This window comes from Balaenoptera musculus, chromosome 18 (genome assembly GCF_009873245.2).
Source record: "Balaenoptera musculus isolate JJ_BM4_2016_0621 chromosome 18, mBalMus1.pri.v3, whole genome shotgun sequence".
In the NCBI taxonomy this organism is placed as follows: domain Eukaryota; kingdom Metazoa; phylum Chordata; class Mammalia; order Artiodactyla; family Balaenopteridae; genus Balaenoptera; species Balaenoptera musculus.
Genome location: NC_045802.1, coordinates 7523448 through 7584395, shown reverse-complemented (window position 1 = coordinate 7584395; position 60948 = coordinate 7523448). Strand labels below are relative to the sequence as shown.

The following is a 60948-nucleotide window of genomic DNA, read 5'->3' as shown; positions in this document are numbered from 1 at the left end:
CTGAAAGATCTGGACAGGCCAGAGGCAGAGGAGGGGTATCTAAGGCTGGGTAAATTTCAGGACAAGTTGAGGGCATGATGGGGGTGATGGACAAAGTGTACTTAAATAGTGAGCAGTGAAAACGTTCTTAGCTTGTGGAAGGGCCCTGAAGACCAAGAGAAGAGGCTGTCCAAGAACAGTATGGAGGTTCCTTAAAAAACTAAAAACAGGGCTTCCCTGGTGGTGCAGTGGTTGAGAATCCGCCTGCCAATGCAGGGAACACGGGTTCAAGCCCTGGTCTGGGAAGATCCCACATGCTGCGGAGCAACTGGGCCCGTGAGCCACAACTACTGAGCCTGCGCGTCTGGAGCCTGTGCTCCACAACAGGAGAGGCCGCAATGGTGAGAGGCCAGCGCACCGCGATGAAGAGTGGCCCCCGCTCGCCGCAACTAGGGAAAGCCCTCGCACAGAAACGAAGACCCAACACAACCAAAAATAAATAAATAAATAAATAAATTTATTTTAAAAAAAAAAACTAAAAACAGAGCTACCATATGACCCTGCAATCCCACTCCTGGGCATGTACCCAGAAAAAAACATGGTCCAAAAGGATACATGCACCCCAATGTTCATTGCAGCACTGTTTGCAATAGCCAAGACATGGAAGCAACCTAAGTGTCCATCGACAGAGGAATGAGTAAAGAAGATGTGGCACATATATACAATGGAATATTAGTCATAAAGAAGAATGAAATAATGCCATTTGCAGTAACATGGATGGACCTAGAGATTGTCATACTGAGTGAAGTAAGTCAGAGGAAGAGAAATATCGTATAATATCGCTTATATGCAGAATCTAAAAGAAATGATACAAATGAATGTATTTACAAAACAGAAATGAACTCACAGACTTAGAGAATGAACTTACGGTTACCAGGGGGGCGAAGGGTGGAGGGAAGGGATAGTTACGGAGTTTGGGATTGACATGTACACACTGCTATATTTAAAAAGGATAACCAACAAGGACCTACTGTATAGCACAGGGAACTCTGCTCAATGTTATGTGGCAGCCTGGATGGGAGGGGAGTCTGGGGGAGAATGGATACATGTATATGTATGGCTGAGTCACTTTGCTGTGCACCTGAGACTATCACAACATTGTTAATCGGCTTTACTCCAACATAAAATAAAAAGTTAAAAAAAAAAAAGAGAGAGAGAGAAGAGGCTGCACTTTACCCTGTAGAGTAAGAGAGTCACTATTAAAGGTTTCTGTTTCAGGACAGAATGAAATCTATTTTAGGTGGTTGGGTTGGCAACAATGTCAATAAGAAATAAGAGATCAGAGGACAGTTTAGATGCAATTATATTTCAAAGGAGACGCAGTGACGCTCTGGGCTAAGGTGGGTAAAGGAAAGAAGGCATGGATTAATTCAAGGGAAGCCTGGTCAAGATTTAGGGACTGAAACAGGAGGGAAGTTTGAGGGTGAAGCCTGCATTTAGAGCCTGGGAGACCCAGAAAATGGTGATACCATTGCTTGATGTGGGACTTTGGAGGGGTCTTAAAGAAACCTTGAAATTAGAAAAATTATAAATTGTCCATACTCTTAGCTTTCCTAACTTGTGGCCTGTTCTCCACCATGGAGTTCATCTAGAACCTAGTCTCAGAAACAATCTTCATTTTAAGTTAAACTTCATTTATTTAAGATAAACTTCCCAAGAGACTACTTAGGGGTCCACAGAGCCCTATGAAAATCTGAATGGGAAGCTAAGGACCCTCTCCCCAGAATGTACACATTCACAGAGAAAATCTTATTTACAGTGTCCAAGAGAGTCACAGAGCCTCTGGTGTAGAGTTCTTGGCCCCCAGATTTTGAAGGCCCGGGTTTGTATTTTATTTATAGGATTTGTATTCTAATTACTGATAAAGGTCATAAAGCATGTCAAATCCAAAGTGTTTAGGTACGGAAAAATTACTAAACTGAAGATTTTAAGGTAACACAAAGAACTAGAAGAGTCTAATAGTATTGACAAGTCGTAAAGAGAAGCCAGTAGCCAATTTCTTTTCTTTTTTTTTTTTTTTGCTGAGCAATTAATTACATATGTAAAATTAGTAATAAAGGACTTGAGACTAAAAAAACTGCCTTGAGGTTTTAACATTTAATGCTTTATTGTTACAGTCTGGAGCTACTGGAGGTACTAGCTGTGAAGGGCTTTAATATAGTGATCCTTCCAGGGTCCCTTCTATAGGGATTTACACCATCACCAGATACCAATTTGTATTTCTTTCCTTGGGAGTTACTTTAATGACACCCAGCAAACTATCATATTTTAGTCACCCCCTCATAGGAATTGAGCCTTTTTTTTTTTTTTTTAGTAAAAACAAACCAAAAATTATTGTCTGTCAAAGATGACTCAAACTAGTTATTCCTAAACAAGTAAATCAAATACACTTTAAAATAAGGAGATCTTCAACTACCTTAGTAATAAACTGCAAAGTAGATCTTAGATTATTATATGCATGTGTGAGCATAATGATAGTTTATTTATACTTAATTATCCAATATATTCACTTGTATAAGAACATAGGCTGGCTTGATAATTGGAATTCACTATAATACTACTACAGAGGTGAAAATCTGCAATGCATAAGAACTAAATATAGAACTGAAGTTTTAAATATAGAATTTCCCTATTAATTACCAAGCACAGGGATGCTTTACAGTAACCACAAGGTCCATATCAGTGGGACTCCAGTTTACAACTCAAACATCTTGACATCCTGCTGAACAGACCCTGTTTACGTTGCCTTGGGGCTGGGGGAGTTTTAAATATCACGTGAGTTGTAGACACACTTGAACTTCTCAGCATATTTATATCATCTCTGCCTCCAAACTCAGTGGGAAGGTTATAATAACGAGAAAGCTGGCAAGAAGGGTGCTTGATCAAGCTATTAAGTGCCTGCAATAACTAAACAGAAAATGCATTTTCATTTTGAGATTTGAAGTATTTCATAGGAGCTCCTTTTCTCCTGATGACCTCTTGCTTCGGTGGTTACATTTAATCCCCGGATTAAACTTCTCCAGTACCAGATTTATCGTCGCTTTGGCGCTTTGCTGTCTTGCAGAAGTTAATAAGCGCCTTTTGTGGGTCTGCTTTACTCAGAAGCATCCTGTAGTGCCTGTCAGCCACCTTTGCCTCTTCTGTGGCTTCCTGAGGGAACACGGGTGGGGAGAAAGGGGTGAGGAGCTCCTGGAGGTGAAAAGCAAAGCAGGGCCAGAAAGACAGTCACAGATAAGCTCACTGAACAGGACTGTTTCAGAACCACCAACTGTATGGGGCTCTTTACCTGCGGCAGGAGCGCCCACAGGAGGAGATGCCTCTGGAAATGGCTCAGAAAAAGTCATTAGTTTAAGGTCACTCCTTTGGGATGCTCCCTCTAACCTGCCAGCTCGATTCCGCCGTTCCTCCCCTTCCTCCCCTGCCTCCCCTTCCTCCCCTGCCTCCCCTTCCTTCCCTTCCTCCCCTTCCTCCCCTGCCTCCCCTTCCTCCCCTGCCTCCCCTGCCTCCCCTGCCTCCCCTTCCTCCCCTGCCTCCCCTGCCTCCCCTGCCTCCCCTGCCTCCCCTGCCATAACACATACGGACACGGATCACTGTCTTTGGCCCCAGATTCTGAGTTTGGAAAAGCTAGTCCATTTTGTGTTGTTTGCATTTGCAGTACCCAGGAAAACACTAAGATAACTAAACTTACCGCAGTAATCATTTCACAATATATGTAACTCAAACCATTACCTTAAACACCTTAAATTTACACCTTAAACTTATATAGTGCTGTATGTCAATTATATCTCAGTAAAACTGGAAGAAACAAAACTCTAATAAACTGTATTCTCACAGCTCCACTGAACCGTCCTGGCTAAGTTACCAAGGATGTACATCCCTGTTACCAAAGCCAATGTCAAGTCTCAGTCCTATTTCTCTACTTCCCAGCAGCACCCGACAAATCAGCAGCAGATCTGATAGATCTTCCCCTGATTTTCAGGACACCACTCATCTGGTTTTCCTCCTAACTGCCCCTTTTGTTCCCCAGAGCTGTTTTAACTCCCTAAATGGCCCCATCCTATATCATGGCATTAAATAGGATCCATGCATTCATAATTCCTAAAAGAGTATCTCCAGCGGCGCCCTCTCCTGAGGCCCAACACTGCAGATCCACTTTCCTATTAAATTATCTCCACTTGGAAGTCTAATAGAGATCTTGTGCTTAACGCATCCAAAACTGAATTAATAAATTCTTTCCTTTAAATGTTCTCCCTCCCAAGTCTGTCCCATCTCAGTAAATAGCGCAACCCACTTGTTCAGGCAACAGAATCTGAGATGTATCTTTGCCTCCTCTTTCTAGCCCACCTTCAACCATCAACACGACCTGTTGGCTCTGCCTTGGAAAGGCAAGAGTGATCCAGCTGTTTAGCACCTCCACCGCGGGTCACCCTGTCTTAACTGAGACTGTTATACACTAGCACTTCTATTTCTGACCGACTGCATTCTCCACGCTTCGGTGATCCTTTAAAAACTAGACCGTGTTATTCCCTTGCCTGAAACCTCCCAGTGGCTTCCCGTTTTTCTCAAGCATAGACAAGGTCTTTACTATGCTCCACAAAGCCCTACGTCATCTGGTTTCTGCCACCCCCTCTGATCTCCTGTTATAATTCTCCTTCCCTTGCCTCACTCTACTCAAGCACGCTGGCCTCTTCCCTGTTCTCAGTCATGCCAAGCACCCTCGCTCCTCAGGACTTTTGCTCTTCCTGGAATGCCCTTCGTCCAGTCACGTGGCCAAGTCCCTAACTTCACTGAAGTACCTGCTCAAATGTCACGTCCCTCCAAGCAGCCTTCCAAGTCCACTCAGTCTAAACTGGTCCTCCCATCATTCTCCCACTTTTCTCCATAGCATTTAGTGCCACCTGACATTAGTCAATTGTCATTATTTGAAGAGTCTATTATTTGTGAATTTGCCTACTTGCCAAAATTTATTTGTAACCCTAAAAATCAATACTTGCAGTGCTCTTGTGGTCATTTATGGACATGTACACAGCAGTGAAAAATCTGAAACCCTTGCAGTACATTTGGTCCATGCCAAATATCAAGGCTCTTGCTATTTGGTACGGATCATTTGGCGTGGACCAAATATGCTCATGGACATTTTGGGTAGGACCAGATTTCAAGGACCATTGGCATGGACCAAATGTCTTATGGACACTTTCTGTCCTTTTTGTTGGTTATTTCACTTGTTTAAAATGGCCCCCAAGTGTGGTGCTCAAGTGCTGTCTAGTATTCCAAAGTGCAAGAAAGGTGTGACGTGCCTCATGGAAAAAAACATGCGTGGGATGAGTTCCATTCAGGCAGGAGTTACAGCGCTGGTGACCTTGTGTTCGATATTAATAAATCAACAATATACATTACATAAGGTGTCTTTAAACAGAAACCCACAAAAAACAACACTTGTTGATCAGGTGACAAAAATGTTGTGACCAGAGGCTCACAGGAACCTAACTGTATTCCCCCAGGAGCAGTGGTCCAGCATTTGCTAATTCAGTGTTTGTGGTGACTTGATACAACAGAAGTACCGCAAGTAACAGGAGTCAACCGTATGTACCCCCTATTACCACCCAACATTATATATTTACCTCCTTGTTTAGAAGGCAAATTACTGAAAGGCAAGAATTTCCTTTTATTTATTTAGTTTTATTGCCTTATATCTGAGGTTTACAACAGTGCTTGGCACTCAGCAGTAATCTAGAAATAGTTGAATGAATAATTAATAACAAGGATGGATAAGCAATTCCTCAAAGAAACTCAACTGGCCAATAAAGTTACAGAAAATATTCAACCTCACTAATAATCATGGAAATGTAACCAAAACCAGCCAAGGTTTTTTCCCCTTCAATGCTACTACCTGGTGTTGGTGAGGGTTCAGCAAAGCCATGCAAACAATCATTAAAAGACTATAAAAACGTGCATATTCTTTGACCCAGAAATTCCACTCCCAGAAAATAAAACCTGAATCTGTGAAAATTTTTATCAGTAAGGATAATTAACAATAACAAAACAATACAAATCACCTCAAAATGTAAATTGGTGAAACAATGGTAATACACACAATGTAACATTATATAGCTATCCAAAAGTTGTCAAAAACTAAGATGGAAAAATGCTCTTTAAACATTAACACAGATCATTAACAAATAGGTACAACAGAATCTCATATTTATTTCTTAAAGTCTAAATGTATAAAAATATGAAAATGTTTGCAGTAGTTATTACCACTAAGTGTTAAGATGAATGCTCCGAAATCTTCTTGGTGTTTTCCTGTATTTTCCCAGTTTTTCCTTACAATAAACATGACTTTTTACTTTTGCAATCAGAAAAAAAGGGAGGGGGAGGCTTGGGAGTAATTTTGACAAATCATTTTTGCAGTACTGAGTCCCTAACAAAGTATTCTCCCCCAAGACTGCCACCTTCAAACCTTAGTAACTCTGCTACTAACTAAAACCACTATAGCAGTGGTGCTGTTTGGGCACCCAAACTTTAAATGAAGCTAGAGGTAGAACATATATTAAGTTCAAGCACTGTAGTAACCACTCTATACTCAGTCCCAGCTCTACAACTTACTAGTTCTGTGCTGTTTCCTTGTCTGTTAAAAGTGATGAGTACCTTGCTCATAGGAACGTTGAGGTTTAAATGAATTAATGTTTTCATTTATAGTAGAATCCAACATAGGCAAGCCTTACATGCACTGGCTATTTCTCCCAAAATATAACTTAGATGGTGTCCCACTTTGGTTACAGAAATAAATGTCTTGGGGGAGAAAGATGATACTTATAATGTAAACTCTTAGCACATCAACACAAAAATAGGTTACTTTTTCCTGTTACAGATCATTTTTTTGATCACCTAACATTATATAAAGTTCTAGTAACAAGTTTCCTGCCATCTTTTGTAAAGAGAGAAAGAGGAAACAAGTTGTATGAGGGGAGCTTACATTCTACACCACTCTACTGGTAGAAGACACAGGCTTAGGCTCATATGTAAGACCACAAAACCATTAGCAAAACAGTCATGTGTTCATGTATCATATACAATGACTTAAGTTTGTATCAACTAGTGTTCTGCCTGAACCAACATAACTAAAATTTAAAATGTAGAAATTTAACGTACCCAACTGTGCAAACTACCAGAAACTATAAACTACTTTTCATTTTTAACATTTTGAAATCCTCATTCTCCTACAAACACAAAATGAAGCCAACAAGGAAGACAAATTCTTCATCATTTAATTTGTGAAACAGATCATATGCTTTGTGGGCATAACCAAAGGTAAAACCTTCAGTAGCTTACATTTTGTTCATGACAAGGCCAGTGTGTAAACACTACCTAAAAACATAGTAAATTTTTCCATGATTAATAATAAATATTAAACTAAAAAGAGTTAACAAGCATTCAACAATTCTCAAACAGATAGTCATCAAAATGAGTGAAGTCTAATGTGTCACTTGCTAAAGAATTTAACGCTGAAGTAGAAAAAAACTCATCAAAAATATCAGTCTTCATGGGATTTTCCGAGTTCAATGTTGTAACATAGGCATTATTTGTGAGTGAGTCTGGCTGAACTTTGCATTGATTTTTCTTGGTGGGGCTGCAGTAATTATGGTCCTGTCTCAGATGTATGTCTTGGGGAATATTGTTTAATTCACTAGGTACTGGTGCTGGGATATGATTATCTCCCATTTCTAAGTACCTAAAGTCAGCCTCCTCATTTTCTGAGAGCTCTGTTGAAACAACAGTTGTAGGGGACAGTAATTCTGCTAAAATTTCTTCATGAGTTTGACTACTGTATGAGGAAACACTAGGAACTGTGGCGCATCCAGATTGACTATCGGCAATATCAATTTGATGTTGTAGTTCTTTTAACAAGTCTTCTATTGATTCACAATCATTTGGAGATCCACAATGGGACATATGTTCTAAATTTTCACTTGGAAGTGTTCCATTTTGGGGGGAAGACATAAGAGCAGCTAATTTCTTCTTTTTTGCCTTAAGTTTTTTAAGAAGTTTTAGACGAAGTTTATGAATCTGACCCTCAACTGAGTCTCCATGGTTTGCTGAAGAAACACCATTTTCATTTCCATGAGAACTGTGGTTGAGGTGAGCTCCATATGAGGCGTTTTCACATTTCTTCAAAACTTCCAAATCACCATTACCATTAGCAGGGAGAGGAGAAGCTGTGCTAACCGGTGATGGATGGCTTGGTGCAGGATTACTAACTGGAGGAGGCTTACCTGCACACCTGTGAGCTTCCCTGGATGCCCAGTTACCCTTTTGTTTTGTACCTTTAGTTTTAAAGCCACCAAAATTACTTGCCCCCTTAACTGAAGGCTGCAAATCAGTCATAGTGTTTCTATTATGAGCTGAAACACCAAACGGCATAAAAGAAACACCCTTGCTTAATAAGCCTTTAACCCAACTTCCCACAAATGGTTTTTTCTGATTTTCTTTCAGAGATGGATTCTGTGACGGCTTAGCTGTTACGGTTTGAGAAGATGCTGCAGTTTCTTTTTCCTTCAAATCAGACACCTGAGATGTAACATGTCGTTCTGGTTTTAATTTCTCAGTTTTTGGTAAAAGAAATTGTTTTGATGGAGCATCCTTCTCTAGGGCAGCTGTACCCTCAGTTTCTACTGACTTTACTCTCTGTGTAAGGTCAGTAGCACGAATATCATTCACAGGCTGAGTAACTACAGTATCTTCTGTATTCAGCTGTACTGATGGCACATTTGTATTTACAAGTTGAGATGAAAAGCTTAAATCCACAAACTGGTCTTGGGTAAGCTTGTCCTTGCATGGAGCCGATACTAAAGAAGCCATTAGTGACTCTTGCGATTGCAAAGTATGTGTTTTGACAACCCCTGCATTTTCTGCCACAGGTTTATTTTCTAATAAAAAACCTTCAGAGTTAACCTGTATTTCTTCAAATGTCAAAGGTGAAATATTCTTGTCGACCAAACCTTTCAGACCTGGAAATAAATGATGTTCAAAAGTTACGGCTTCATCCTGTGAAAGAGTATTAGGAGCAACTGACACATTTGTGGGGTGAGTTCCTGAGGACATTTCAGCTGAGGCAGCACCACCTACAGAACACAATGCTGGAGATACTTGATTCTCATCTCCGAAAGCGTGTTGATCATAAGTCTTTTTAAGTGGGCAGCAGGCAGGTGCTTTATCTGTCATTTGGGATGTTTTTCTTTCCCAGATAACAATATGTATCTCTGAAGCAGGAACTTGAAATTTCTCATGTCTTTCAGAACATGGGCCTTTTAAGTCATCACATTCCAGCCAACTTCCTGGGGGATGGGGAATGAAAGTGAAAGATGTTAGACATTCAAAAAAACCACCATCCTGGGTTAACTTTCTTCTGGCCTTTTTAACCGCCGTATCACTGGATATCCACCAAAGGAGAATGCTTGAAAACATGGCCTTATCCTTATGTCACCATTTTTCTCTGCCAAATGTTAAAAGTCCGTATTCGGATAACAAAAGTTATACACTAACATCCAGAAATGTGAAAAATTGAGGTAATGTTTACTCTTTTCTAAAATGCCCACAAAAATCAAGACAGAAGTATCTTTAACTTCTGGAACTTAGAATACAGTACAGTATCACCTAATATATCTAACAATATTAGAAAATAGATTAAGTTTTTCATAATATTATAAATTTTCAAGATAAATGAAGCTTGTTACCTCAAGTACCAACACTTAATTCAATTCTTATTTTATTTCTTTTTGGGGTTAGAAAAAGCAGCTTAGGTTTTTAGGTGTCTGCTCTTATTTTATTTCTGAGCTCCTGTTTTGTCATTTGTCAAGTAGCAATGAGATGATGGATGAAGGGAAAGAGGTTAATGCCTCTCTACACACCAAAATATCCCAAACAAAACCATCTGTTAAGTTTATGGATCTGTTAAGGATACACCCTTATAAACTATCTGAACCCACCACTTTTTATCCTATACCCATTAAAACTTTGAGAATATTTTCTTTGCCTAGCTCAGTGGTTCTCCACCACACATACACATTAGAATCATCTGATTAATATTTGGGCTGAATTCTCAGAGACTGATTCACTGGTCTAGGAGAGAGCCAGGATGTTTTTTATAAGCTAACCATACAATTTTTATACGCTGTCTAAGTTGGAAACCATCTAACCTCTTCTACCTGAAGCAGACTTTTCTTTCTCTAGAATGTAATAAAAAAGTAAAATAAATTTTTTCAAAGTGTTTTTATGTTATTGAGAACCACTTCCCCACCCCAAATTCTGAAGTAGGGTAAAATTTTAAGGTAATAACTATATTTATAACATGAGTTTCAATTTGCAAAGCGCTTTTATAAACACGTTATTGTGTCATCTAACCAAACTATCCCCAGGAAGAAAATATCAAATATGAAAAATTTCCTAATAATAGTAAATGGAAAAATAGAACAAAATCAAAGTGACCCCTTATCAATGAACTGATATAACACTTTAAGGAGACTGGGTTATCTTGTCTAAGACAAAGTGAACATCGTGAGGGGAAACAAACTCAATAATAAACCACATTAAATATACAGAAGGGAAAAAGCAAAATTCATGAGCTGTAGTAGTTAACCTTGTATTGAAAATTTTAATTATTTAAATAAAGGCTTTACCTTGACTGTAGCTATTAGCAAACTATGGATTTCAGATATTCTACTTCACAGTGAGAGAAGGTTACAAAGTCTGTAATGTCTAAGAGTCTTAGAAATAGATGTTTACTTTTATTTGTATTACTAACAATTGCAAACTCAGCAAAACTTATTTTATTTTTGTTCTCAACTAAAAAACCTCCAGAACAATGTACTTTCTTTTTAAAAGAAATACAAGGTTATAGATCTAAAAACTCAAAATTGCCACCATTTTTTATACTGAACATGTATTACTCATATAAGAAAAAAAATGAAAGCAAAGGCATTAAGTGAAAAATAGCAAACTGTAAACCAACAGTAGTATATCACCTCAATCTGTCTAAAAAAGAAATATGCATGTGTATACCCATAAATATGCTAATATAAATAAGCAAAGTTAAAAGTTAGGAGTGATTCTAAAGCATAGTGACGGAATAGAGGAGAGGGGCAGAATAGTAACAGGCAAGGACAAGAAGAGAGAAAAAAGAGCCAAGGCAAAGTCTGTCTTAAAAGAACAAACTACAGTTTAGTCTCCATGCCTATTATCATAAAAGAAAAACGTTTAAACACTTACCATCAGCATCTAAAATCCATGTTATAAAATGATTATTTGCTTGGTACTGAATTACAGAAGTTATTTGATAAAGACAGCCTTCAGAATGAAATGAATAGTGCTGCAAGTCATTATGCGGTAGGCCTTCCACAAAGTGCAACATGAATATGAGAGATACTCTGTGGGAGAGAAAGGTAAGAGAAGTCAAACAAATGTAATACCATGTGTCTGGTTATACAAAAGATGGTCTGAAGCGAGTAAGTCACACATAACATTTTCAAGGCCAACTGCACTGATTTTTCTTGAGAACCTCCAGATGTGTGCCTTAATTAGAAATGGAGAACTCACTCTAAGAAGAATGTAACAGTAAACCCTTCTCAGAATGGTATCACTGACAGTTGGAAGCCATCATGCAATAAGGCTCTAACACAGACCATTAAACAAAAATTGCTCTGTGAGCCGCGATGCTGCTTTGGCTTAAAGAAGATCTCTCGGAAACTACTTCGCAGAATCAAAAGAAAAAAATCCAGACCTTTGAGAATTCTCTTTGGCATCAAGTGCCCAAATTAATTGCCTTTGTTAGATGGGACAGGTGATATGTGAAACAAAATAACAAACCTAAGATATTCAAACAAACATTTAAAAACCCCAACATGCTAATACTTTGGCCTATTTCTCTCAGTTTTCTCAGGAAGTAGAGAGACCCATCAAACTAAAATTTCTACTTACAAAAAGTTTATTTGTGAGGAAGTAGAGAAGAAAATATAACATGATGGTTGATTTACTATAAACTTCAAGACATCCATAATTTCAAAAATACATTTTATTATTACAGTAACATGACAAACCAGAAAATAGAACCCAAAATAGGCCTCAAATAACTAAATTTAACAAAGCTCTCAGGATTTACAAAAAATGTTGAATACCTCTTCCCAATATTTAAACAGCTGTCAAAACTTCCTTAGCTTACCAAAATTTATTCAGCTGAAATAAACTTGAATCAATGTCCAAAATGCAGATTATTCAAACTGACGAGAGATAATTTGTAAATTATCCCTTGTCAATCTTTCTGTTAGAGAATAATCAAGTCTTTAAAACTTAAGTACCGATAAATAAGAAGTCCTGCAAAACTGTCCATAACACTAAACTCCCATTGTTTTTTGCCACACATTGATCTGAGATGCCACTGATTATATAAAATGTACCATTATGAAAGAAGACTGCCAATTAAACTATAGCACGCCATCGACTTTTAGATGTATTCCCATTTCAAACATGTTAAAAGGTGAAACTGTGTCTTTGAATCAGTGATCCACAGTAAAACCAGAGATTTACTCTCACAGCTGGATAGGCAGGCTTTAGGCCTCTTCAAGTATTAATATTTAGTTCTTTTGGCCTCAAATGTTACCTTTTCAATATATTTTCTGAGGCTAGCTACTAAAACATTCTCTTTTTGATCCCTAGACTACACAATCTTACTAGTTTCTATGTGAGTTTACGCGTGGAAAAGGTTAAATAGGCAGCATTTATTTCTTAATGGCATAATTTTAAAACAGTACAACTTAGAAACGTTGGCTTCTTGGAGTCAACAAAATAAAGCATATGCCTCCTCCTTTTCTAGTTTATTTTCCTTTCTACGTCTCCTAAACCCTAAAAGTCATGGTATTTTCCTACCCATAATTCCAGCTTGTCTCACTTCCAGCCTCTCAGGTGAGGGTTGAAGTTTACCTCTAGCTTGGCAATAATAGATTTTGTTCTCACACTTCTTCCTACCCACAGTACCTTGAGTGTCAAAGATAGTGCTCAGAGCCGAAGAGAGCAAGTCAGGTTCTGACTCAACCATAAAAAAATGGATGGGATAGGTTAACAGAACTGGAACCAAGAGTCACAAGAGATTTCAAGCTACGATCCATTTGTACTCACCTCCCTAACATGAGATTCAACTACTCCTATTGTAAGGATCTACCCTCAGGAAGAGAAGAAAAAATAGGAAAGAGAGAAAGCAAGCACAAGGGAACTGTGCTAGCTGCCCTGCTATGCAAGTCAGCAGGCCACACTGAGTCAGCTCCACAAAAAGTAGCCAGTCTTGTGCTAATGGCCTGGAGTACAAGTTTTTGATTTTCATCCCAACTAATGTAATATAATCATTCATATTTTAGAAAAAGCATATTTAACAATGTGCACATATGTACTTCTGAACTGTAATAATGTAGGCTTTAGGCAGAAAACAATCTGCAAATGTAATTTTTAAACCTCATTACATTTTAGATCTATTATACCATTGTTTGAATTTGCAATATGACAAAAAATGAAAAATATGAGTAAAATTAGGTGCAATTCAAAGAATTAGAATTCATTCATGTTAATTGTAGAAAAGAAAATATATCTTTAGAAAAAAATTCAGCTGCTCGGGAATTCCCTGGCTGTCCACTGGTTAAGACTCCATGCTTCCACTGCAGGGGGTGTGGGTTCAATCCCTAGTTGGGGAACAAGGATCTCACATGCTGCGTGGCCAAAAAAAAAAAACTCAACTGTTCAACAAAGGTTTACAAACTGTGTTTTCTGAAGGTGGTTCAAGGATCTCACAAATAATGAAACATTTCCTGCCAAACAATGAAGACTTAAATTAAGAAAGATAATTTTAACTACTTTTTATATCAGTATTCTATCCAAAATTTGTAGGGGAGAGTGTAGTTTACTTATGTTTTTAAAAAGTCTGAAAATCATTGTATTAGACAGTTTAACAAAGCTCTCTCTATAAGCACAGAGCAGAAATGTCTTATTTCAATTCTCCCTACTCCCCTATCTTTTAGAAATAGTTGTTTAAAAAACAGATCATTGTTAAAACTTTAAGTAAGTAAGCTTTTCAAATGACAATCCAGGATAGTGTATGACCAGATTCCTAAAGGAGATCGTGGCAGTAATGAGAGGTTCATTTCAAGAGGTTGTGAAGTAAAATTAAATCACATTCTAAGTCCATGTCATCATGCTCTGGATATAATTCCTAAACAATTTATTCAAATTTACTTAAAGAAAAGTAGCAGATTTGGACCCACTAGATTTATCAATGGACTCTTTTCCCAATGGGAACATATAGAGATGGGGATTACCTGAGACAAGGTGTTCAGGGAACACTATTAGTTTTTAGAATGCTATAAGATTGAGTTATGCACGATATCATGATGGACCTAATTACTTTTAAGTTATCCCTAAAAGCTATATTAAATTTGCTTCTAAATTCCATTAGATACCAACAATCAAGTTACACAAATTTCAAAGTAAAAAAATTACCAGGGACTTTATAAAGACCTTGTCATTTAAAATTTAAGTGAAATTTTACATACTAGTTCAATTTACTTTTGAATACAGTAAATGTCCAAATTATAAATTCTGCTTATAAATTGGCCCATTCGTTAGAACTCTAAACACATTTCCCATTGAAACACTGTCTGGATACATTTCCAGATCAGAGCATGAATCTTTAATGTAAGTAAAGCAACATATTTGTATAATTAAAAATTATATGTTGCAATGCAACAAATTAATAGATTAAACAAAATAGTAGTGAGTTTATCTTCAATGCTAGGGCTTGAGAAAAAGCACTATAAACTGTTATAATTATATATACCAAGAAGCCTCAAGTGATCCAATGATCCAGGGCAGGATGACTTCCATCCTGCTGCCCTTCTACCTCATCACTAAGGAAAGCACTTCAAAAAAAAAGGATTCCCTGGGAATTCCCTGGCGGTCCAGTGGTTAGGACTCTGTGCTTTCACTGCTGAGGGTGCGGGTTCAATCCCTGGCTGGGGAACTAAGATCCCACAAGCCATGCAGCACAGTCAAAAAAATAAAAGTGGGGGGGGGGGATTCCCTCAAGACTTAAATCTCAAAGCTTGGACCCCAGACAGCCTATGGACTTTTGGTTAAAGGTATCTCCACTGTCTCCCCAGTCAAATGCTATCAAATGATAGTAAAGGACAAAAAAAGGTAATAAACCAAAAGGACAAAAAAACGGAAAGGAGACATGAGCAAAGGAGAAGACAATAAATACTCAGAAGACAAAAAGCAAACAGAAAAATGGTAACTTAGCAGAATGAATGAAGTGATGAAATAAATGCTACAGAGTGGGGATACTGATGAGAAGAGCCTATATGCCCCCAAAGAACCCCTGAAGACTCAATATTGATAGGCAACAGATGTTGAAGAAGGTAGGGGTAAGGCCCTGGGCTGAATACTGAGATAGTGACCACAAGTGTGTATAAAGAAGACTCCCATGCAGCAGGCCCAGGGAGGAACCAGTGTAGATTAGAACCCTGGAGCAGAAGGATAAAAGGCAGCCAGAAGAGAGGTTTCCAGAAAAAAAGGGGGAGGAGAACTTAAAAAACTGTGAAGCATTTGAGTGTTTAGAAAATTTATTAATGGGTATTTGAAGAATTCGGGGAAAAAATCACAATGCATATATAAAAAAGCAAGTGAAAACACAGGCCATTAATAATTCCAGGAAAAATAAAGAGTTATAAAAGAAATGAAACATAACCACGTATCCTGCTTGGCTGGAGAGGGAATATATGCATATTCATAACAAACAATAAGTACTGAAGCACCGATTTAACCAAAAATGTAATCATATTGGAAGCACAGGGAGAGGTTAAATAGAGATGGGGCCCAGGTGTTGGTGTAAGAGCCCTTAGTCCTCAACTACTATAAAAGAAGACTATATAAAGGTGGAATAAGTACACTGTTTTGAAATCTCAAAGTAAATACTACCTTAAAGGTTTAAAAAGCAGATGCCTGGAGATGGGGTAGGAGTGGCACTGCTCTTTTTCCCTTTTAAGTCTTGGCACTATTAGATTAACTGAGAATTTATTACTTGGATGATAATAAACCTTTAGGAAAGATTCTGAGAGGTTTCTTGGCACATCCAAGGGCATCAGAAAAAGGTTAAGAAAAGGTTAATGTCACTGGTTCTTTATTACATCAAATTAAACCTCAAAACATTTCTTTTATGTAGAGATAAGGGCAACTGAAAGCAAAGGTTAAAGAGGAGGTATGTGTGTGAGTGTATTAACAAAAGAGAGACAAACTGCCTAAAATGGAATTTACCTGTGAGTTTTTAAAGATATGGGGCTTCTGATAACACTGGAAAAGATAACTCTGATCAGTCCTCCCACTGAGGAAAAAATAGAAGAGCCGGCAAAATATAAAAAAGATACATCTGGTCAAGGGCAGCAGAAAGCTTACAAAAGGATGAAGAATTAGCAGGCTGAGGTCTGGAAGAAGATGGAAATTCAGACAGACGAGCCTATGGCTCATCTTTGAATCATCTTAGTTCTTGAAATTAGATTAAGGACATCCCAGAATTCTAATGACTCCAGGCACTTGGCAGAGGTGAGAAAAATGGAACTTTAATACCCTTAAAGAGAGAAAAAAGGCAAAAGAAGGTAAGACAGTAGGACAGTGGGGTCAGACAATCACCCTAAGTCAGCTCTGCAGTGGTATGTCGCCTGAACAGCTTGCTTATTGGCCAGAGTTCCTGATAGAGAGAAGCATTTTGGCAATTCACAAACATACGTTAACTCAAACTTCTGAAAGTAGGTTGTAGTCATCACTTTCAAGTCTACACATTAAAAAAAAAAAAGTAAATCCACCTTCATTTTGTTCTAAAAATAGTAGGGCAGTTTAAACTCACTTTTCTAAGACCATTTTTCTTATCTGTGACTTATTGTTGCAATTGTTACATGGACCAAAATGGGCAGCATTAACTGGGTGCCACTCAGGGATGACGTTTGTAAAGGTGACCAGATTCTTCATACATCTATAAAAAAAGAAGACACAATTTTGATTAAGTTAAATTCATTTATGTTAACTCAATCAACATCTAAAATAAAAAGGTACTTTCCTTTATTTGTTTATTCATACTTTCCTATTTCCTCAAATCAATATATCAATGTTCCTCTCGAACCCTACTCTAGTAAAGCTCTCGTAAGAACTCTCCACATTAATTACCTATAGTTTTTCAGCTATGAGATGAAGAAAATGTTAAGGCAGAGTTTCTCAAGAGCAATACCATTGCTATTTTGCGCTGGGTTATTCTTTGCTGTGGGGCACAGTACTGTGCATTGCTGGATGTGTGGCCTCACCCCTGGCCTCTACCCACGAGATGCCAGTAACAGCCTCCAGCTGTAGCAACTAGTTATCTCCAGACATTGCCAAATGTCCCATGGGACAAAATCAGCCCCTAGTTGAGAACCACTGTTCTAAGGCTTTCAAATTTATTAAGAGCTCATCCCTTACTCAAAAAATTCACAATCTGGCTATCCATTATTGACAACCTAAAACAAAAAGGGGCATTTACAAATATATACAATCAGGAATAGAGACAACTTAATTATCGTGATCCTTAAAGTATAAGAATATCAGCTGTGAAAGAATATGGTTTTCACAGTTTACATAAGTCCTAAATTTGCACTTTAGCCTGAATACTTGATAGCAATAGGCATCTAAAAAGATGATCTTTACAGATGCACACTGTACCTCAACTAGATTCGCTTTAGTAATATCTTTAAAAGAGCAATTATTTATTATCTAGGAGACACCACCTTCTTCTCTAAACAGTAACAAATACTGGTAAATCATAAGTGAGATAAGCACAGGCCATTAGACATAGATCAGGGAAGCTAACATTTTAAAAGCAAAGCCACAGAGGTATCAACAAATACACTGACTATATTTCTGCTAAATTCTTAGTTCTCAAAGATAAACGTTACGTAAAGGCTCCTATTTTTTAGTTAATAAAAGGGAGTTTGTCTCAGCAAATAAGGGTTAATGCTCCACATGACATCTAACATTTCTGAGCACTTACTATGTACAAGTCACTGTGCTAAGCACTCATGTACCAAACAAATCGAAGTGGCAGGTACTATTCTTATCCCCATTTTACAGATGAGGAAAGTGAAATACATCAGATGATAAATGACAGACTTGAGATAGGAATTCAGGGAGTCCAACTCCAAAGACCATGTTTTTAACTGCCTCCAGAACATATCTTCTAAATTAAGTAAAAGCTGTTCAACTGGCACTAAAAACAGCAGCACAAAAATGAATGAGTTTGCTGGGTATTCTTCCACCAGATTAAGTGAAAATAGTTTTAGTAAAATGCCACTTCATTTTAGCTTTTCCTCTATAACTCCTTTTACTTTTAGAACAAAGAACTTAAAAAAAAAAAAAAAAAGGCAAACCCAAGTGGTTGGTGGCTTCTGTGCCTTGAGCTCTCAGAGTTTTTTCTATACAGCTCCAAAATGCACTTATCACCTTGTATTCAAAGCCAACAGATCAAAATAACGACTAAGTCACTGGTCCTCTATTATGTTCATATGTTATTTCCCTAACTAACTGGTCTGAATTTGGCCAGAATAAAGATTACTTCTGTTGAGTTCCTGGCACATAGGATATGCTCAATGAAAAGCTGTCAAACAACTGAGATGGGGATTTTGGAAAAGCTATAATGAAGCTGATTTTAATCATCAGGCTTGTTTATGTTATTTATATTATTTAAAATCCAGGTGGTGATTAGGCAGTATACCACAGTGAGCAGGAAAGTCTTAGAGAACAGAAAACCTAAGCCTGAATTTTGCCACTTACTAGCGTGTCACCTTGAGCATCAATCTAACCCCTTTAAAGCTTCAGTTTTCACACTGTCAAATGAGGAGAAAGTCAGATAATTTATAGAAATTAATGACAGAAGACCTAGAAGCAGGTATTTGTTCTCATACTCACTTACACAACATTATTTAAGTCCTAGGTATGAGTGAAATGCTAATTCTTACTCTGTTCTAGTACTTTCGAGCTAACTGGTGAAAAAACAAATGTTTCCTGGTTCTGTAGCTTGGATTCCCTAGAGTGTTCTCTCAGTCCCAACTCTCCTCAACTGATCCCTAAATACCTAAAAGTAATCTCAATTAAGATAATGAATATCTAAAGTAATACTTTTCTCTTATAGTTTTATTTAATAACTTGGAGAGACTCCAAATTTTCTAGTTTACTAATAGTTGACTTTCAGAAAAGAGGAAAGGCCAGCCAGCCAGAGACTTTCTCATATATGGACAAAGTGAGGGTAGCATGCCTGATGAACTTTCTCTCCCTGACTCCTCTTCTAAAACCTAATTTCTCTCCTTATTTATGTGGTAGGTGTATGGAGGCAAAATAAATTTGCAGCTTCTTTCTTCTCCATGTTTCCTTCCAAGTACCAATCTCAGGGTCATGTACAACAATCATGATCCCTCTAATCCTCACCTAGAGGCATCAGGGAAGTAGAAAGTACGGCTGAGACAGCTCACGTGTGGAAGGATTCTGGTGATGGCTGGTCTTTCATGGGACTAAGGGAAGGAATGGGAAAGCATAAGTTACCTCTGAGGACTGCTACCAGACTCTGGGAGCCTAAAATCAAGTTTCCATGATGCTAAAAACAAGCAAACAAAAGCCCTAGTCCCTAATATTGGAGTAAACAAAACACACATAGTTGTTCAAAGAATTCTAAGAGGTATTCTTACTCAGCAGGGAATCCAGAGGGGAGCGGAGTACAGGGGAACATGCTACGTTCCCATTTGTCCCCACTTCCCACTAAAGAACTTCTTAAGAAAATTCCTTCTAGTAATCTATCAAACCATTTTTTTTTGTACTCTTCTAGTATGAAGAAGCAAGCAAACTGCAATTTCTGAGGCTCAAAATTTTCCTTTTAACCTTAATGGTGGAGAAACTTCAATATATGGTGGGAAATTTTATCAAGGGTAGAGAGAGCAGTGCTACAAGTGGAAGCAAGTTTTCTTCAAATTTTATTACTTGGAGCCATTTTCAATAGAATGAATCCATTTTAAAAAAATAGAAAAACTAACCTGTTTTGATATTTGTGTCCACAGTGTGAACATTCAAAATTCCAAGAAAAAGAATATGTGAAGAGGTTCTCAATGTGGGGTTCTGTCTTTAAGAGCAGGGGAAATGCAAACACAGGGCTTTCCATATCACCTTGAAGAAGAAAAAAAAAATTATTGCTCATAATTAACTGAAAAAAGATAAACCAAAATTACAAATTGTTGTTTTTTCTCACTATATTCACAGTGTGAATATATGTGAATATGTATGACAGAGTAAGTTATTCACAGTTGGGCAAGGGAAGTTTTCAAAGCATTTTCTAAAAATGTCCATCATAAAGATTTAATTAACACTCAGTATCTTTCATTCGTCTTGGTGGACACTTATGAAAATTTCTTAAGACAAAAGATAGAAAAGGCTCATACTGTCTCCTCAGATCTTTTTAGGCTTTCTCTGGGAAAAAATATCCTCAGAACTATAACAGCCCTAGAGTATTATAAAAACAAAGCAAAAATATGTACAGGTTTGTTTGGTACAGATACTAAAAGTAATATGACTGGTGAAACACTGTATGATAATAATTTCAGAGCTGGACAAAACCATTAAAAAGCCATCTCTATTCTGACTCTCTTGTTCTACACATGGTGAGGGTATGACAAACCAGGCTTAGAGGACCAGATTCAAATCTCCAGACTCCTTACCTACTACTCTTCTTAATCTTTTAACAATTAAAATTAAACTTCAACAACTTTAAGGCTAAAGAAGATCTGAATTTTGTTGTCATTAAAACAAAAACCCAACTGTGGATTCTGTTTTCCAATTTAGAGACCAGCAAGCAAGTTAGTAGGAGGATTTATATTCTCCTCTTACATTCATCCTCCAATTGGTTTCTCGCCTTCCTATCCTCCAGGGAGCTTAGATGCTGCCTTACTGATTTGGCCTGAGAAAGAACCTGAGTCCTTCTCTCCTCTCCCTCCCCTGGGACAGTCTCACTTCCGTGGTTCAGTTCTCCCCCTGGCCTGGAACTACAGTTGCCTGGAACACAGCCAGGAGGAGTCACCTTGGCAGGGCAAAAGGCAGAACAGTGGGTTTTATTGCCTAAGCACACTCTATAAATATCGGTGGTCACAAAGGCTATTTTAATAGTCACCTTTGTGGTATAGTCCCACAGCTATTTTTGTACAAAAAACATAAAACTAAAATATTTTTTATAAACAGAAATAAATACAAATCAATCTCCTAAAAATGAACATATGCAACATCATATGCATAAACAGTGCATAGTATAGCATGAGTTTGTAATTAGTTATCAGTCTTTAAATGCTTACCCTATTGTAGCTAAATATTAAGTGAAAAAGTAAATAATTTATATTTCATAATGACGACATAGAATCTTTAGGTCTAAAAATACATGAAGTTTTCAATGAATCAAAATATCATGAAAGAGCTCAAAACACAGTTAAATAAGTTACATGATTACAGATCATTTTAGATAATTTACATAGCTCCTAAATTGATCTTAATTATTTTTCCTTTGATTGTAAGTTTTATGGGTATAAAGCATCCTATTAGAGAACATATAATGCCAATGCCTAATTCTAATTTTTAGGACCTGCAGCCTAAATTAGTTAAGTGGTTTGTTTATTTATTTATTTATTTATTTATTTATTTATTTTGGCTGCGTTGGGTCTTCGTTGCTGCGCTCGGGCTTTCTCTAGTTGCGGCGAGCGGGGGCTACTCTTCATTGCGGTGCATGGGCCTCTCACTGTGGTGGCTTCTCTTGTTGCGAGGCACAGGCTCTAGGCTCACGGGCTTCAGTAGTTGTCCCACACAGGCTCAGTAGTTGTGGCTCGTGGGCTCTAGAGCACAGGCTCAGCAGTTGTGGCACACGGCCTTAGTTGCTCCGTGGCATGTGGGATCTTCCCGGACCAGGGCTCGAACCCGTGTTCCCTGCATTGGCAGGCGGCTTCTTAACCACTGCGCCACCAGGGAAGCCCTAGTTAAGTGGTTTCTTTGCCTCTAGTACCTTATCCCCAACTCCTACCCAACTACAGATCTTCCTCATCTTATGATAGGGTTAGGTCCCAATAAACCTTTATACTGTAAGCTGAAAATATCATTAAGTCGAAAATGCATTTAATACACCTAACCTACTGAATATCACAGCTTAACCCAGCCTAACTTCAATGTGCTCAGAAAACTTAACATTAGACTACAGTTGGGCAAAATCATTGAATACAAAGCCTATTTTAAAATAAAGTATTGAATATCTCATATAATTTATTGAATACTATAATGAAAATGAAAAACAGAACGGTGGTCTGGGTCCAGCATGGTTGTAAGTGTATCGGTTGTTTACCCCATGACTGCATGGCTGGCTGGGAGCTGCAGCTCACTGTCACTGCCCAGCATCAGAAGTGAGCATCATACCACTTACCACTAACCCAGGAAAAGATCAAAATTCAAAATTCAAAGTGCAGTTTCTATTGAATGCATTTATCTCTTTAACATCATTGTAAACTCAAAAAATCAAAAGTCAGACCATTGAAAGATGGGGACCATCTGTACCTAGTTTGCATATTTCCCTAAAGTACCTTCATTTATTACCAGGATGCAAACATTTCAGTGACTCCTTGTTGTCTAGCTATTCAAGTTTCCTCTTCTGTTAATTTCTCATGAATGTCTTCTGGCCATTTTTCTATCAGTTTTTGTCTTTTTTTTTTTTTTTTTAAACTGATGTACAGGAGTTCTTTGCAAGATATCCTGGGTATTATTTCTTTGTTCTATCTTTGCCCAGAGGTTTTAAACTTTAATGTAATCACAGTCACCAATTTCTTCTTTTATGTATCTTATTTAGGAAATTCTTCCCCACTGAGTGGTAAAATATTCACCTATATTTTCTTCCGAAGTTTTACAACTCTGCTTTTCATGTTCAGGCTTTTAAATATGCTGAAGTCTCTTTCTAATTACGGTGTGAAGGAGGGATCTAATCTCCCCCGTATCAGGAACCTAGTGCCCCAAGCACCGCTTCCTGGATGGCCTTTTCCTTCCCCACCTACCTGCATCAGCACCTCCATCATGGTTACGAAGCAACCAAACAGGGAGGGTTCTGATCTGGACTTTCTATTCTGTTCTAGTGGTCTGTCTGTCCTTACACTGGCACACAACACTCAAAGACTAAATTACTCTTTACACTTACATAAATAAGTAGAAACCATAACAATATCAGCTTTTTCCTTTTTTAAAAAAAGAAAGAAATATACACATTAGAGGGAAAGAAAACACCAAATTGAAGATAGTAGTTACCTTGGTGGGGAGGTAAGGAAGAATTGGGGAAGAGTACAAAAAGGGCTTCAGTTGTATTTGTAATGTTATATTTCTTAAACTGTGGGGAGGGAGAGCAGAGAGGACAGTGTACAATGTGTTTTTTAAAAACAATAATCAAAATAAGGAAGTGGCTGGCTGATCTTAAAAATTTAACGAACATTCCGGGCCAATACAGATTCTACTTCTCTTTCTTTAGTACTTTAAAATACATGTTAATATTCAGAATGAGGACACATATGTTGTAAGACTCTAAAGTGCTCCCTGAAACAAAGATTTCATTAGTAAGATCTTAGCCTCTAATGTAGCACCTCTCACTGCTGAGTAGTACAAACACAAATGAGAGGATTCTACTGTATTGGAAGAGCTGTATGCTTGTCCAATTGCTATGAGTGCACAAAATTTACAAATTCCTTCTCTGTTACACAGAAATCCAGACCCAAGGTGGCAATGGAGCAAGACGCCACCTTGTAAATACAATTAGCAGGGATAAGAAGAGTGATGACTCAGACTGGGGAAGAAACCACTCTTTAATTCAATTGGGAAGTGGAGTAGGGAACCTGAATAAAACGTCTCAGGTCACTCTAGGAGGGATATGATTACCTGCAAAATGAAACACGGGAGCCCCTCAGTCTACACTCTGGCGATCTTATGAAAAAGGCTCCTTTGAAATGGGTATCCACCCAACAGATCAGTGATTGGGGGTAAGGAAAGGGGCTGACCACAAAGGAGCCAGGAAAACATTTTCATGGTGATAGAACTGTTCTATATTTTGATTGTGGAAATGGTAACACAACTGTGTACATTTGAAAAGGATTTTACTATATGTAAATCATACTTTGATAAAAAGAATAAAAGAATATTCATCCCATCTGAGATCCCACCTTATGATGAATTAGAATAGCCCTTTAGTCCTAGAGGAGGCAATGCCAAAGATCTGGCATATGGAAAATCAGTTTATAAGAACAGAGTAAACTTATATATGTAGGAGTTCATGAAAAACAAAATAGTAAAACTAGGGGACAGAACTGTGGGACAAAGAAATAGGGGATACAACCATGCAAAAAAGACGCTGCTTCCAGATACACTATCTGGGTCTGATGAAATAAATGCCACTTGTTGAGAGAAAAACTTGAAGGCATTGATATTTTACATAATTTAACAGGAGTAGTATACTAATAGGAGTATCATATATTCAGCTACTACAACACAATATTAATAGAAGAGTTAATACAAGGATAAAGAGAGGGACTTCCCTGGTGGCGCAGTGGTTGGCGCAGGGTTCGAGCCCTGGTCCGGGAAGGTCCCACATGCCGCAGAGCAACTAAGCCTGTGCACCACAACTACTGAGCCTGCGAGCCACAACTACTGAAGCCCACGTGCCACAACTACTGAAGCCTAGAGCCCGAGCTCTGCAACAAGAGAAGCCACCTCAATGAGAAGCCCGCACACAGCAACAAAGAGTAGCCCCCACTCGCTGCAACTAGAGAAAGCCCATGTGCAGCAACGAAGATCCAACACGGCCAAAAATAAAATAAATAAATAAAATTTTTAAAAAATAGACTTAAAAAAAAAAAAGGGATAAAGAGAAATATGGTAATTCCCTGGCAGTCCAGTGGTTAGGACTCAGCTCTTTCATTGCTGGGGCGCTGGGTTCAATCCCTGGTCGGGGAACTAAGATTCCACAAGCCGTGTGGCAGGAAAAAAAAAAAAGATAAAGAGAAATAAAACAAAAGGCACCCCCTCAAAAAAAAAAAAAATGACTACCAGCTCCTTTTTGCAATACAAAAAAAAATTTATAAAGACCTGGAGACTCTAGCGCCCCTGTTCCACTCTGCTCCCAGAGGCCAAAAGACAATTCATAGAGGACAAAGCAGGTCTCATTCTTATGCCCTTTTTAAAAGTAAGAAAACTTTCCCAAAAGGTCATCAGTATATATCTCCTCATATTCCACTGGCTAAAATTGTTCCATATGTCCATTCCTAAACCAATCACTGGCAGGGGAAACAGAATTACTATGGTTGGTGCAGACCAGAGATTCTCAACCCCATCCGTCCATAAGAATCACATGGAGGCTTCTAAAAATTACTGATACTTGAACTCCATCCTGAGATTCTTATATAATGGGCCCCAGCACTAGTTATTTACTTTTAAATTTCCTCGGTGCTTTTTTAATGCACAGTCAGTCAAGGTTGAAAACGCTGGAGTAGTCTACTGGGGGACAGTATTGGGAAAGCAACCGATGGTGCACTCCGTGAGTATTCAGCTGGTTCGGAGAACTGCATCCACGCTGAAGGGGTGGAACACATGCCTGCATATTTATATAGAACACCTCCATCCACGAATGATTTAACCAGTGATTCCAAGAATCTGATTATCCCAAGTAACAAAACAGTATTATATTTCCTTTTGATATAAGTATGTCTTTATGGTAGATGAGTAATACAGTTAAATTCCATAAATTACTTACCTAATGTACACCTAAGCTGAGGCTGAAGCCTAATAAAAATATCATCTCTGACTTCATTCAGACAGGTCTCTATCTTTGCAAATATTTCAGAAGGAAGTTTTTTACAATCTCCATCTGATAATAAAATACAGAACATTATCAATTTCTCATCAACCTATTTCTTTCTACAGACAATTAAGACATTACCAAAATGAAAGTTTACCAGAGTCAACAAATTTTGTAGAGACAAAAATGGAAAATACAAAACTCCTTAATGCTTCTTCCTCTCTCTGTGGCATACCATATATTCCCTCAATATGTGTTAACAGCACAATATCATTAGTACTGACTGCCTGCCTCAACATCATTCTGCCTGAGTAAAATCTCAGTGCAAGTCTTTCTCATCCAAATAATCACAGACAGGCCTAGCTAAAGAGCCACACTTTCAGATATTTTGCCCATTACTGAAACAGCTGAAGCTCTCTCTTTTCATGAAATTATTACTTATGCTAGAGACAAAATCTAATCATTTAATCCTCTCTGTATAACTTTTACTGAACTTAACTAGATCACAGGAGCAGATAAATTTATAAGGAGTCTTAATAAAGTCATGATTATTTCCCAAACTAACATTTGGTATGTTTTCCTCCTCCTATGTCTTTTGAAGGGTCTTCAATGACATCATCACATTTCATATAATTCTACATTCTGCTTTTTTATTTACACAAATCTGCTTCATTAAAAAATTTGCAGGCTAGTAATTACACTCTGACTGAACCATAGTTTTATTAGCCATTCTCTATTGCTGGACATTTGTTTCTTTTTTTACTATTATAAATACTATCATGTTAAACATCTTTGGGCACACACCTGTCCATGTTTTTAATCATTTCTTTAGGGTAAAAGTCCTCAAGATGGAATTACTCTGGCAGAAAACTACCTAAGATTAATAAGAAAATTATTTTGAATAAAAGCCGCCATATGCATCTGACTCTAGTTACTCTTAAGCTACAAATAGATCTTTTCACTCAAATCTCTTACGAATAAATAATTCATATAGCCTGATCACACCCTGCTTATATGTCTCACTATGAAAACATCTGGAGTCTTCTGTAATATGAAGTAAGCATTAACCAGAATTTTTGTTATTTGACCACACTGAAGATAAGAGAAACCTTACAATCCAAAGTAATGTAGCTTGAACAAATGTAATTACAACTATATTGTAAAAACTACAATTATCTTGTAAAAAATTAATATAATATTAAAATTAAAAGTTGATATTTATTTAATATTCAAGTCAAAATTTGAATGAGGTATGTTCTTCTACAACAAACAACTGTCACCAACTCAGTACTGGGGTTTCTATAATTATAGAAAACAGGAATAAAGAGAAAAGGCAAAAGCAAATATGCTTGTGAGAAACTGAATTTTAAAAACTGCAAAAAAATTCAATCTCAAAGAAACTCAAACTGAAACAAAATATTTTTTATCTAAAAAAATTACAGCTTTTTAAACGTTTCTACGCAAAGGTGATTAGAGTGTTCTGGGATGTTTATTTCTACATATGAAAATGGATTATTATGTTGGTATAACCCTTCCGGAAAGCCATTTAGAAAGACTTTTTTTTTTAAAGGATCCCCAGGGGGATCCCCTTCTTTTTTTAATATAAATTTACTTAATTTATTCACTTTTGGCTGTGTTGGGTCTTTGTTGCTGCGCGTGGGCTTTCTCTTGTTGCAGTGAGACGGGACGGGGTGGGGGGTGGGTGGGTGGGGGCGGCAGAGGGCTACTTTTTATATAAATATTTTAACATCCCTTCTAGGGTATAATCAGCAATAGATTCAAACGACACACGGATATCTGCCATGGTATTTACACATAGTAGCAAAAAAAAATGGTAAGTAGCCTGAATGGTTAACAATGGGGAAACAATGTATAAGAGTATACTAATAAAGTAAAATGTTGCACAACCGAAGTCAAACTGCATAAAGGTTAGGATTCTCCACCTACCAGATACCAAAACCCCAAAAGCCATAATAATTAAAGAGTATGGCATTGGTACAGAGACAAAAAAATAGTCAACAATGGGGAAACAATGTATAAGATCTATATAAAAGATTGCATGATCAAAGTCAAGTTGAATAAAGATGAGGATAGCAAGACCTAAAATGCCCTAATAATTAAAATAGTGTGGTATTGGTGCAGGGACAGATAAAGTGACCAAGAAAACAAAACAGAGTTAAGGAACAGCTGCACACATACATAGACTGTTATATGACAAAGGGGGCATGGCAGATCAATTGAGGAAAAAGGTGGAGCTAGAAAAACAGGCTACGCAATGGAAAAAAATGAACCGTTACCACATACCAGACACAATTACCTCCAGTTGAACTAAGAATTTCAATGTAAAAAGCAAAGCTCTGTGACTTCTCAGTGAAAATAGAGGTAAATGACTTTCTGATCTTGGAGAAAGGAAACATTTCTTTTTAAAACCACAGACATTACTAGCTATAATAGGAAAGAGTAACAATTTCTGTCATCAAAAGATATCTTTAAAAAAGTAGAAACATGAGATACAAACTGGGAGATTCAGTAACCTGTCTGAATAATTATAGCAACAAGGACATATAAAAACTCACACAAATCAATAAGAACATGACAATACAACAAACAGCGATAAGACACAAACAGGCTTCACAGAGGGAACAGAGGGTCAACCTACATACGAAGAACTGTCCAACCTCTCTAAAATCTGGGAAAAGCAAATCAAGACCACAAACCATTTTATATCATTCAAATTGCAAAAATCACCACGTGTGAAAATAAGCAAGGGAGGAAATATGGATTAGGAAGATCTCTTCTACATTGCTAACGGGAGTAGACTGGTACAACCACTTTGGAAAACGATTAGCCATTATCTAGTAAATCTGAACTCAGAGCCTATCCTATGGTATATCGAAGAAAAACTCTTGTGCCCCAGGAGACTTGCCTAAGAATAGTCACAGCAGCAGTATTTACAATTGCAAAACACAACCCAATGACAGATGAATAAATACACTTATGTACTTACAAACTGATACACCTACGAACTGGAAATATTATATAGCAACAAAAATCAATGAAACACAAATACAAGCAGCAGCATAGATAAATCTTTATAAAAAGAAAAAGAAGTCCCAGAAGAAATACTGTACAGTATGTCTTTTTTTATAAAGTTCAAAACATTAAATTAGGCAATATATTGCTTAGCCATATACATGTAGGAAAAACTATTAAAAAACAAGAAACGATATAACACATTTCAGGATAATGATTACCTTTGGGGGAGGTAGATGATGGGATGTGGAGGAACACATAGGTAGATGTAAGTCACTGGAAATATTTTAATTTATCTTGGGTTGGAGGTGGGTTCATGGGTATCCTATTTTATAGAAAATAAAAATATAGTCCTCACTGTAAAGAGAGATTTTTGGGGAGTTGTGGGATTATGGATGGTTTGTATTTACTTCTTTATTCTGCTTTACGGCAACTCAAAAACTTAAAGTTGTACTTTGATGGACTCTATGTTGACCACCATTACCCTGACAGCTAAGATACAGCCATAGCCTCTTTATTCTTTACTCTTAGTTTTTGAAAAAGACTGCCTTTTGGGCAGTCGTGATAACACAACTGGTGTTCACTCAAGCTTCACGACAGACTCCGTCCCTGTGCTCCTTGCTCCAAGGTTCTACGTAAAACAAAAGCTACTGATGGCATCTTTTCGCGTGCTATGAGACAACGTTCAACATTAACCTCTTCAAAAATTAAAGAGAAATAAAATGTTATTACTAACCTTTAACTCCATCCAACTGACTGGTGTGCAGAAACTCATTGGCTTGATTATACCTAGTGAACAACCGACCGAACACAGACTCCTCTGTAGAGCACAGGTCAGTCACAGTGTTTTTCAGCCCTTCCAAGTGCACCAATGCTGACAGGATACAGTCTAACCAACAGAGAGCATGTGCGTTTTTCCATTGGACACATGAAGTCTGGCAAAATGAGGTATGCTTGCTCTCCAACGGCATTTCCAGTTCAGATGTGCATCCTTCATTTTGAGGGGAAGTCCCTCCAGTTCCAGAAACATCAACCATAGTAGAATCTTCTTCAGCAGCCGTGCCAACAATATCAGCTTCCAAAATCTCATTCTGCTCCAAGGAATCAGTTGTCCTAATTGGATTCTGTTGACCACCGTGTAGTAAACCAGGTAAGTCTGATGAGGTTTCATCATACTCTTCTTCATTATGTTTACTGTTCAAAACTTGTTCACCATCAATACCACTATGATTTTTAGTCTTTTTGGAATTTGCTACAAGAGGTGAATCTTTATAGTTGGTTTCCACGGTCTTTCTTTTTTGAGGCTTATTTGGAGTGTGACAATCTTCCAAATCAGGAGTAATTAAGTTATTAAGTGATTTAGAGCCCAAGGGATAGATACACTAGAAAGAAAAAAATAACAAAAACTAAAAATTCAAATAAGCTCAAGCTTTAACTTCACAGATTCTATATCATGAAAAATACGTATAAAATTTTAGCATTAATTTGACATAAGAGGGTATATAATATTATCAATCTAAATTTGAAGGAACCAGGGATAAACAGCTATTTAATCAAAAGTTTCATCCCCAAAAGAGTTATTTTTCCTAGTTAATTTGAACAATCAAGGGTTTAATCTGAGTTACTCTAGAGTAAGCTAGCAAGGAAAACATACAAAATTTTGCTTTAATAAAGAATCTAATGTTGAGTTAATTAAAAATTCCAACATTTTATGAGTGTATTATTCTTTTTAAGACAGGTACACTGCATAGCATTAAAAACTAGAAAAGTATTTTCAAACCAAAAAAGTCGCAGAGTAATCTGTATTGTTTCTCAGTTTTGAAACTGAATATTAATCTGAGAGCACATCAGCATATCAATTTTATACCCATATTGGGTCTAAGAATCAAACTGGCTGAATTTTAATAACTTCACCATGCATGAACACAATTTCAGGCAAATATCAAGAGTAAACAAATCACTAAAATAATCAATGAATTTTCCCTAAGTTTGAAAACTAGTGAAATATTTTACAAGACAAATGCAAGAAATCTACATACCGTGTGCCCTCATTTAAAATATGCTTTCTTCTACACAAGTACGGTAGATTGCTCCCTTGGTGGCCTCCAGTGAACTAAAGAACTATACCTCCAGATACTCATGCCCCCGTACAGTCAGCCCCCTGCCACACAGCCTCAGGCTTGGCCACGTGACTAGCTTTAATGGGACATTAGCAACCAGGATGCACATGCTTCATAAGCACTGGCTTACTGGGCTTGCCCTCTCGGAGCCCTCTTTCTGAACAATCTTTCTTAGTCCCAGCCATCACACTGTCAGGATCCCAATTAGCCTCACCGAGAGACCCTCACGGAAAAGAACTGAGATCCTGCCTGACTACCTGAGTTGAGTTCCCAGCTGGCAGCTAGCATCCACAGCGTGCCATGTGGACATTTTAGTTGTCCCAGCCAACAGTATGGGAAGTGTAAGAACTGCCTTGTCAACCCACAGAATCATAAGTGAAGCCATTAAGTTCCTTTAGTGACTAAGTTTTGAGATGGTTCACTTCACAGCAACAACTAACTGAAAGGCTCTCATTTAAAGTATAGCATTTTCTGGGCTTCCCTGGTGGCGCAGTGGTTGAGAATCTACCTGCCAATGCAGGGGACACGGGTTCGAGCCCTGGTCTGGGAGGATCCCACATGCCACGGAGCAACTAGGCCTGTGAGCCACAATTACTGAGCCTGCACGTCTGGAGCCTGTGCTCTGCAACAAGAGAGGCCGCGATAATGAGAGGCCCACGCACCGCGATGAAGAGCGGCCCCCACTTGCCGCAACTAGAGAAAGCCCTCGCACAGAAACAAAGACCCAACACAGCCATAAATAAATAAATAAATAAATAAAAATTTTTTAAAAAAAGGCCTTCCAAAATGAAGGGATAAACTTTAAAAAAAAAAAAAAAATAAATAAAGTATAGCATTTTCTATACAAGCGAACACTATATGCATAATATTGTACTTACTTCGAAATTCTCTAGTTTAACAGGACAAGTTTTTGATTTTTCTGTTACCAACTAGCTGTGCGGTCACCATCAACTAACAACTTGACCCTCAACTTTATACCTTGAGATTATTTCCTTAGTCCTACCACATGTCAGAAGACAGAGAACACTTTAAAAATCAATAGCAGTAATTTTGTATTCAGAGTCATCCAAAAAAATTGAAAACAAAACCTCAAAGAGATATTTGCACACCCATATTCACTGCAGCATTATTCACAATAGCCAAGAGGTAGAAGCAAACCAAATGTCCATGGACAAACAAATGGATAAAGAAAACGTGGTAAATACATACAATAGACTATTATTCAGCCTTAAAAAGGGAAATCCTGTCATATGCGACAATATGGATAAACCTTGAGGACATTATGCTAAGTAAAATCACAAAAAGACAAAAACTGTATGATTCCACTTTTATGAGGTACCTAGAGTAGTCAAATTCATAGAGACAAAGTAGAATGGTAGTTGCCAGGGCTACAGGGAGAAGTTGTTATTCAATGGGTACAGAATTTCAGTTTCGCAAGATGAAAAGGTTCTAGAGATATGTTGTACAACAATGTGAATATAGCAAACACTCCTGAACTGTGCACTTAAAAATGGTTAAGATGGTAAATTTTATGTTTTTTTTAACAATTAAAGAAATTTTTACTTTTTTTTTTAAAGGCAAAAAATTTTTTAAAAACCTTTACCATTCTCAAGCAGAGTCAAAATCATGGTGTGCACATCCCACCAGCACCCCTACTTAATTAAAAACAACAACAACAACAAAAATCACTCTTAGCCAGTGGGTAATACAAAGAGTTTGCTGACTCCTGGTGTAAACCAATGTACTTCATAAAATACACTGGGCTCTTACTGATGATTAGAACATTTTCTAAAAACTAGATCAATAATTAATTACTCTAAAGTTCTTTTTTTACATTTGCAAAGTATATACTTGAAACTCTTGGTTATTTTTTTTTTCCTCATTGCTTAAAAAAGAATGCTTCAGGGGCTTCCCTGGTGGCGCATTGGTTGAGAATCTGCCTGCTAATGCAGGGGACACGGGTTCGAGCCCTGGTCTGGGAAGATCCCACATGCCGTGGAGCAACTGGGCCCATGAGCCACAACTACTGAGCCTGCATGTCTGGAGCCTGTGCTCCGCAACAAGAGAGACCGCGATAGTGAGAGGCCCGCGCACCGCGATGAAGAGTGGCCCCCGCTTGCCGCAACTAAAGAAAGCCCTCGCACAGAAACGAAGACCCAACACAGCCACAAATAATAAATAAATAAATAAATAAAGGGGAAAAGATGGTTCAATTTAAAAAAAAAAAAAAAAGAATGCTTCAAAAACTAAAAATGCAAAAAACACATCTAACCGTAATAGTTAAAACCACTGTTCTGAGAACAGAGACTTCTCTATTCTGGTAGTCCTTGGTTAAATAACTCTACTGAAATATTATGTATTGTTCAGAAGAGGGAAAAAAGTAATTTTCTTCTAGAATCAGTAAGTTTTATTTTTCTCTCTTTCCAGTGCTCACAATTCTACAACTTTATTCTGAGCTAGTTAATTAGTAAACTCTGTAGAGTCTGGTGTTACAGATGAGCTGAGCTGTCAAGTCTCCTAAAGTCAAGCCCTCCCCTTGTGCAACAGAGCCTGTCATTTGCTCTAGGGATATCCCTCCAGCAATTCTGTGACACTTTCTCCTATTTTTCCCTCTCTACTGGATATAACCAGCATACAAACATGCTGTTATTTTTCCCAACTTAAAAACAAACAAAAGTAAAACTTTTCCCTCCAGGTACTACCTCACGTCTATATTTCTCAATTCTTCCTCTCCCATTTTCCATCACTCACTCCAATCAGGCTTTTACCACTACTACTTTACCAAAACTACTCTAATCAAGGCCTGCAAGGACCCCCATGACACTCCAGTCAATGGTGAGGTGAGTCCTCAGCCACCTTGAGTTCTCACTGGAATTGACAGTAAATCATTCCTTCCTTCATTAAATATTTTTTCACTTGACATCCAGGACAATATACTTTCCTTCCTGAGATTACGCCTACCTCACTCTCCATGTCTCTCACTTCTTTGCTGGTTCCACTTCACCTCCCAAACTTTTTAATGCTGGAGTGTTCCAGGGCTCAGTTTTGCAACTCTTTATCCACACTCTTGGTAAACTCACCCAGCCTCATGGTTCAATTACTTACTGAACCATGTAAGTTCATGTAAGTTTGCTGATGACCCCCAAATGTATATATCCAATCTTATACTCTCCACCTAACACTAGACACATAGATCCAACTGTTTACTCCATTAACCCAGTTATTAGATAGATGCCTCAAGCTTGATTGCTCCTGATCTCCTGATCTTTCCCCCAGATTTCCCTCTTCCCAAAGTCTTTCTCAGTTCAGCAACCGGCAGCTCCATCCTTCCAATTATTCAAGCCAAATATCTGGGGATCATCCTTGATTCCTCCCTTTCCTACCATGTACCCCACTCTTTCAGCATATCCTTTTAACTATCAAAATACATATAGAATCCAACCATGCCTCATCAACCTGGCCGCTACTTGTTCTCCCTGGAATACTACAACTGCCTTCCAACCATTTCCCTGCTTCAGATCTTGCTCATCACATTTTTTTCAACATGAAAATCAGATCATGTCACTCCTCTGCCAAAATCCCTACTATGGTTCTTTACTTCATAGTAAAAGCCAGCAAATGGCCTACAAGGCTTTACTGGATCCATCCCATCTTCCCTTATGCTGCTTCACTCACTCCGATCCAGCTCTGCTGGTTTCCCTGCAGTAGCACAAACAGGGACAGGCAACCTCCCCTCTCCCAGGACCTTGTATCTGCTACTCTCCCCACCTGGAAGGCTCACTCCTCAGGTATCCACAGGACTTGTTCATCTCTTTCAGATCTTTGCTCAAATGTCACTTTCTCAATGAAGAGTTTCCTCCTACACTTTTTTTTAAATTGCAAACTACCCACTCTCTGATACTCCAGTCCCTGTGGCTTTATTTTTCTCCACAGCACTTTTCATTACCTCACACAAAAAAGTATGCTTTCCTTTTTTATTTTCTTTCCCAATCTAGAATACAGCCTTGTTGAGAGCAAGAAATTTTTGTTTTATTCACTGTATCCTAGCATCTGGAACAGTACCAACATGGTGACACACAAATAAATATTTATTGCATAAATGCAAAAAAATAATTTATTTCTATTTGTAAGAATACCTGAAATTTTCTTTAAGTGTTACCCAACAAAAGTATCTATCACCAACAGTATAACATAGTCTAGTATTTTCCAAAACTGGCTGATCATCAGACAGTTCATAAAAGTTATAAAACTACAGAATTTTGGGCCTACTCTATTTAATAAGCACCTAGGTGAGACCCAGAAATTTTTAAAAAGCATTCCAAGTGATTCTAATGAACTGCTAGTTTACCTGGAATAATACATATCTGAAATTAGAAGACTGTATTCCAATCACTGCTCTGCTGCTTTATGAAGATGTTGTGTTCCTAAACACTCTGCATCTGTTTTCTTATTCACAACATGGGAATACCTACCTTGCAAAGTTTTGAGAATTACGTATGTATATGACAGTTTCATAAGTTGTCAAGTACAGTAAAATATAGAGTATTATGGAATTTAATGAGCTCCTGTGTAAAAAGTTGTACCAGTGGGTACAAATTACTACAATTCTAAGATATTTAGACCCTTAAGTACATAATATTTAGAGATTAATAACCTTTTCAATAAGTCCCAAAGTTAATAAACCAACACATGAGAATAAAAACAGCTAAAAGGACCCCCACAAGGCTTAAAAAAAAAATCTTGAAATATATTCTCTCTTCTCACAAGTCTAATGACAATAAAAACAAACATCTCCATGTAATAACTCAGGAAATCAAGTGGCAAAATAAAACAAAATATTTAAAATTACATACCAGACAGATCTAGAGACTATCTACATATTAAAAACATACAGTCTAAAAACTACAAAATGAGTACAAATTTAAACACTGAAGAAAAAAGCAAAAGGCGAAAACTTCAATACCATCTAAGATTAATACTTTACCTGCAGATCCTCACACAAACAGACAGATTCTTGGAAACTAATTCGGTAAGTCTTTAAGGTTTTTAACTTTCCCTTCGTCCTACAAGCAGGGCAATACCCATCTGACGGTACTTTAGCTGAATCATAATTCTAAAAGAGAAAAAAAGTAAATTAAAATATAGACATTCCTAGCTTGTATCAAATTACAAAAAGTTAAATGGAAAAGTAAACAGAAAAAAAATGTACAATTTTCACCTAGAAGTGTCCTGGCAAGATATCTTAAAGATGGCAAATAAAAGAAATGCATATAGGCTTTAATACAGCTATTGTTCCAGAAAGAATATATTCTAGTTTTAAATATTAAATTAAGTGTTAAAAATAGCATCAGTTTTATCTGCAAGACAAAAAGTAACGTCAACTGTCACTGTAAATACGTTCAACATTTTCAAATAGTAAACTATACGGTCTATGTTTTATTTCTACTTTTACATATCAATAAAACATAGAGAGGTAAACAGAGAACAATCTTTCGCCATTACTGTAAGATTTCCGTGGAAGATACAATTTTTAAAAAATTAACTGGTAAAATTAAAACCAAATTTAAGTCTTAAAAATAGGAGAGAAAAAAACCAACTTTGCACTGAGGCAAAAAATAAGTTCACTAACTTTTCCCAAATACCCCACCATGTGGAGTGAAGATATCCCTATATCAGTCCCTGGTCCAATCACTGGCAAACCATTTCCAATCTTCGGGGAATCCATCATTCCGAGTCATTGGCTAATTTATGTCACTTGAAACATGTCAATATCACTAAGGATTTTTCAATGAACCCTGGAAAAAAAAAAGTTAATAGACAATTTTTATAAGATGTATGTATATTAAGTATATTTTGAGAACTATATATCTTATGTTAAACATATTCTGAAATTGTAATCTTGAAGTGAAAACAAAATACCTAAATTTATTTAAAGATCTAGCAAATTTGTGGAGAGAGGGCAAAAACTGGCAATAGGACCAGTCTTCACAGTAGACTCATTTGTAAGCAAATTTATCAAAACTTGTAATAGAGATAGCTATTACTTAAATATATTGACGAGACCTTGAAAACCTAAGTTTTTAGTCTACGCACAACTTGAAACAAATCTGTAAGCATTATACCAAGAAAATATTTAAATAAAACACAGATCCATTGTGCCATTACTTAACAAGGACAAAAGAACCCCATACATTCCTATTGCTTTCAACTGCCAAGAATACATCACCAACTGAGAACAGTGCCACTTTTTAAATAAAAGCTGCCAACAAAATACTATTTTACATTAAAGTAAATAATCTGTAACAGAACAAAAATATAAACACTGTCAATCGTACAATGTTTTGAGTGTAGACCCATGGAGTAGAATCACATTTAGTAAAGTTAAAATTATGAAACTGGAGCTCAGTGTAAGGGAAAAGTAATTGTTAACAGTGGTTTAGATATGGATTTAAAATACAAGGAAAACAAGATAAAGGAGAACTTTAAGCAGAGTGAATCACCACTTCACAGGGATGTTGTAAAACACTTTCAAGCAAAATATTTCCCAAATCTAAGAATCCATGATTCTATGACAACCACTTCCTAGGAAACTGGGCCTCACAGATTCACTTTAAAAACTAGTTATGCTATTGTTTCCCGCTGTATAAACTTTACACACCATTCAAGCCAAGGAATAATTTCAAAAATAAAAATGCTTTTTAGAAAAGTTATCAGTGGAGGATAGCCTCATCCACCAGAGGGCAGACAGCAGAAGCAAGAAGAACTACAATTCTGGAGCCTGTGGAAGGAAAACCACATTCACAGAAAGACAGACAAAATGAAAAGGGAGAGGACTTTGTACCAGAAGAAGGAACAAGACAAAACCCCAGAAAAACAACTAAATGAAGTGGAGATAGGCAACCTTCCAGAAAAAGAAATCGAACAATGATAGCGAAGATGATCCAGGACCTCGGAAAAAGAATGGAGGCAAAGATCGAGAAGGTGCAAGAAATGTTTAGCAAAGACCTAGAAGAATTAAAGAACAAACACCTAGAAGAATTAAAGAACAAACAAACAGAGATGAACAATACAATAACTGAAATGAAAAATACACTAGGAAGGAATCAGTAACAGAATAACTGAGGCAGAAGAACGGATAAGTGACCTGGGAGACAGAATGGTGGAATTAACTGCTGCAGAACAGAATAAGGAAAAAGAATGAAAAGAAATGAAGACAGCCTAAGAGACCTCTGGGACAACATTAACCACAACAACATTTGCATTATAAGGGTCCCAGAAGGAGATAGAGAGAGAGAAAGGACCCAAGAAAATATTTGAAGAGATTATACTCAAAAACTTCCCTAACATGGTAAAGGAAATAGCCACCAAAGTCCAGGAAGCGCAGAGAGTCCCAGGCAGGATAAGCCCAAGGAGAAACACGCCGAGACACATAGTAATCAAATTTGCAAAAATTAAAGACAAAAAAAAATTATCGAAAGCAACAAGGGAAAAACGACAAATAACATACAAGGGAACTCCCATAAGGTTAACAGTTGATTTCTCAGCAGAAATTCTACAAGTCAGAAGGAAGTGGCACGATATATTTAAAGTGATGAAAGGGAAGAACCTACAACCAAGATTACTCTACCCGGCAAGGATCTCATTCAGATTCGACAGAGAAATCAAAAGCTTTACAGACAAGCAAAAGCTAAGAGAATTCAGCACCACCAAACCAACTCCACAACAAATGCTAAAGAAACTTCTCTAAGTAGGAAACACAAGAGAAGAAAAGGACCTACAAAAACAAACACAAAACAATTAAGAAAATGGTCATAGGAACATACATATCAATAATTACCTTAAATGTGAATGGATTAAATGCTCCAACCAAAAGACACAGGCTTGCTGAATGGATACAAAAACAAGACCCATCTATATGCTGTCTACAAGGGACCCACTTCAGACCAAGGGACACATATAGACTGAATGTGAGGGGATGGAAAAAGATATTCCATGCAACTGAAAATCAAAAGAAAGCTGGAGTAGCAATACTCATATCAGATAAAATAGACTTTGAAATAAAGAATGTTACAAGAGACAAGAAAGAACACTACATAATGCTCAAGGGATCAATCCAAAAAGAAGATGTAACAATTACAAATGTTTATGCACCCAACACAGGAGCACCTCAATGCATAAGGCAACTGCTAACAGCTATAAAAGAGGAAATCAACAGTAACACAATAATAGTGGGGGACTTTAACACCTCACACTAATGGACAGATCATCCAGACAGAAAATTAATAAGAAAACACAAGCTTTAAATGACACAGTAGACCAGACAGATTTAATTGATATTTATAGGACATTCCATCCAAAAGCAGCAGATTACACTTTCTTCTCAAGTGCACACAGAACATTCTCCAGGATAGATCACATCTTGGGTCACAAATCAAGCCTCAGTAAATTTAAGAAAATTGAAATCATATCAAGCATCTTTTCCGACCACAACGCTATGAGATTAGAAATCAATTACAGGGAAAAAAACGTAAAAAACACAAACACATAGAGGCTAAACAATACATTACCAAATAACCAAGAGATCACTGAAGAAATCAAAGAGGAAATCAAAAAATACCTAGAGACAAATTACAATGAAACATGACGATCCAAAACCTATGGATGCAGCAAAAGCAGTTCTAAGAGGGAAGTTTATAGCACTACAAGCCTACCTCAAGAAACAGAAAAATCTCAAATAAACAATCTAACCTTACACCTAAAGGAACTAGAGAAAGAAGAACAAACAAAACCCAAAGTTAGTAGAAGGAAAGAAATCATAAAGATGAGAGCAGAAATAAATGAAATAGAAACAAAGAAAACAATAGCAAAGACCAACAAAACTAAAAGCTGGTTCTTTGAAAAGATAAACAAAACTGATAAACCTTTAGCCAGACTCATCAACAAAAAGAGGGAAAGGACTCAAATCAATAAAATCAGAAAGAAAAAGGAGAAGTTACAACAGACACCCCAGAAATACAAAGCATCATAAGAGACTACTACAATCAACTCTATGCCAATAAAATGGACAACCTGGAAGAAATGGACAAATTCTTAGAAAGGTATAACCTTCTAAGACTGAACCAGGAAGAAACAGAAAATATGAACAGACCAATTGCAAGTAATGAAATTGAAACTGTGATTAACAATCTTCCAACAACCAAAAGTCCAGGACCAGATGGCTTCACAGGTGAATTCCATCAAACATTTAGAGAAGAGCTAACACCCATCCTTCTCAAACTCTTCCAAAAAATTGCAGAGGAAGGAACACTCCCAAACTCAATCTATGAGGCCACCACCACCCTGATACCAAAACCAGACAAAGATTCTACAAAGAAGGAAAATTACAGACCAACATCACTGATGAATATAGATGCAAAAATCCTCAACAAAATAGTAGCAAACAGAATCCAACAACACATTAAAAGGATCATACACCACGATGAAGTGGGATTTATCCCAGGGATGCAAGGATTCTTCAATATACGCAAATCAATCAATGTGATACACCATATTAACAAATTGAAGAATAAAAACCATATGATCATCTCAATAGATGCAGCAAAAGCTTCTGATGAAATTCAACACCCATTTATGATAAAAACTCTCCAGAAAGTTGGCAGAGAGGGAACCTACCTCAACATAATAAAAGCCATATATGACAAATCCACAGCAAACATCATTCTCAATGGTGAAAAACTGGAAGTATTTCCTCTAAAATCAGGAACAAGACAAGGATGTCCACTCTCACCACTATTATTCAACATAGTTTTGAAAGTCCTAGCCATGGCAATCAGAGAAGAAAAAGAAATAAAAGGAACACAAATTGGAAAAGAAGAAGTAAAACTGTCACTGTTTGCAGATGACATGATACTATACGTAGAGAATCCTAAAGATGCCACCAGAAAACTACTAGAGCTAATCAATGAATCTGGTAAAGTTGCAGGATACAAAAATTAATGCACACAAATCTCTTGCATTCCTATACACTAACAACAAAAGATCAGAAAGAGAAATTAAGGAAACAATCCCATTCACCACTGCAACAAAAAGAATAAAGTACCTAGGAATAAACCTACCTAAGGAGATAAAAGACCTGTACTCAGAAAACTATAAGACACAGATGAAAGAAATCAAAGATGACACAAACAGATGGAGAGACATATCATGTTCTTGGATTGGAAGAATCAACCTTGTGAAAATGACTATACTACCCAAAGCAATCTACAGATTCAATGCAATCCCTATCAAATTACCAGTGGCATTTTTTACAGAACTAGAACAAAAAAATCTTAAAGTTTGTATGGAAACACAAAAGACCCCGAATAGCCAAAGCAGTCTTGAGGGAAAAAAACAGAGCTGGAGGAATCAGACTCCCTGACTTCAGACTCTACTAAAAAGCTACAGTAATCAAGACAATATGGTACTGGCACAAAAACAGAAATATAGATCAATGGAACAGGATAGAAAGCCCAGAGACAAATCCACGCACCTATGGTCAACTAATCTATGACAAAGGAGGCAAGGATATACAATGGAGAAAAGAGAGCCTCTTCAATAAGTAGTGCTGGGAAAACTGGACAGCTACATGTGAAAGAATGAAATTAGAACACTCCCTAACACCATACACAAAAATAAACTCAAAATGGATTCGAGACCTAAATGTAAGAGCAGACACTATAAAACTCTTAGAGGAAAACATAGGCAGAACACTATGACATAAATCACAGCAAGATCCTTTTTGACCCACTTCCTAGAGAAATGGAAATAAAAACAAAAATAAACAAATGGGACCTAATGAAACTTAAGAGCTTTTGCACAGCAAAAGAAACCATAAACAAGACGAAAAGACAACCCTCAGAATGGGAGAAAATATTTGCATATATTTTGAAGCAACTGACAAAGGATTAATCTCCAAAATTTACAAGCAGCTCATGCAGCTCAATATCAAAAAAACAAACCCAATCCAAAAATGGGCAGAAGACCTAAATAGACATTTCTCCAAAGAAGATATACAGATTGCCAACAAACACATGAAAGGATGCTCAACATCACTAATCATTAGAGAAATGCAAATCAAAACTACAATGAAGTATCACCTCACACCAGTTAGAATGGGCATCATCAGAAAATCTACAAACAGCAAATGCTGGAGAGGGTGTGGAGAAAAGGGAACCCTCTTGCACTGTTGGTGGGAATGTAAATTGATACAGCCACTATGGAGAACAGTATGGAGGTTCCTTAAAAAACTAAAAATAGAATTACCATATGACCCAGCAATCCCACTACTGGGCATATACCCAGAGAAAACCATAATTCAAAAAGACACATGCACCCCAATGTTCACTGCAGCACTATTTACAACAGCCAGGTCATGGAAGCAACCTAAATGCCCATCGACAGATGAATGGATAAAGAAGATGTGGTACATATATACAATGGAATATTACTCAGCAATCAAAAGGAACGAAATTGGGTCATTTGTAGAGATGTGGATGGACCTAGAGACTGTCATACATGGTGAAGTCAGAAAGAGAAAAACAAATATCGTATATTAACACATATATGTGGAACCTAGAAAAATGGTACAGATGAACTGGTTTGCAGGGTAGAAATAGAGACACAGATGTAGAGAACAAACTGTACGGACACCAAGGGGGGAAAGTGGTGGGGGGGGTAGTGGTGGGATGAACTGGGAGATTGGCATTGCCATGTATACACTAATAGGTATAAAATAGATAACAAGAACCTGCTGTATACAAAATAAATAAAATAAAATTCAAATATGCAAAAAGAAAAAAGTATCAGTGGATCTCAATATGCTATTCCTAAAGAAATACCCATAAGCAGGGTTTCTCAACCACAGGATTACAGACATTTTGGACCAGATAATTCTTTTGTTGTGAGGGCTGCCCTGTGTGTTAAGAGGATGTTTAGCAGCATCGATGACCGCTATGTGCTAGTTGCCAACAGCACCCACCCCTCAGATGTGACCATGTCTCTAGACATGGCCAAATGTCCCTCCCTCCTCCCCGCTCCCAGGGGGAGGGGTGGAAATCATCCCATTGAGAACCACTGCCAAAAGGGTAAAAACAAGTGTAATGATAACTTTTTCTTTTTAAGCTCCTCACAGACAATACTAATTTGTTAACTTTGGCTGGTTCTATTTATAATCTACTCACAAAAGGTAACTATATAATAAAGTGTCAAACTTCTGGTTCCAGAGTGGATAAAAGCATGAACTTTACGTTCAGAAATTTATTTGTGAAGTTAGTTTGTTCTAAGAATTAAATGTGATAATACACATAAAATGCTTAGCACCTGACATATAGTACATTTCAACCACTATTTGGTGCTATTTTATACTTTATGCAGAAAATATGCAGCATAGCGTGGATCATTATGCAGTATTCTCAAAAGAGAAGTTGGTAAGCTATGTATCTTGAACAAATTTTTTTTGATGAAAATTTCCATCCACCTGAGGGGTGAAGAAAACTTTTCCAGCTGGTTCTCTCTCTCTCTCTGCTATAAGTAAAACATGAGGAGCCTTCAAATCTGCTCTCCTGATCCTATCACCCAACATTTCAATGGGAAAAACAGGCAGGTTGGTGGTTGAAATCCTTAACATGCAGAACATCCAAAAGAAAATTCACTTAAAAAAATACCAAAGGTAGGCTATTCAGGTCTTCCAAATACAATTTACTGGGTCCTATGTACAAAACCCTGGGGTGATTCTTACAACTTAATTTGTTTCTAAATGACTGCCTTCATTGTCCTCCCTTCAAAATTACCTGTTCCTGCTCCTCTTGCTTGTATCTCACCTAGATTTTGGCACCTCCATCCTTACAAACACACAAACTAGAACATCTGAGTGGTTCTCGGGACTTCCCTGGCGGTCCAATGGTTAAGACTCCGTCCTCCCAATGCAGGGGGCACGGGTTCCATCCATGTTTGGGGAACTGGGGAACTAAGATACCGCATGTCACACGACGCGCACAAAAAAGAAAAAGAAAAATTTGAGTGGTTCTCTACTCTTTCACTTCCCTCTTCTTTACTTAGTGAAAGTCATCAAATCCTACGGACAGTTCTTTGGAAGCATCTCAAATCCCCACCTCTCTTTCTATCCCATTCCCACTCAGTATCATGCCAAAGTGATGCTTCTATAAAACAAGTCTGAGTCTGTCGCTGCTCAACTTAAAATCCTCTACTGACTCCAGTCTGATTACAGGAAAGTCCAAACAGCTCAGTATGACCTAAAGGTAGTGCTATGACCTAAAGCTCACTGCACTATGAGACCACTGGTTTTCCAGCCTTACCCTCCTCTACTTCACTTCAACTTCCGCATCTTTTTCATGATGCCCCCCCTTCTCATTACTTCTGTGATCCACTGATGCTCCAAAAGCCCGAATGTCAATTACTAACCCAGTAGGGACCCAGTTACAGCACAACCAAAGTGTGAAGTTGGCTCTGGGGATAGCGAAAGAAGCAATTAAGCTTAATTCACAGCCCCATGTGCAAAATGGGGAAACCCAGAGAACCAGCTGTTCGAAGAAGGCCTTATACCCGTTTGAGCCTTCCCTCCAAGACCAAGTGGGCACGCGAACTGTCAAAGGTAAGGCCACAGCAGACTTGAGACCGAGGAACGGGATCGGCTTTCGGCGCCCAGCCCTGTCTGGTACCCAACCCAGCCGTCCAGAATCACAGACTAAGACACGTCACTTGCAAAACCCAACCTTGGAAACCGAGGAGGAGCAGGGTTCCGTTAATTCTCCCCGTCTCCACGCTCCTTGGGAAAGCGGGGGCGGGGGAAACTCTGGTTTCTCTTCAGCATTTACCTCTCTGAGTTCAAACGAATGAATCTGTGACTCCATTCTAATACCTTCACCACCAAGCCTTCCCACCTGAACCTACTCCCATCCTTTCCCCCTCCCAGCCTAGCCCCTCCTTTCAGCGAGCAACCGTCCCATAGATCACCCCAGCTGTGTCCCCCTGCCCTATTTCAGGAGCTGAGGGAAACTACTCCGTCTTCTGCCTTACCTGCCGCGGGTCCTCCCTTTCTTCGCGCCGGATCGCTCCGAACTCCTGTTCCGGCTTGAGCTCCACACCACAGAGCAACGTTCAACCCACGTTCCCCTCAGCCTGCCCCTCCCCCACCGGCCCCTCAGCTAGAAAAGCAGCTTCCGGTTTGAGTCCGCGGCTAAAGAGTTCCCCTTCCTGCCCCGCGCGGGGCCTGAAAGGACGTAAGCGTGGCGGGGAAGGCGAGGACAGGAGCACTTCCGTCAGGCCTCCGCAGAGAGGCGTGGCTGTCCGCCCGGCTGCCGCAGTCGCAGTTTCAGCTGCGGCGACGACTAGGGGCGGGGCCGGTGGCTGCAGAGCCCGCCATATGTGAGTGGCTGGGTTTGGGGTGGCGACATTTCTGGAAGCTGCTGGAAAGCGCTCGAGTGGCGGAGGTGACGCCGGCGGCCAGGGGGTGGGGCGTGATTAAAACTAGTGCGCGGTCGGCAGCGGAGGGATTACGCTGAGGAAAAAAACGGGAACGCGTCTCGTTGCGCTCTGGCCGCGCGAGCCCGGGTCGGAAGGCGACGCGCCCTTGAGTGACTTGGGTGGGTGGGCGGGCGAGGAGGGAAGGGCTCCCCAGCCGGCGGAGGGTGCGATGGAGGCTCTTGGCCGGCGCCTCCTTGCAGCGCCGAGGTCACCGCGACGGCGGGCCGCGCGAGGCCCCCATAGTGCGCTCTCCTAAAGCTTCGGTGAGAGCCGAGCTGCCACAGAGCGTGTTCACAAAGGGTCACCACACACGGAGCTGCCCCTCCCTGTCTCCCTAAACCCCATCTGCGAGGCCAGGGGCTTTTCCACCAGGATTCTGGGTGTTTCTCCTCCTTTCCTCCCTCCCAGATCTTCTAACGGTAAGGGGAGTACCCGAGCACAGGGACTTTGCTCTCCAGGACCCATTCTTACTAGGCAGTGGCCGACGTGTCCCTGCTGCGCTCATTTCAGCTGCCCTGCCTTGTTTTAACTTCAGAGGAGGGGGGAGTTCTCATGGAGTTTCTAAGTTTAAGGCTCTGCTTTCGTAGGAAGGTCATGTGGTTTAAGGGACATCGTGACCGCGCGTGCTATTTCTGAGTCTGCGTTCTGAATCTTGGGGGCAGCATATTCCAGACGTCCTTCGCTCGATTGAGTTGTGTCCTGGATTAACAATGTGTAGTTTCTGACCATTTCTTTACAGAATAATCACCATGGGCATTTTGGACTGTGGCTTTTTTTTTTAAAGTGGTCTCAAACTAATTATATTCTGGAATAATGCTGATAATTTTGATAGGATGGTATAGAGAAGGAAGTCCCGTGTACTAAGAAATTCTTCAGTGAGAAGGAATTTTAGTTTTCGGTTCTTCTGAATGCAAATGGCCAAGAATCCAACAGAGTTTGTTTTGTTTTTCTCCAGAAAACGGAAAAATAGGCTGGTTGGTTTTTGTTTACCTTTTCTGTGGTTGTACTAGATACCTAACGTGCTGGTGTATTGGTTGTCAGATCTAGCTAATTAGATTTTCTTTTATTTTAATGAGTTATGATGAAAATGCGAGGATGTAGTAAGTGTTTCTTCCTGAAATAGTAGCGGTAATTCAGAAGGTTTTTCTTTTTCACCCCTGGTATTTCCATTTTTAGAATGGAATACACTTTTTTGTAATGAACACTTGCTGAAAACGTCATACATTGAACAAATAATTGATTCAGTTAAAATGTCGCTAAAATTTTAAGATTGAAAGTCAACATGCCCAAACTGAATCATATCAGTCGTTGTTGTCTGCAAAGTTGATTTATAGTCTTTTAGTGCAAATTTGATTTTTTGCCAGGAGAAATTCTTTAATAGTAACAGAAACAAAATGGAGGTGGGGCTTGAGTTGTGGAAAGAAAAGAATGGATTTTAGTGTGTGCTGTGTTTTGATTCCAGAACTTTTCCTCTTGTAAAAAGTAGAAAAAGGCATAAAAGAGTTTATACGATTAAAGGAAGGATACTAATGTAGAAGTCAATAAGGAGAGGTTGACTAGAAAACTCCCCTTTCGTTTGTATTAGAGTAATGGTCCGAAGGTGAGAAAATTTGTGTACATTTCTGCTTATTTCTCACCAATATATTTGGAATGCCTCTTTCTATGAACATTGGTCCCCAAGAGTGCAGTTACCTTCCAGTAGGATTCAAGCTCATTGCCTCCATACCCTTGTTAGCAGTGTATAAAACTCCTGTCAGGAGAAGTTTTATTTACCTATTTTCATTTAAAAAACTAACATGATTTAATCAAATGGAGTTTTTTATAAATTAATAATAAGCAGCCCCAATAGGAATACAGTGTTGTACAATTAGGATTTTTTTTTTCCTCTTCTCACATTTTCAGCTTTTGCCCCCCTCTGCTAGATTGGATTCCTTAATAACAAAACAAGTCTGCCCAAACATGGGATATAAAAGCTGCCTGCTATAACTGCTTGTTCCGGGCTCATCAAAAAGATGAACGTCGAAGTGACTAACCATATTTTCTAGCAGCACCGTTGTGAGTACAGTCTGTAGTCTCGTATCTAATTCCAACATTCAGAAGGCTTTGAAACCAGAAACGTTTTAAGCTTGGAGACAAAATTCATTTGGTAGCAAACTACAACCTGAACTAATGAAAAGTTATATATATTCTGTATTTATCGCATATGTTTTGCTGAAGAAATATTAATATGTTTGATTATGGGGTGCTGCTCTTGGCCACTGGTATATGAGGTGTTACATAATGGTTTGTGTGCCTTGTGACATTCTTTAATTTCCGAAATTTCTTATTTCTAAAACACATTCAGCCCCTGGGTTTTGGTTAAGGAATGTGAACCTATATTGATATTTTTGGCAGTACACTTGTGCTAGGCATTCGCATATTTATTTATTTATTTTTCGTTTTGTTTTTGTTTTTTTTGCCATGTTTCTTAGTTTTTTTTTAACATCTTTATTGTAGTATAATTGCTTTACATTGTTGTGTTAGTTTCTGCTGTATAACAAAGTGAATCAGCTATATGTATACATATATCCCCATATCCCCTCCCTCTTGCGTCTCCCTCCCACCCTCCCTATCCCACCCCTCTAGGTGGTCACAAAGCACCGAGCTGATCTCCCTGTGCTATGCAGCTGTTTCCCACTAGCTGTTTTACATTTGGTAGTGTATACATGTCAGTGCTACTCTCTCACTTCGTCCCAGCTTACCCTTCCCCCTCCCCGTGTCCTCAAGTCCATTCTCTACATCTGTGTCTTCATTCCTGCTCCTAGGTTCTTCAGAACCTTTTTTTTTTTTTTTAGAGTCCATATATATGTGTTAGCATATGGTATTTGTTTTTCTCTTTCTTTTTTTTTTTTTTAACATCTTTATTGAAGTATAATTGCTTTACAATGGTGTGTTAGTTTCTGCTTTAAAACAAAGTGAATCAGTTATACATATACATATGTTCCCATATCTCTTCCCTCTTGCATCTCCCTCCCTCCCACCCTCCCTATCCCATCCCTCTAGGTGGTCACAAAGCACCGAGCTGATCTCCCTGTGCTATACGGCTGCTTCCCACTAGCTATCTATTTTACATTTGGTAGTGTATATATGTCCATGCCACTCTCTCACCCTGTCACATCTCACCCCTCCCCCTCCCCATATCCTCAAGTCCATTCTTTAGTAGGTCTGTGTCTTTATTCCCATCTTGCCACTAGGTTCTTCATGTCCTTTTTTTTTTTTTTTCCTTAGATTCCATATATATGTGTTAGCATACTGTATTTGTTTTTCTCTTTTTGACTTACTTCACTCTGTATGACAGACTCTAACTCCATCCACCTCATTACAAATACCTCCATTTCATTTCTTTTTATGGCTGAGTAATATTCCATTGTATATATGTGCCACATCTTCTTTATCCATTCATCCGATGATGGACACTTTGGTTGCTTCCATGTCCTGGCTATTGTAAATAGAGCTGCAATGAACATTTTGGTACATGACTCTTTTTGAATTATGGTTTTCTCAGGGTATATGCCCAGTAGTGGGATTGCTGGGTCGTATGGTAGTTCCATTTTTAGTTTTTTAAGGAACCTCCATACTGTTCTCCATAGTGGCTGTATCAATTTACATTCCCACCAGCAGTGCAAGAGGGTTCCCTTTTCTCCACACCCTCTCCAGCATTTGTTGTTTGTAGATTTTCTGATGATGTCCATTCTGACCAGTGTGAGGTGATACTTCATTGTAGTTTTGATTTGCATTTCTCTATTAATTAGTGATGTTGAGCATCTTTTCATGTGCCTCTTGGCCTCTTGGCCATGAACCCGCGGAGAACTTTTGTGCATATAATTTAAAGTTTGCTTCAAGTTTTGTTTGCTATAACCTTTCCTTTGCTACATCATAGCATGCTCCTTTTTTCCAGAGTCAGTGCACTTGCTTTGTATATCTTGGGTTCTTATTGATAGATTGGTATGGGTCAGCATTGTATTGAGAACTTATTAAAAATGCAGTTGCTTGGGTCCCATTCCTGATTTTATGGGTTTGGCATGGGGGAGGTCACGGCATCTGTGTTTTTACCTTTCTCCTTCAGATTTTCTGATTCTCAAAGGTGATCATAATTTCTCACATATTTGGTAGTAATTATGTGCTTCTTATAGGTTATATTTGTTAGGTAATTCTTACATTATTATGTAACCTTTCAGGTGTTCTAGTTTATACCCAAATAGGCCATAAACTCCACAAGGGCACAAAATACCCGTATAGTACTTTGTACTTAGTTTAAAGGTTGATAAGTTGCCCCCCCTTTTTTTTCTTTTCCCTACTGAAGTTTGGATCCAGTTTAGAAATAGGACACAGAGTCAGATAGATGAAGATTCAAATGTAAGTTTATTTTATTTACTTATTTATTTATTTATATTTACAACAGTTTTACTGATCCTGTGTTAAGACCCAATGTTTCCACTCTCAGTTTTTTTAAAGTTGCAAATGCAACCCTGATTTTTCTTTTAAAAGATTACAATGTACATTACATTTTATGAAGGGAAGCAAAGAGTTAATTACAAGATGCAAAAAGATAAGAAAGAGACAAACTACAGCGAGAGTATTGTTCAGAGGTAGTAAGTGAGCACTCTAAGCTACAGAACATGTTGAAGTTCTGTTGGTTTGTATGAGTTCGCATGAGGTAATGAAGCTGTGTTTTGGTTGGTGAGATGTATAAATACTCTTTTGCTACACTGTGTACAACACTCCAGAGAGCAGGGCCTTTGTGAATGCCCAGAGGACGTAGCAAACCTTGACAAGTCTGTGCAGCACCCAGTGCACGCCATAAAACCCCAGACGGATCTCGTGGTCACCTCTATCAGCAGCAAGTATCTTCAGCTCTCAAAACAATCTGGATCCATAATTTAATTACCGAGCAGACTCTGGGCACTGGTGCTTTCAGAGAGCGAAAAGATGCTACCGGTCTCTGATCTAATTATAACATAAGAGATCGAAACCCAAGTGTGAGGAGGAAGATTCTTAAACACAACCATCATTAACAGGTAGCCAAACAGCTCCTGTATTCCAGCTCCATTAGTGATATGAAAGAAGGACAAAGTCTGCAATGGAAATATGCAAGAAGTTCAATTTAGGTGAGGTGAGTCTTTGTATCTGCTTCAGTGACTGAGGTTTAGCATATATTGTACTTTTTACCCTTAAGGCCAAGTAATTGGCAAGTGAGAAACCGTTAATGTAAAATACTGGTAATAAATTATAATAAGATAGCTATAGGACTGTCAACAATGTTAAATCTTGGCCTAATTGGATAAAGTGCTTTTTTAACAGTGTGTGTTTTTAAGTATAAATACAAATGATTATGATTCCTTAAAAAACAGATTTACCAAGTTCTCTAATAACACAAGGTTTTACAGTAAAGCTGTAGATGGTGGGCTACAGAAACGCTTTCCTTTTCCTCCTGTTGCTCTGAGTGCACTTATCAAGGCGTGTCAGCTCAGGGAAGAGTGTTGCCAGAGATTAGTTAGAGGTATCAGAGTGCACACGTCCTGGGCCTTCTGTAGGAGAAGTCACAGAAGATGGAGTTGTTGCGTCCTGCCAGCCTCCATCAGTGTTTAAATTATGTGGACTGTACAGTGAGTTTCCTCCAAGGCCATCACTGTAGCCTCCCATCTGATTGATAACATGACGGAGGGTATCCACCAGAATTTGGCGTGGTGGGCGAGTTGGTCTGGTGGTTCTGCACGGCTGCGGCCACTGCGTGTGCAGCTGTCACGGCTGTCTTTGCAGTGTAGAGATTGGCTTCTTCCTGAAACTTGCCGATATTCTTCTTGTACCTGATTCGTTTGTTGCCAAACCAGTTGGATACCTGTGACACTGTGATGCTGCATTTCTTGGCCAGCTCCTTTGGCTTCTTCACTGCGGTAGGGGTTGCTGAGGTGTGAGTAAAAGTATTCATTCAAGATTTCTGTGGCCTGTTTACTGAAGTTACGCCTTTTTCGTCTGGCATCAAGGAACCTTGATGTTAAAATCATAACTGCTCCACAAGTGCTTTGTTTGAACTGCATCTGAATGGAACTGAATTTTCGATGGATGATGCCTACCATTCTTTCCGTGTCTTTTGGGGAAATGGGACGTGTTCTACTCTGCTCTTGGAGAAGGTTCATCACGTGTGTAGTGAGTTCATTACATGCCTTTCTCAGGACCTGAAACCCCTTCTGCCAGAAGCATATTGTCCAGTCGCATTAGCTGGGGATCGGGAGGGTCCTCCTCCTGGGCTCCTCTGATGCTGAGAGCTGCTAGTGTTGGAGGGTCTCCTGCAGAGGCAGGGGCGGCTGAGGCTCACCGTGGGGACAAGGACACGGGCAGCAGAAGTTGTGGGAAGTACTCCTTGGCGTGAGCCCCCCTAGAGTCCGCCCAAATGTAAGTTTAATTACCGAAAAAGTTGTTTGGAAAATGCGGCTGAGGTTTGCAGCAACAGTGAGCTTCCTAGTGTTGCACTCCAGAATCACGCAGACTTAAACCTCAGGTTTCAATGTCTACAGGAGTAAAGCTTGTCCCACTACGTTTACTGTGTGACAGAGCAGACCAGAACAAATGGCTCTCTTCGGTCAGACAAATGCGAAATGGAAAGGAGAGGAGAAGTAGCTGAGCCTCAGAATTCCTTCTCTCAAACTTGTCATCAGACCAGTTACTCCCTCCTACCTAGGGAGGAGTTAATGAGAGGTTAGAGGTCAGCCATGACTGTTACCCTAAGGAAGTTGCATGTGGAGTATGAGAGAGCTTTTTTGCCCTCAGTGGTACTCAGTAGGTATTTGTTAGTGGATTTTTTCACTACCTTACATTGCATCAGCATGCTGTGATTTTTAATACCTAAATGAGTAGTTACAGAGTTATAATTTCAACCAGTCAAATTAGTATATATTATTATATTATCCTTTGCTTTGTAAGAAATTTCCCCCAAACAGCTTAAAAGACAGACATTTATTATTTCACATAGTTTTTGATGGTCAGGAAACTGGGAGCGGCGGTTAGCTGAGTGGTTCCAATTCAGGGTCTCCTGTGGTTGCATTCATCTGAAGGCTGCTTGAGTGTCCTCACAGCATGACAGCTGGCTTTCCCCCGGAGCAAGTGTCTGAGAGAGCAGCAGAAACCCCAATGTCTTTTATAATATAGCCTTAGAAGTGACACACTATCGCTCTGTTGTACAGATCCACCCTGATATAATGTGGGAGGGATGTACCCAGGCTGTAAGTACCGGGAGGCAGGGCCCACTGGAGCCCATCTTGTAGGCGGCTACCACAAATATATAACGTTAGTTTGATTTTGTTACCTCACGTTGCTTCATATGAGAGCAAGTAATTCAGTAATGTTTAATATCCCATTAAAATTGTTAAAGTATTAAGGTAGTTCTGTGAAATAACTGTATTTTTGTATATATTACTGTATAATTTCCTAGCTGGAGAATAAATTGAGAGGATGATTTTCTGCTGCTGGTTGGTCCCTCCCTCTCGTCTAGCTCTCCGTCTAAATCTAAAGTTTACATAGTATGATTATGGTCTTCCAGATAGTCTGTGAAAGTTCAAGTGACCTACAGGCTGACTTATTATAAGGTAATAATAGCTACAGTTTTGATTTTTATATGAATTAATAATTCTGATCTTAGGGAAGGTGCTTCTTAAAGTCTGATTCCCAGCTTCTGATTTATTCAGGGGAGGGTTTTTTGCAGTCGTAATCAGGGTGAGGTGGACCGGACAGCTAGTGAAGGGCGTTTACCTCCCTGAGGTGGTCCATGGGCCCAAAGGAGTTGCCGTCACTCTAAGTAAGCACCAGTGGTTTGATTCAGATTCCAGTGCAAAGGCATTAAAAATCATTAACCAAAAATCATTAACCATTTTATTTTACTCATTTATTTCATCATATGAGATGAACTCACTTATTTCATCCTAATTTAGATCTCATATAACATGCTAAATAATTTCAGGTTTTGTAAGATAAAAAAATAGCAATGCAAGTTAGAGGGAACTTGAAATGTTCATTGAATTAAAGAGTATAAAATTCATTTGTATAAAACATTCTATTTTTAATGTTTTCCAACACTGTGGAAAAGACAGTAATTTGAAGATTATGGCAGAAAATGTTTTAAGATAAATTGACAACGCCTAAATGTTCCTTGGAATTCTAGCTGTAAAAATTGTTGGGTCGATTTGCATTTTAAGTTGCTTAAAGGATGTTCATTAAGCTGTTTAAAGAATTTATATATGAATGACCAGTTATAGAAGCCCAAATATGAGTATAATCAAATTTTTCATCTGTATTTAAGCTGTTTACTACATAGACAGAAGGGCATACAGAACATACCAGCACCAGCCCAGTGAACTCATCTGGCTGTTATAATTTCCAGTCATGTAGGCATATTTGACAGCAGCTTTCACCCTGAAGCATTAGGAGGCACTATTTTGCTAATCAGGAAAGAAATTCCAGATAATTCATTTTACTTTCTAAATGTAATTTGTTGTGGTTAATCAATAAAATGTTGTATGGTTTGGGTACTGATTAGCTTTAAGATGAGATCTCCCTTGAATTCTTATAGTAAATGAAAGATGGTAGTATATTTTTTCTGAATACAGAGTGTATGAGCCCTGAAAGTTGCTCAGTTGAGTCTTCAGAACTAATAGGTGGCAGTTAAATTTTTTCAAAAATCTTGGGGTAAGTTGAGAATTTTCTGAAACTGAAGGGCTTTGCAGAGAGATATCAGAAAATTGGGAAATGTTAATTTTAGGATATTGTGCCAGGAATAATAAATGCATTTACTACCCTCAAAAACTTCCCTTACAGGATAGAAGAACAAGTTAAATGTCATAACAAAGAACCAATCCAATCCATTTTATAAAACAGGTCTTTTTAAAAAGTCATTGAGAGAAACCAAAGAAACCTGATAACCAAATGCAATGCATGGACTTGTATTAAATCCTGGTTTGAAAAAAAGAAAAACAAAACTGCTGTAAAACACATTGGGAGAATTTGAGTATGCCTAGCTATAGAATATATTTGGGAATATATTTTTTATTTTCCTGGGTGTGTTAATGGTTATCATGGTTATGCAGGAGAAAGGCCTTTTTTAAAGAAGCTATATCTGAAGTATATGTAGAGGTGAAGTTATCTTCAATATTCAGAAATGTGTGTGTGTATATATGTGTATATGTATATACAGGAAAAACTAATATGATAGTGTTAAAATTTGAATCTCTGGGGTGGATATAAGGGGAGTTGTCATACTGTAAACTTTTCTGTATGTGTGCATATGTAAAACAAGAAGTTGGAAGAAAAAATATCCCCTCCAGATATTATTGTTTCTTTACTCAGCTTTACAAAGGCCTCGAGAGAGTGGATCACTGTTTATAGCTACTATCTCTACCTTCCTCTACTATTAACTCCTTTGAGTCCAGGCGAGTCAGATTTTCATTCCTATGTCCCCAAAACTGTTCATTTCCACATCAGTGTTGGCAAACATGTTGTCAGATTTGGTGGTCATTTCTTAGTGCTCATTTTCCTTTTGACATCTGAGCAGCATTTGACACAGTTGATCATTCTCTTCTCTCCTCCTCCTACCTCAAGTTGTCTTCTTCATCTTCTTAGTATCTTTTACTGGCTCCTCCTGTTTAAACATTGGAATGCCTCAGAGCTCAGAGCTCTTCTCAGTTTGCATTTGCTCTCTAAATAATATTAGCCTGTTCTGTAGCTTTAAATACTATACAGATGCTAAGAGTCCCAAGTTTTCTCTAGCCCCAACCTTGCCCCTGAACTTCAGACTCATATCCATTTGCCTACCTGATGTATTTATTCACTTGGCGCCAAGTAGATAGATATTTCAAATTTAGTATGTCCAAAACCGAATGCTTGAATTCCATCAGTTACTTCTCACTCCCAAATAAAAACAAAGCACTTGTTCCCTACCTGCTACTCCCACATCCTTGCTCATCTCAGTATGAAGCACTTCATTCTTCTAATTGCTCAGATGAGAAACCTTGGTGTCATCTTTGAAAGGAATCCTTTTCCCTTGTACTATACATTTAACCCCTCAGCAAATACAGTCAGCTCTACTTTTAAAATATTTAAAAATACATCCAGAATCTAAGCACTTCTCCACCTCTCCCCATTACTGTCTTAATCCTTGCCACCATTGTATGACACATTATAACAGAGTTTCTCAACCTCAGCACTATTGACATTTGGGACCATAATTCTTTTGGCGGGGAGTGGGCTGTCCTGTGCATTGTAGGATGCTTAGCAGTATCCCTAGCATCTGCTGTACTCTGTGGCTTTAAAAATGATTTATAATTTCTGCTAATTCTGTAGGTGACTGTCAAGTTCTGTTGGTCTCACCTGGGTCCACTCATGCAGCTGCTGTGATTTCATAGTCTCCCTTGGACTTTTTAACAAGGCAGCAGGAGTGTTCCAAGAGGGCAAGAGCAAAAGGCGACAAGGTTTTTAGGCCTAGTCTCAGAAGCTGCACATCACTTCTGCTGCCTTCCACCACACTATTATGTATGCACATTACTCATTTAAACTTCATAATAGTGCTATAAAAAGTAGGGTACCATTATTACCTTCATTTCTTAAAATGAGGAAACTGGAGCTCAGTACTAGTAGTTTGACCACAGGTACCCAACAGGCAAGCCACAGAACCAGACATGGGTTTTAATCTCTCCTTACCTATCAGCAAACTCTGTGATATTAATTTATCTGAGCCCGTTTCCTCATCTGTAAATGGGGTTAATACTACCATATAGAATTATTTTTAAGATTGAGTTATTTGCTTTCTAAAGTACATAGCAGAGTACACGATGCAGAGCAGGTACTCAAAAATGTTAATTCATGGGCTTCCCTGGTGGTGCAGTGGTTGAGAATCTGCCTGCCAATGCAGGGGACACGGGTTCGAGCCCTGGTCTGGGAAGATTCCCACATGCCGCGGAGCAACTGGGCCCGTGAGCCACAATTACTGAGCCTGCGCGTCTGGAGCCTGTGCTCCGCAACAAGAGAGGCCGTGATAGTGAGAGGCCCGCGCACCGCGATGAAGAGTGGCCCCCGCTTGCCGCAACTAGAGAAAGCCCTCGCACAGAAACGAAGACCCAACACAGCCATAAATAAATAAATAAATAAATAAATAAATAAATAAATAAATAAATAGTGCATTCCTTTTAAAAAAAAAACGTTAATTCATCACCTTCCTCTTACTCTTCTCAGGTTTCTTTATTAGTTGAGGAAATGTTTTTATACATGATATTTGTCTTTATCTTAAAAAAAACTTGAATGACCTATACTAGAATTATTATTAAAAAAGACTGTCTTGGGGCTTCCCTGGTGGCGCGGTGGTTGAGAGTCTGCCTGCCAATGCAGGGTACACGGGTTCGAGCCCTGGTCTGGGAAGATCCCACATGCCACGGAGCAACTAGGCCCGTGAGCCACAATTACTGAGCCTGCGCGTCTGGAGCCTGTGCTCCGCAACAGGAGAGGCCGCGATAGTGAGAGGCCCGTGCACCGCGATGAAGAGTGGCCCCCGCTTGCCGCAACTAGAGAGAGCCCTCGCACAGAAACGAAGACCCAACACAGCCAAAAATAAATAAATAAACAAAAATAAACAATGTGTTAAAAAAAAAAGAAGACTGTCTTTAACATTCCAATAGCAGAGCAATAATAAAGAAAATTCCATTATGATGGAATTAGTTATTTTAAAACTGCAATCTTAGTTGTTCTACCCTAAGGTGTTAGTGGCTAATGATCACTTAATATATTACATTTTCAGAGGAAACAAAACGCCAGTGAAGGAATAGAATAGAAGAATTTTAGGTTTTATGGCAAGCCAGTGAGGAAGCAGTGATTAGGAAAGGGAACTTTAGTGCTCCTTGTGGCCCACCTACTACCGTGGGCCAGTCCTGGCACATTATCAAGTAAATCACCACGCTTTGTGTGCAATTTATAGATTTGGGTTTCTATAGGAAAAAGAGATGCTTTTTAATAAATTGAGGTCATCAGACTATATTACTTCATTTGCTTATGTGACATGTAGATAAATAGAGATGCAGTCATTGTACTATAAATGCAAACTACAGTGCTGACAAAGTTTGGGCCTGTTATGGGCTGAATTGTGCCCCCCCCCCCGCCAAAATTCATATGTTGAAGCTTTAACCTCCAGTACCTGAGAATGTGACTGTATGTGGAGATAAGTTCTTTAAAGGCGTGATTAAGTTAAAATGAAATCTTTAGGGTGGGTCCTAACCCATTATGACTGGTGTTCTTATAAGAGGAGGAGATCAGGACACAGATGTACCATGTACAGAGGGAAGACCACATGAGGACCCAGTGAGAAAACAACCATCTGTAAACCAAGGAGAAAAGCCTCAGAAGAAACCAACCTGGTAACACCTTAGTCTTGGACTTCCAGCTTCCAACTGTGAGGAAATAAATCACTGATGTGTAAACCACTCAGTCTTTGGTATTCTGTTATGGCAGCCCAAGCAAGCTAATACAGGGCCCATTTTCCACCCTTATAGATGCTGTTTAATATTTGTTGTTTTTTCAAAACCGAAAACTTTTGTTGTAGGAGAACAAATCAGGAAAGGGTTATAGGAATCTTTTCTTAATAAGTAATCAATTAAGTTATATGATGTGGTATTTGAAATAAATCAGGTTAGAAGTATCTTCCTTTATTTTACCACTGTGGCCATAGTAGCCCCTTTTCCTTCCACTTCTCAATCCTTTTCACCTGACCCTACATCACCCTGAGCCATTCCAACACTCATGCATAACAGAAAGCTGGCTTCTTTCACCTTGCATTTTCAGGTATATTCTCTAAACAAGCTTTAGTTATTTTTCCTAAGCAACAGGAAAATCATCCATCTTGTTTTTCTATCTTCACTTTGTAAAACACATGAGTAGCCCAGTTAAAGAAGAAGAGAGGGCCTTAACATTTATGGAGCACCTACTTTATGCTAGGTACTACGTTATTCACTTTACAGAAACCAGCTCCTTTAGTGAGAAAACAGCAGTGGCCCAATTTAGAAAAAGAGAAGGAAAAGCAACAGTAACAGCCTGTGGCATCACCTTGAAACTTTAAGTCTCTGGCCTTTGTCTTGTCTTCTATATACTTAGCCCTGCTATCAGATCCACAGTACCTGGTGATTATGAAAAGTACCTTAACTGTTTAAACCTCTAGATGTTAATCATTTTGTGAGATGTGAAAGCAGCATATCCTTGGGGTATTCTTGGGGAATGTCCCTGGAAATAGCATGGGGGTACTAGTGCTTCTGAGAGTGTGTAGTTGACAGTCACAAGTAATTTGCATGTGCATGCCTCCTTCTTAATGGAGAGTAACTGAAGGAGAAATGGGGAAAGCTGCTAGCTCTGGACTATTACAGTGTAATAGTTATAATAGTCAAGAAGGGACAGCTAGCTCTAAGAACTTTGGAAGCATGCCTTGTCTAGTGTAAAATATCTTCCATCTAGTTGTGAAAAGAATGTGAAATAGTTTCCCTGGGCTTGGAACTATGAGGAAAAGGAACCCAAGGAAAAAGAGGCTTGTTCGCCCTACACATCGTGGGTGAGCAGACTTTCCCCGTGGGTCAAATGTGGACTGAGGCCTGTTTTTGTATGTCCCTTGAACTAAGTGATTTTTACATTTTTAAAGAGTTTTTAAAAAATAAGAATATGTGACAGAGATCTTATATGTCCTACAAAGCCTAAAATATTTACTATCTGACTCTGTAGAAGTTTGCCATCCCTTGCATATAGTTACAGAGGATCTTTTCTGTTTTCTGTTGAAAGACTGGTGGTATACTGTAAACAGTTGAATATGAGAAATCTTCCTGAACATTTGTAGTATTTCATAGAATTACTCAATTTTAGACCTTCTGGAATGTTAAGAGATCGTCTCTTCTGTATTAGTTTGCTAGGGGTGCTGTAACAAAGTACCAAAAACCAGATGGCTTAAACAACAGAAATTGATTGTGTCACAGTTCTGGTGGCTATAAGTCCAAGATCAAGGTGTCACATGGTTGGGTCACTGTGAGGACTGTCAGGAAGAATCTGTTCCATGCTTTTTCCTGGCTTTTGGTTGTTCACCCGCAGACTTTGGTGTTCCTTGGCTTATAGACGTTATCACCCCAAATTCTGTTTTCATGTTCACATGGCATTTTCCCTGTGTGCATTTCTGTCTCTGTGTCCAAATTTCCCCCTTTCATATGGACACAGTCACACCCTAAATGACTTCATCTTAATTTATCAACTGCTGAGATTCAATTTCCAAATAAGGTTGTATTCACAGGTACTGTGAATCTTTTTAGAGGACACAATTCAACCCAAGCCTTTGTTTTACAAATAACATAGAGGCCAAGAAAGCATAAAGAAGTCATTCACGCCCTACAGCTATCTAGGAGCGGAACTGATATTAAAATGAAGGTCCTCTGACTGGTCCAGTAGTTGTTCACCTACATGCTTTATGCCATAATACACAATTGATTATAGAGTAATGAGGTTCATATCAAGTACAGTACTTGTTTATGCTGGCTGCATTATTCCAGTCATCTTTTATGTGCCTTCCACTAATCACAGAAAACCAATAAATTATAAGTGGATCAGAATTAATCCCTCATTTCCATTAGAAAAACAAGCACATCATGCATTATTTTGGGTTGAAACCATCTTAGTACATTTTGCTGAGAAAGAATTTGCTGAAGGTCTGTTGTTGCTAGAGAGAATTTAAGCATACGTGTTGAGTATACACTAGGTAGTGGTTGTTGGAACATTGTGGGGATGTGCATTGGTCTGGATCTGTGTTGCCTAAAGTTTTCATTCCTGCTTCTTTAAAAGAAGGGATGAGGTTTTCTAAAATCCCTTGTAATTCAAGGATTCTGTAATTCTGTGAATGTGAATGTGGTAAGACTCTCTTGCGTTTGAGGTACTTACTGGTTAGGGGCAATTCTACACTTAACTTCCTATGAAGGAGTGTACGGCACACCTCTGTACGGACTGAGACTTACGTGCCCACCTGAAGTAGTACATACGAGAGTAAGTCGTGGGGCCCCAGTATCTGATTATAAAAAACTGTGAAGCTCTCTTTGGATACATTCTAGTGTATGCGTGGTTAAAAGAGGGAGGAACGTTGCCAGGCTGTTGTATTCTCTGTTACAATTACTGGCTTACTTTCTGAGTGAAGAACTAAATTTAAAAGGTTATACCCCAGAGATAACCTAATATTTTTTTTTATCACTGGCAGCC

The 60948-nt window shown here is 38.5% G+C and overlaps 1 protein-coding gene and 1 pseudogene across 6 annotated transcripts; both read right to left on the bottom strand.

The window, feature by feature from the left end:
- Positions 1 to 6038: 6038 nt before the first annotated feature.
- On the bottom strand, positions 6039 to 45354 carry USPL1 (ubiquitin specific peptidase like 1). 6 transcript variants are annotated; one of them, XM_036831763.1, is made up of 9 exons: positions 45217 to 45354; positions 36773 to 36938; positions 36128 to 36256; positions 29760 to 30405; positions 25946 to 26059; positions 20175 to 20304; positions 16973 to 17098; positions 11305 to 11462; positions 6039 to 9374 (listed from the first exon to the last, which is right to left on the bottom strand). In XM_036831763.1, exons 2-9 carry the CDS (start codon positions 36869 to 36871, stop codon positions 7474 to 7476), a joined length of 3303 nt encoding a protein of 1100 aa, XP_036687658.1. In that variant the 5' UTR covers positions 36872 to 36938; positions 45217 to 45354; the 3' UTR covers positions 6039 to 7473. The 6 variants fall into 6 exon arrangements, with proteins under 6 accessions (XP_036687658.1, XP_036687659.1, XP_036687657.1 ...); XM_036831764.1 differs by having other exon boundaries at positions 36791 to 36938; positions 45217 to 45307; XM_036831762.1 differs by lacking the exon at positions 45217 to 45354 and adding an exon at positions 43971 to 45047.
- Positions 45355 to 50160: 4806 nt separating this feature from the next.
- On the bottom strand, positions 50161 to 51981 carry LOC118884290 (annotated as a pseudogene).
- Between the last annotated feature and the right edge of the window lie 8967 nt (positions 51982 to 60948).

Coding starts and splice junctions, on each gene's coding strand:
- USPL1 (XM_036831763.1), bottom strand. CDS start 36,871: ATGATGGATTCCCCGAAGATTGGAAATGGTTTGCCAGTGATTGGACCA. Junction 36,257..36,772: donor TGGTGGGGTATTTGGGAAAA/GTTAGTGAACTT, acceptor TTTCTCTTTTAG/AATTATGATTCAGCTAAAGT. Junction 30,406..36,127: donor GTTTGTGTGAGGATCTGCAG/GTAAAGTATTAA, acceptor TTTTCTTTCTAG/TGTATCTATCCCTTGGGCTC.